This window comes from Carcharhinus amblyrhynchos, unplaced genomic scaffold (assembly GCF_965287045.1).
Source record: "Carcharhinus amblyrhynchos unplaced genomic scaffold, sCarAmb.v2.hapA scaffold_655, whole genome shotgun sequence".
Taxonomy (NCBI): domain Eukaryota; kingdom Metazoa; phylum Chordata; class Chondrichthyes; order Carcharhiniformes; family Carcharhinidae; genus Carcharhinus; species Carcharhinus amblyrhynchos.
In genome coordinates this window covers 40,001-90,884 of record NW_027650395.1, presented here as the reverse complement: position 1 = coordinate 90,884, position 50,884 = coordinate 40,001, and the positions used below count along the sequence as shown (strand labels likewise).

At 51.9% G+C, this 50,884-nt stretch overlaps 1 protein-coding gene across 1 annotated transcript; it reads left to right on the top strand.

The window, feature by feature from the left end:
* Positions 1-2,802: 2,802 nt before the first annotated feature.
* On the top strand, positions 2,803-30,518 carry LOC145339756 (inactive carboxypeptidase-like protein X2; the record flags this gene model as incomplete). The annotated part of the gene is made up of 3 exons (XM_080184285.1): positions 2,803-2,942; positions 18,182-18,281; positions 30,284-30,518. Coding segments are annotated over 3 exons (458 nt in total), but the record flags the coding sequence as incomplete, so codon positions are not given.
* Positions 30,519-50,884: the final 20,366 nt, after the last annotated feature.

The following is a 50,884-nucleotide window of genomic DNA, read 5'->3' as shown; positions in this document are numbered from 1 at the left end:
AAAACGGCTAACGTTACGCCGTTGTTTAAGAAGGGTGCCAGGCAAAAGGCGGGGAATTATAGGCCGGTTTGTTTAACGTCTGTGGTAGGTAAAATGTTAGAATCCGTCATTAAGGAGGAAATTGCGAGGCATCTTGAGGGGAATTGCTTGATAGAGCAGACGCAGCACGGTTTCAGTAAAGGGAAGTCGTGTCTGACAAATTTACTGGAGTTCTATGAGGATGTGTCTAGGGCGGTGGATAGAGGAGAGCCGGTGGATGTGGTCTTTCTGGATTTTCAGAAGGCGTTTGACAAGGTACCTCACAAGAGGTTATTGCAGAAGGTCGAGGGACATGGAGTTGGGGGTAGGGTGTTAGCGTGGATAGAGGATTGGTTGTCAAATAGGAGGCAGAGAGTGGGGGTCAACGGGTGCTATTCGGATTGGCGGATGGTGACTAGTGGAGTGTCCCAGGGGTCGGTGCTGGGGCCTCAGCTTTTTACCATTTATATAGATGATCTGGAGGAGGGAACCGAGTGTAGGGTGTCGAAATTTGCTGATGACACCAAGATTGGGGGAACGGCAAATTGTGCAGAGGGTGTGGAGAGTCTGCAGAAGGATCTAGATAGGCTGGGCGAATGGGCCAGGAAATGGCAAATGGAATTTAATGTTGGCAAGTGTGAGGTGGTCCACTTTGGTAGGAAGAATGGTAGGAAGGACTATCACTTACGTGGCGAAAAACTGCAGCAGGCGACGGTGCAGAGGGACCTCGGGGTCCTTGTGCATGAGTCGCAAAAACCCAGCTTGCAGGTGCAGCAGGTGGTCAGGAAGGCGAATGGGATGCTGGCCTTCATAGCGAGGGGGATTGAATATAAAAGTAGGGAGGTCTTGCTGCAGCTGTATAGGGCATTGGTGAGGCCGCAGCTGGAGTACTGTGTGCAGTTTTGGGCGCCGCACCTGCGCAAAGATATTTTGGCCTTGGAGGGAGTGCAGACGAGGTTTACTAGGCTGATACCGGAGTTGAGGGGGTTGAGCTATGAGGAGAGGCTGAATAAACTAGGCTTGTACTCGTTAGAGTTTAGAAGAATGAGGGGAGATCTCATTGAGACGTATAAGATGATGAATGGGATGGATAGGATAGAGGTGGAGAGACTCTTCCCGCTCAGAAAGGACAGTAGGACTAGGGGGCACAGCCTCAAGATAAAGGGGGGGCGGTTCAGAACGGAGTTGAGGAGGAACTTCTTCACTCAAAGGGTGGTGAATCTCTGGAATTCTCTGCCCGTTGAAGTGGTGGAGGCTGCCTCGCTAAATATTTTTAAGACGCGGGTTGATGGGTTTTTGATAAGAGAGGGGATTAAGGGTTATGGGGAGAGGGAGGGGAAGTGGAACTGAGCAGCGACAGATCAGCCATGATCTTATTGAATGGCGGGGCAGGCTCAGAGGGCTAGATGGCCTACTCCTGCTCCTATTTCTTATGTTCTTATGTTCTTATGAACTTCAACTCAGTGGCACCAACAAAATGTCCCACAAAGGTGTTCATCCCGTTCTGCTTCTGTTGTCAGCCATCAGCTGCCCTGATAGAAGTTGATAAATTTATGAGGGACATGGATAAGGTGAACACTTGGAAAATGTTTTCCCAGGACAGAAATGACAATCACAAAGGGGCACAAATTCAAAGTAAGGGGAGAAAGGTTCAGTAGCAGTGAGCGGGGAAAGTTTTTTACACTGAGGCTAACGGGAGGCTGGAATACACTGCTGAGTCAACTGGTTGAAGTCGATACGTTCGCAACGTTTAAAACGTATCTGGACAGACACATGAACAAACGGGGAATAGAGGGATAGAAGTGGTTGGTTGAGAGAGATAAATGTGATTGGTGCAGGTTTGGAGGGCCGAATGGCCTGTCCCTGTGCCGTACTGTTGTTCTTTGTCCTGTTTGAACGGGTCCCACCTTCCCCAGAAATGGTCCCAGTCGTGCAGGAATCTAAAACCCTCCTCCTGCACCAGACATTCATCTGTGCTTTCTCCTATCTCTGTCCACACTAGTTTGTGGCATGGTAATCCAGAGATTACCACCCAAGAGGTCCTGCTTCTTACTCTGTTGTCTAACTCCCTGAATTATTGATGCAAGATCTCATCCCTCTTTCTACCTATCACATTTTTACCAGCATGTACCATGACCTCTGCCTTATCAGCCTCCCCGTTCGGGATGCCCCGTGGCCATTCAGTGAATTGAAGCCTGAGTGTTTTGATTTCTGTTTGAGGGATCTTACTGTGCACAAATTGACTGCTGGGTTTCCCCCACTGCCTTGTGACTAGATTGAAAAAAGACTTTATTGGATGTGAAGTGATTTGGAGCTTGCTGAGACTGAGGGGAGATCTCATTGAGACGTATAAGATGATGAATGGGATGGATAGGATAGAGGTGGAGAGACTCTTCCCGCTCAGAAAGGACACTAGGACTAGGGGGCACAGCCTCAAGATAAAGGGGGGGCGGTTTAGAACGGAGTTGAGGAGGAACTTCTTCACTCAAAGGGTGGTGAATCTCTGGAATTCTCTGCCCGTTGAAGTGGTGGAGGCTGCCTCGCTAAATATTTTTAAGAAGCGGGTTGATGGGTTCTTGATAAGAGAGGGGATTAAGGGTTATGGGGAGAGGGCGGGAAAGTGGAACTGAGCCACAACAGATCAGCCATGATCTTATTGAATGGCGGGGCAGGCTCGAAGGGCTAGATGGCCTACTCCTGCTCCTATTTCTTATGTTCTTATGTTCTTATGAGACATTGTGAGGTCCTCTGCTTTCTAATCTCTCAATGATGGTTATCTTACAGGTATGAATGATTTCAGTTACCTCCACACAAACTGCTTTGAAATCACTGTTGAATTGAGTTGTGACAAATATCCTCATCAGAGTGAACTTCCAACAGAGTGGGAAAATAATAAAGAATCCCTTCTGATCTACATGGAACAGGTTAGTGAGCACCACTGTCCTTGTGGATAGAGGCAGAGGGTCATTTAACAGGGCTGATTTGTCCTTTAACCACCCGTCCATAAACAGGAAGGTGTTTTTGATTTGCTTACCCTTAGTGGTGTGTTTCCCAGCCCCTCAGCTATAAAGAAATCGAATTTCCAATGAATAATCCAGCAGCATATTCAAGATAGGATGAACTCAGAGGGTTAGTTTAGTGTAGACAGTAAAACTACTGGAGTTATTACAGAGCTTTCTATGCACTCACTGAGTGAAGGGGGTCAGAGAAAGAAAGATTTACTGTGCAAATTGTAGTTTGAGAGTACAGAATTGCAGGCCAGTCTGTATTGCTTCACAGAAGATGACACTGGATAATTCACTTTTCAAATTGCTCCCATCTCCACAATTAGCATGTCTTCTAGGCAATCAATGTTGCAGACAATGGTATGGCGTTTACTGTGGGAAGGATAAAAGTGGAATTCATAGCTGGACACAGCCCCTCTTCTGAGCTGCAGCTGGTCTGGTCTACAAGGCAATATCACTAGTTTCATCAGTGAGGTGCTGGTCTCACATGACTCCTACCTCTCCATTTTAACTATCTTAACCACTGAGACAATGTTCCAATCACAGGTGGCACAGTGATTAGCACTGCTGTCTCACAGTGCCAGGGACCCGGGGCAGCACGGTGACACAGTGATTCACACTGCTGTCTCACAGTGCCAGGGACCCTGGGCAGCACGGTGACACAGTGATTAGCACTGCTGTCTCACAGTGCCAGGGACCCGGGGCAGCACGGTGACTCAGTGATTAGCGCTGCTGTCTCACAGTGCCAGGGACCCGGGGCAGCACGGTGACACAGTGATTAGCACTGCTGTCTCACAGTGCCAGGGACCCGGGGCAGCACGGTGACACAGTGATTAGCACTGCTGTCTCACAGTGCCAGGGACCCGGGGCAGCACGGTGACACAGTGATTAGCACTGCTGTCTCACAGTGCCAGGGACATGGGGCAGCACGGTGACACAGTGATTCACACTGCTGTCTCACAGTGCCAGGGACCCGGGGCAGCACGGTGACACAGTGATTAGCATTGCTGTCTCACAGCGCCAGGGACCCGGGGCAGCACGGTGACACAGTGATTCACACTGCTGTCTCACAGTGCCAGGGACCCGGGGCAGCACGGTGACACAGTGATTAGCACTGCTGTCTCACAGTGCCAGGGACATGGGGCAGCACGGTGATACAGTGATTCACACTGCTGTCTCACAGTGCCAGGGACCCGGGGCAGCACGGTGACACAGTGATTCACACTGCTGTCTCACAGTGCCAGGGACCCGGGGCAGCACGGTGACACAGTGATTCACACTGCTGTCTCACAGTGCCAGGGACCCGGGGCAGCACGGTGACACAGTGATTCACACTGCTGTCTCACAGTGCCAGGGACCCGGGGCAGCACGGTGACACAGTGATTCACACTGCTGTCTCACAGTGCCAGGGACCCGGGGCAGCACGGTGACACAGTGATTAGCACTGCTGTCTCACAGTGCCAGGGACCCGGGGCAGCACGGTGACACAGTGATTCACACTGCTGTCTCACAGTGCCAGGGACCCGGGGCAGCACGGTGACACAGTGATTCACACTGCTGTCTCACAGTGCCAGGGACCCGGGGCAGCACGGTGACACAGTGATTCACACTGCTGTCTCACAGTGCCAGGGACCCGGGGCAGCACGGTGACACAGTGATTAGCACTGCTGCCTCACAGTGCCAGGGACCCGGGGCAGCACGGTGACACAGTGATTCACACTGCTGTCTCACAGTGCCAGGGACATGGGGCAGCACGGTGACACAGTGATTAGCATTGCTGTCTCACAGAGCCAGGGACCCGGGGCAGCACGGTGACACAGTGGTTGGCACTGCTGTCTCACAGTGCCAGGGACCCGGGGCAGCACGGTGACACAGTGATTAGCACTGCTGTCTCACAGTGCCAGGGACCCGGGGCAGCACGGTGACACAGTGATTCACACTGCTGTCTCACAGTGCCAGGGACCCGGGGCAGCACGGTGACACAGTGATTAGCACTGCTGTCTCACAGTGCCAGGGACCCGGGGCAGCACGGTGACACAGTGATTCACACTGCTGCCTCACAGTGCCAGGGACCCAGGGCAGCACGGTGACACAGTGATTCACACTGCTGTCTCACAGTGCCAGGGACCCGGGGCAGCACGGTGACACAGTGATTCACACTGCTGTCTCACAGTGCCAGGGACCCGGGGCAGCACGGTGACACAGTGATTCACACTGCTGCCTCACAGTGCCAGGGACCCAGGGCAGCACGGTGACACAGTGATTCACACTGCTGTCTCACAGTGCCAGGGACCCGGGGCAGCACGGTGACACAGTGATTCACACTGCTGTCTCACAGTGCCAGAGACCCGGGGCAGCACGGTGACACAGTGATTAGCACTGCTGTCTCACAGTGCCAGGGACCCGGGGCAGCACGGTGACACAGTGATTCACACTGCTGTCTCACAGTGCCAGGGACCCGGGGCAGCACGGTGACACAGTGATTCACACTGCTGTCTCACAGTGCCAGGGACCCGGGGCAGCACGGTGACACAGTGATTCACACTGCTGTCTCACAGTGCCAGGGACCCGGGGCAGCACGGTGACACAGTGATTCACACTGCTGTCTCACAGTGCCAGGGACCCGGGGCAGCACGGTGACACAGTGATTCACACTGCTGTCTGACAGTGCCAGGGACCCGGGGCAGCACGGTGACACAGTGATTAGCACTGCTGTCTCACAGTGCCAGGGACCCGGGGCAGCACGGTGACACAGTGATTCACACTGCTGTCTCACAGTGCCAGGGACCCGGGGCAGCACGGTGACACAGTGATTCACACTGCTGTCTCACAGTGCCAGGGACCCGGGGCAGCACGGTGACACAGTGATTAGCACTGCTGTCTCACAGTGCCAGGGACTCGGGGCAGCACGGTGACACAGTGATTCACACTGCTGTCTCACAGTGCCAGGGACCCGGGGCAGCACGGTGACACAGTGATTAGCACTGCTGTCTCACAGTGCCAGGGACCCGGGGCAGCACGGTGACACAGTGATTCACACTGCTGTCTCACAGTGCCAGGGACCCGGGGCAGCACGGTGACACAGTGATTAGCACTGCTGTCTCACAGTGCCAGGGACCCGGGGCAGCACGGTGACACAGTGATTAGCACTGCTGTCTCACAGTGCCAGGGACCCGGGGCAGCACGGTGACACAGTGATTCACACTGCTGTCTCACAGTGCCAGGGACCCGGGGCAGCACGGTGACACAGTGATTAGCACTGCTGTCTCACAGTGCCAGGGACCCGGGGCAGCACGGTGACACAGTGATTAGCACTGCTGTCTCACAGTGCCAGGGACCCGGGGCAGCACGGTGACACAGTGATTAGCACTGCTGTCTCACAGTGCCAGGGACCCGGGGCAGCACGGTGACACAGTGATTAGCACTGCTGTCTCACAGTGCCAGGGACCCGGGGCAGCACGGTGACAATGTGATTCACACTGCTGTCTCACAGTGCCAGGGACCCGGGGCAGCACGGTGACACAGTGATTCACACTGCTGTCTCACAGCGCCAGGGACCCGGGGCAGCACGGTGACACAGTGATTAGCACTGCTGTCTCACAGCGCCAGGGACCCGGGGCAGCACGGTGACACAGTGATTAGCACTGCTGTCTCACAGCGCCAGGGACCCGGGGCAGCACGGTGACACAGTGATTCACACTGCTGTCTCACAGTGCCAGCGACCCGGGGCAGCACGGTGACACAGTGATTAGCACTGCTGTCTCACAGTGCCAGGGACCCGGGGCAGCACGGTGACACAGTGATTCACACTGCTGTCTCACAGCGCCAGGGACCCGGGGCAGCACGGTGACACAGTGATTAGCGCTGCTGTCTCACAGCGCCAGGGACCCGGGGCAGCACGGTGACACAGTGATTAGCGCTGCTGTCTCACAGTGCCAGGGACCCGGGGCAGCACGGTGACACAGTGATTCACACTGCTGTCTCACAGTGCCAGGGACCCGGGGCAGCACGGTGACACAGTGATTCACACTGCTGTCTGACAGTGCCAGGGACCCGGGGCAGCACGGTGACACAGTGATTAGCACTGCTGTCTCACAGTGCCAGGGACCCGGGGCAGCACGGTGACACAGTGATTCACACTGCTGTCTCACAGTGCCAGGGACCCGGGGCAGCACGGTGACACAGTGATTCACACTGCTGTCTCACAGTGCCAGGGACCCGGGGCAGCACGGTGACACAGTGATTAGCACTGCTGTCTCACAGTGCCAGGGACTCGGGGCAGCACGGTGACACAGTGATTCACACTGCTGTCTCACAGTGCCAGGGACCCGGGGCAGCACGGTGACACAGTGATTAGCACTGCTGTCTCACAGTGCCAGGGACCCGGGGCAGCACGGTGACACAGTGATTCACACTGCTGTCTCACAGTGCCAGGGACCCGGGGCAGCACGGTGACACAGTGATTAGCACTGCTGTCTCACAGTGCCAGGGACCCGGGGCAGCACGGTGACACAGTGATTAGCACTGCTGTCTCACAGTGCCAGGGACCCGGGGCAGCACGGTGACACAGTGATTCACACTGCTGTCTCACAGTGCCAGGGACCCGGGGCAGCACGGTGACACAGTGATTAGCACTGCTGTCTCACAGTGCCAGGGACCCGGGGCAGCACGGTGACACAGTGATTAGCACTGCTGTCTCACAGTGCCAGGGACCCGGGGCAGCACGGTGACACAGTGATTAGCACTGCTGTCTCACAGTGCCAGGGACCCGGGGCAGCACGGTGACAATGTGATTCACACTGCTGTCTCACAGTGCCAGGGACCCGGGGCAGCACGGTGACACAGTGATTCACACTGCTGTCTCACAGTGCCAGGGACCCGGGGCAGCACGGTGACACAGTGATTCACACTGCTGTCTCACAGCGCCAGGGACCCGGGGCAGCACGGTGACACAGTGATTAGCACTGCTGCCTCACAGCGCCAGGGACCCGGGGCAGCACGGTGACACAGTGATTAGCACTGCTGTCTCACAGCGCCAGGGACCCGGGGCAGCACGGTGACACAGTGATTCACACTGCTGTCTCACAGTGCCAGCGACCCGGGGCAGCACGGTGACACAGTGATTAGCACTGCTGTCTCACAGTGCCAGGGACCCGGGGCAGCACGGTGACACAGTGATTCACACTGCTGTCTCACAGCGCCAGGGACCCGGGGCAGCACGGTGACACAGTGATTAGCGCTGCTGTCTCACAGCGCCAGGGACCCGGGGCAGCACGGTGACACAGTGATTAGCGCTGCTGTCTCACAGTGCCAGGGACCCGGGGCAGCACGGTGACACAGTGATTCACACTGCTGTCTCACAGTGCCAGGGACCCGGGGCAGCACGGTGACACAGTGATTCACACTGCTCTCTCACAGTGCCAGGGACCCGGGGCAGCACGGTGACACAGTGATTAGCACTGCTGTCTCACAGTGCCAGGGACCCGGGGCAGCACTGTGACACAATGATTCACACTGCTGTCTCACAGTGCCAGGGACCCGGGGCAGCACGGTGACACAGTGATTCACACTGCTGTCTCACAGTGCCAGGGACCCGGGGCAGCACGGTGACACAGTGATTCACACTGCTGTCTCACAGTGCCAGGGACCCGGGGCAGCACTGTGACACAGTGATTAGCACTGCTGTCTCACAGTGCCAGGGACCCGTGGCAGCACGGTGACACAGTGATTAGCACTGCTGTCTCACAGTGCCAGGGATCTGGGTTTTATTCTTGGCTTGGGTCACTGTCTGTGTGGACCCTGCACCTTCTCCCTGTTTTTGCATGGGTTCCCGGTTTCCTTCCACAGTCCAAAAGACGAGCTATTTTGGTAGATTGGCCATGCTAAATTCTCCCTCAGTGTACCCAAACAGGCGCCATACTGTGGCAAGTTTGGGATTTTCACAGTAACTTCATTGCAGTGTTAATGTCAGCCTACTTGTGCCTAATATATAAACTTTGCTAGTGAGTTGAGGAACAGGGAGAGAGAGTGCAGATTAACATGTGGCTGCAGGGATGGTGTAGGAGAGAGGGTTTCAGTTACTTGGATAATTGGAGCACATGCTGGGGAAGGTGGGACCTGTACAAACAGGACGGTTTGCACCTGAACCAGAGGGGCACCAATACCTTGGGAAGGAAATTTGCTATGGCTCTTCGGGGGGGGCTTAAACTAATTTGTCAGGGGGATGGGAAAATGAGCTGTTGTCCAAAAGCCAGTGTTGAGGGTTGTGAGATACTGAGGAAGGTATCAAGGTCGCAGGAGTGTACAGGCAGACAGGATGGTGGGTTGAAGTGTATCTACTTCAATGTAAAGAGCATCAGGAATAAGGTAGGTGAACTTGGAGCGTGGATTGGTACTTGTGACTATGATGTTGTGGCCATTGCGGAGCCTTGGTTAGAACAGGGACAGGAATGGTTGTTGGTATTTATGGGGTATAGATGTTTCAGTAAGAGTAGGGAAGGTGGTAAAAGAGGTGGAGGAGTAACATTGTTAATCAGGATAGTTTAACGGCTGCTGAAAGGCAGTTTGAGGGGGATCTGCCTACTGAGGTCATATGGCCTGAAGTTAGAAATAGGAAAGGATCGGTCACGTTGTTAGGAGTTTTCTGCAGGTCCCCAAATAGTAATAGAGATGTGGAGGAGGAAATGGCAAAGCAGATTATGGATAGGTGTGGAGGTCACAGGGTAGTTATCATGGGTGACTTTAACTTTCCAAATATTGATCAGAACCTTTACAGGTCGAATAGTTCAGATGGGACACTTTTTGTACAATGTGTGCAGGAGGGTTTCCTGACACAATAACTGGATAAGCCGACAAGAGATGGGGCCACATTGGACTTGGTACTGGGTAATGAACCAGGCCAAGTGTTAGATTTGTTTGTGGGAGAGCACTTTGGAGATAGTGATCACAATTCAGTGTCCTTCATTATTGCAATGGAGAGGGATAGGGTCACACGGCAGGTTTATAATTGGGGCCGGAGTACTTATGATGCGATTAGGTAAAAATTAGGGAGCGTAAGATGGGAACAGAAACTGTCAGGTATGGGCACAAATGAAAAGTGGAGCTTGTTTAAGGAACAAATACTGTGTGTCCTTGATAGGTATGTCCCTGGCAGGCAGGGAGGAAATGGCCGAGTGAGGAAACCATGGTTCACAAAGGAGATTGAATGTCTTGTCAAGAGGAAAAAGGAAGCGTATGTAAGGATAGAAAAACAAGGTTCAGTTGGGTCACTTGAGGGTTACGCGGTAGATAAGAATGACTTAAAAAAAGGGCTTAGGAGAGCTAGGAGGGGGCACGAGAAGTCCTTGGTGGGTCAGATAAAGGAAAACCCCAAGCTTTTTACTCTTACTTGAGAAATAAAAGAATGACCAGGGTGAGGTTAGGGCCAGACAAGGATAGTAGTGGGAACTTTGCATGGAGTCAGAAGAGATAGTGAGGCATTGAATGAATACTTTTCTTCACTGTTCACTAAGGAGAGGGGCCATGTTTTTGCAGATGAGTGTGTGATACAGACTGATAGGATTGGAGGAGGTAGATGTTCTGAGGGAAGATATATTAGCAATTTTAAAAAATCTGAGGGTCGATAAGTCCCCTGGGCCAGATGGGATATACCCTAGGATACTTTGGGAGAGAACAGATGAGATTGCGGAGCCTTTAGCTTTGATCTTTGGATTCTCTCTGTCCACGGGGATTGTGCCAGAGGACTGGAGAGTGGCAAATGTTGTTCCTCTCTTCAAGAAAGGAAATAGGAATAACCCTGGTAATTATAGGCCAGTTAGTCTAACTTTGGTGGTCGTAAGTTAATGAAAAGGGTCCTGAGAGATAGGATTTATAACCATTTGGAAAGGTGCAGTTTAATCCAGGATAGTCAGCACAGTTTCATGAGGGGTAAGTCCTGTCTCACAAATTTGAATGAATTCTTTGAGGAGGGTCACTAGGCTGAACTCGAAGGTTCACTAGGCTGATACCGGAGATGAGGGGGTTGGACTATGAAGAGAGATTATATCGACTGGGTCTGTACTCGTTGGAGTTTAGAAGGATGAGGGGGGATCTTATAGAGACGAATAAGATAATGAAGGGGATGGATAGGGTAGAGGTAGAGAGATTCTTCCCACTTAAAAAGGAAAACAGAACTGGAGGGCACAACCTCAAAATAAGGGGGGCGGCAGTTTAGATCAGAGTTGGTCTGAGAGTTGGAGAAAAAGAACGTTTTCACTCAAAGGGTGGTGAATCTCTGGAATTCTCTGCCCGTTGAAGTGGTGGAGGCTGCCTCGCTAAATATTTTTAAGAAGCGGGTTGATGGGTTCTTGATAAGAGAGGGGATTAAGGGTTATGGGGAGAGGGCGGGAAAGTGGAACTGAGCCACAACAGATCAGCCATGATCTTATTGAATGGCGGGGCAGGCTCGAAGGGCTAGATGGCCTACTCCTGCTCCTATTTCTTATGTTCTTATGTAGGAGGTAACTAAGTGTGTAGATGAAGATAGAGCAATTAATGTCGTATACATGGATTTTAGTAAGGTGTTTGATGAGGTTCCCCATGGTAGGCTCATGAAGAAAGTAAGGAGGTGTGGGATAGAAGGAAATTTGGCTGTTTGGATAAGTAACTGTCTGTCTCACAGAATACAGAGGGTGGTGCTGGAGGGAAAATTTTCAGACTGGAGGCCAGTTACCAGCGATGTACCACAGGGATCAGTGCTGGGTCCTCTGCTATTTGTGATTTTTATCAATGATTTGGAAGAGGGGGCTGAAGGGTGGGTCAGTAAATTTGCTGATGACACCAAGATTGGTGGAGTAATGGATGAGGTGGAGGGCTCTTGTAGGCTGCAAAGAGACATTGATAGGATGCAGAGCTGGGCAGAAAAGTGGTAGATGGAGTTTAACCCTGATAAGTGTGAAGTGATTAATTTTGGTAGAACAAACTTGAATGTGGATTACAGGGTCAACGGCAGGGTTCTGAGGAATGTGGAGGAACAGAGAGATCTTGGGGTTCATATCCACAGATATCTGAAGAGTGCAGAGGAGATTTACCAGGCTGCTGCCTGGTTTGGAGGGTAGGTCTTATGAGGAAAGGTTGAGGGAGCTGAGGCTTTTCTCTTTAGAGCGGAGGAGGATGAGAGGCGACTTAATAGAGGTTTATAAGATGATGAGGGGGATAAATAGAGTGGACGTTCAGAGACTGTTTCCTCGGGTGGATGTAGCTGTTACTGGGGGACATAACTATAAGGTTGATGGTGGGAGATATAGGAGGGATGTCCGACTTAGATTCTTTACTCAGAGAGTGGTTGGGGTGTGGAATGCACTGCCTGCTGTGATAGTGGAGTCGGACACTTTAGGAACTTTCAAGCGGTTATTGGACAGGCACATGGAGCACACCAGAATGGTAGGGAGTGGGATAGCTTGATCTTGGGTTCGGACATAGCTCAGCACAACATTGCGGGCCGAAGGGCCTGTACTGTGCTGTAATGTTCTATGTTTAAGGGTTAAAGGGAGGTTGTAGGGCTCATTGCCGAGCAGCTGAATTGGAGCAGTTGGGCAGGCTTGGTTTTCTCTCTGCAGCCTACAATTGTGGTTAGGGTCCCTTCAGAGATAAGAAGGGGCAAGTGTGTTCACACCTGCCCAAACAGCCTCTTTTATTCAGAGTCACAGACAGACATCGCTCCAGCTGTCTTAGAAGGTTCATGCCAAACTTTTAAAATGTTAGAAGTTAGCCATGGTGATTATATAAAAATATAGAATGTTTAGCCTTCACCCTCAGACAGTCCACAGTCCTCTCCAAACATCGAATCTACTGTTGATCACCCTTGTGAGCTGTGACAAAGAACAGTACAGGAACAGGCCTTTCAGCCCTCCAAACCTGTACCCACCGTGCTGCCCGACTGAACTAAAACCATATACACTTACAGAGTCCGTATCTTTCCATTCCCACCCTATTCATGGATTTGTCTAATTGTCCCTTAAATGTCGCTATCATACCTGCCCCCCCCACCCCGCCAGCAGTGAGTTCCAGACATTCACCACCCTCTGTGTAAAAAACCTGCCTCGTACATTTCCTCTAAACTTTTCCCCATACACCTTAAACCTGTGTCCCTGAGCAATTCATTTTCCGAAGGAAAAGCTTCTGACTATCCACTCTGTGGAGATGCCGGCATTGGACTGGGGTAAACACAGTAAAAAGTCTGACAACACCAGGTTTTAGTCCAACCGATTTATTTGTCATAAACTCACTAGCTTTCGCGGGATTCCCTCTTCGTCAGGTGAATGGAGAGTTCTGGCCTCAGACAGAGCATATAAAGCACAGACAGTTTACAGAATACTGATTAGAATATGAATCTTTACACCTAACCTGCTGTTCAAGTCTAGAAGTGGCCGACAATGTACATAAGAACATAAGAAATAGGAGCAGGAGTAGGCCAACTAGCCCTTCGAGCCTGCCCCGCCATTCAATAAGATCATGGCTGATCTGTCGTGGCTCAGTTCCACATTCCCGCCCTCTCCCCATAACCCTTAATCCCCTCTCTTATCAAAAACCCATCAACCGGCGTCTTAAAAATATTTAGCGAGGCAACCTCCACCACTTCAACGGGCAGAGAATTCCAGAGATTCACCACCCTTTGAGTGAAGAAGTTCCTCCTCAACTCCGTTCTAAACCGCCCCCCCTTTATCTTGAGGCTGTGCCCTCTAGTCCTACTATCCTTTCTGAGCGGGAAGAGTCTCTCCACCTCTATCCTATCCATCCCATTCATCATCTTATACGTCTCAATGAGATCTCCCCTCATTCTTCTAAACTCTAACAAGTACAAGCCTAGTTTATTCAGCCTCTCCTCATAGCTCAACCCCCTCAACTCCGGTATCAGCCTAGTAAACCTCCTCTGCACTCCCTCCAAGGCCAAAATATCCTTGCGTAAGTACGGCGCTCAAAACTGCACACAGTACTCCAGCTGCGGCCTCACCAATGCCCTATACAGCTGCAGCAAGACCTCCCTACTTTTATATTCAATCCCCCTCGCTATGAAGGCCAGCATCCCATTCGCCTTCCTGACCACCTGCTGCACCTGCAAGCTGGGTTTTTGCGACTCATGCACAAGGACCCCGAGGTCCCTCTGCACCGTTGCCTGCTGCAGTTTTTCTCCACGTAAGTAATAATCCTTCCTACCATTCTTCCTACCAAAGTGGACCACCTCACACTTGCCAACATGAAATTCCATTTGCCATTTCCTGGCCCATTCGCCCAGCCTATCTAGATCCTTCTGCAGACTCTCCCCACCCTCCGCACAATTTGCCTTTCCACCAATTTTGGTGTCATCAGCAAATTTCGACACCATACACTCGGTTCCCTCCTCCAGATCATCTATAGAAATGGTAAATAGCTGAGGCCCCAGCACCGACCCCTGGGGCACTCCACTAGTCACCATCCGCCAATCCGAATAGCACCCATTGACCCCCACTCTCTGCCTCCTATTTGACAACCAATCCTCTATCCACGCTAACACCCTACCCCCAACTCCATGTCCCCCGACCTTCTGCAATAACCTCTTGTGAGGTACTTTGTCAATCGCCTTCTGAAAATCCAGAAAGACCACATCCACCGGCTCTCCTCTATCCACCGCCCTAGACACATCCTCATAGAACTCCAGTAAATTTGTCAGACACGACTTCCCTTTAACGAAACCGTGCTGCGTCTGCTCTATCAAGCAATTCCCCTCAAGATGCCTCGCTATTTCCTCCTTGATGACGGATTCTAACATTTTACCTACAACAGACGTTAAACTAACCGGCCTATAATTCCCCGCCTTTTGCCTGGCACCCTTCTTAAACAACGGCGTAACATTAGCCGTTTTCCAATCTTCCGGCACTTCCCCGGAATCCAGCAACATCTGGAAAATAACCACCAAGGCATCCACTATAACCTCCGCCATTTCTTTCAGAACCCTCGGATGAATTCCATCCGGTCCTGGGGACTTGTCCACAATCAGCCCCTCCAGTCTGTCGAGCACCACCTCTCTAGTAACAGTAATGTCATCGTGACCCTCCAGTCCTACCACCTTTCCATCTCTAACGTCCGGCAAATTATTCACGTCCTCCTCCGTGAAGACCGAAACAAAAAAGTTATTCAAGACCTCAGCCATATCCCCATCCCCTACCACTAAGTGGAAGGAGCACTGATCACAGGTTAAAGAGATGTGTATTGTCTCCAGACAGTACAGTGAGTGAGGTTTTACAAACCCAGGCAAGTCACGGGGGTTACAGATAGTGTGACATGAACCCAAGATCCCTGTTGAGACCGTCCTCATGTGTGCGGAACTTGGCTATCAGTCTCTGCTCAGCGACTCTGCGCTGTCGTGTGTCATGAAGGCCACCTTGGAGAACGCTTACCCGAAGGCCAGAGGCTGAATGCCCGTGACCACTGAAGTGTTCGCCAACAGGAAGGGAACAGTCTTGCCTGGTGATTGTCGAGCGATGTTCATTCATCCGTTGTCCTAGCGTCTGCATGGTCTCCCCAATGTACCATGCTTCGGGACATCCTTTCTTGCAACGTATCAGGTAGACAATGTTGGCCAACCTGCAAGAGTATTTACCATGTACCTGGTGGATGGTATTCTCACGTGTGATGATGGTATCCATGTCGATGATCTGGCATGTCTTGCAGAGGTTGCTGTGGCAGGGTTGTGTGGTATTGTGGTCACTGTTCTCCTGAAGGCTGGGTAGTTTGCTGCGAACAATGATCTGTTTGAGGTTGTGCGGTTGTTTGAAGGCAAGAATTAGGGGTGTGGGGATGGCCCTGGTGAGATGTTTGTCTTCATCAATGATATGTTGAAGACTCCGGAGAAGATGTCGTAGCTTCTCCGCTCCGGGGAAGTACTGGATGATAAAGGGTACTCTGTCCACCGTGTCCCGTGTTTGTCTTCTGAGGAGGTTGGTGCGATTTTTCACTGTGGTGCAATGGAACTGTCGATCGATGAGTTGAGCGTCATGTCCTGTTCTTATGAGGGCATCTTTCAGCGTCTGCAGGTGTCCGTCACAATCCTCCTCATCTGAGCAGATCCTGTGTATATGGAGGGTTTGTCCGTAGGGGATGGCTTCTTTAACATGTTTCGGGTGGAAGCTGGAGAAGTGGAGCATTGTGAGGTTATCCGTGGGTTTGCGGTACAGTGAGGTGCTGAGGTGACCGTCCTTAATGGAGATGCGTGTGTCCAAGAATGTAACCGATTCCAGAGAGTAGTCCATGGTGAGTCTGATGGTGGGATGGAACTTGTTGATGTCATCATATAGTTGTTTCAGTGATTGTTCACCGTGAATCCAAAGGTGAAGAAGTCTTGTTCGAAGCTGTGCATGAAGACGTTGGTATATTGAGGTGTGAATTTGGTCCCCATGGCTGTTCCGTGTGTCTGGATGAAGAACTGGTTGTTGAAGGTGAAGACATTGTGGTCCAGGATAAAGCGGATGAGTTGTAAAATTGCATCTGGAAACTGGCAGTTGTCAGCATTGAGTACTGAGGTACAGTGCTCCTTCCACTCACATTGTCGACCACTTTAGGACTTGAACAGCAGGTTAGGTGTAAAGATTCACATTCTAATCAGTAATCTGTAAACTGTCTGTGCTTTATATGCTCTGTCTGAGGCCAGAACTCTCCATTCACCTGAAGAAGAGGGAAACATAGAACATAGAACACTACAGCACAAACAGGCCCTTCGGCCCACGAGTTGCGCCGATCACATCAACACCTACCAATCTATAGACCTATCTATAACCCCCAATCCCATTAAACCCCATATACTCATCCAGAAGTCTTTTAAAAGACCCCAGCGAGTTCGCCTCCACCACCACTGACGGCTCGAAAGCTCGAAACCTCAAAAGCTGGTGAGTTTACTATCAAATAAATCGGTTGGACTTAAACCTGGTGTTGTCAGACTTCTTACTGTATCCACTCTGTCGATGCCTCTCATAATCTTGTAGACTTCTATCAGGTCTCCCCTCAACCTCCATCATTCCAGTGAGAACAAACCAAGTTTCTCCAACCTCTCCTCATAGCTAATGCCCTCCATACCAGGCAACATCCTGGTAAATCTTTTCTGTCCCCTCTCCAAAGCCTCCACATCCTTCTGATAGTGTGGTGACCAGAATTGAACACTATATTCCAAGTGAGGACTAACTAAGGTTCTATAAAGCTGCAACATGACTTGCCAATTTTTAAACTCAATGCCTCGGCCGATGAAGGCAAGCATGCCGTGTGCCTTCTCGACTACCTTCTCCACCTGCATTGCCACTTTCAGTGACCTGTGGACATGTACACCCAGATCCCTCTGCCTATCAATACTCTTAAGGGTTCTGCCATTTACTGTAATTCCAACATGAATTAAACCTTCCAAAATGCATTATCTCACAATTGTCTGGATTAAACTCCATCTGCCATCTCTCTGCCCAAGTCTCCAACTGATCCAAATCCTGATGTATCCTCTGACAATCCTCTTCACTATCCCAAACTCCACTAAGATTTCTCTCAAAGCCTCAGCAATTTCCTCCCCTGCCTCTCTCAGTATTCTGGGATAGATCCCATCCGGCCCTGGGGATTTGAGGGCTTTTTAAGATGCCCAATACCTCCTCCTATTTGATATCAACATGAGCCAGAATATCTACACACCTTACCCTAGGCTCAAGTTCCTCTCTTTGGTGAATTCTGAGGTAAAGTATTCATTTGGTATCTCACCCATTTCTTCTGGTTCCACGTATAGATTCCCTTCACCATCCTCGAGTGGACCATCCCTTTCTCTGGCCTCCCTCTTGCTCTTGACACATGTATAAAATGCCTTCGAATTTTCTTTAATCCTGTTTGCCCAGGACTTTTCATGACTCCCTCCCAACTCCTCCTTTAAATTCCTTTCTACTTTCTTTATATTCTTCAAGGGCTTCACCTTCCGAAACCTTTTAGACTTTACAAATGCTTCCCTTTCCTTTTTGACAAGGCTGATAATATCCCACCTTATCCAGGCTTCCCGATATTTGCCACATTTATCCTTTATCCTCACAGGTGCATGCCAGTCCTGAATTCCAATGAACTGATATTTGAAAGCCTCCCACATGTTGGATGTTGACTTATTTATTGACCTTTCCCCTGTGCAGGTACACCGAGGTATAAAGGGTGTTGTTAGGGATGGTGTTGGCAATGGTATCAGTGGAGCCATCATTGTAGTCGATGGGATTAACCATGACATACGGACAGGTAAGGGTCAAAGTTTATTAATCATCCCGGGATGAGAGTAAAAGTCAGGAGACAACCTGGGATGATGGTGAGGGGTCAGAGTGTACTGGGGTATACCAAGGTGAGGGGTCAGAGTGTACTGGGGTAAACCAGGGTGAGGGGTCAGAGTGTACTGGGGTATACCAGGGTGAGGGGTCAGAGTGTACTGGGGTATACCAGGGTGAGGGGTCAGAGTGTACTGGGGTATACCACGGGGAGGGGTCAGAGTGTACTGGGGTATACCAGGGTGAGGGGTCAGAGTGTACTGGGGTAAACCAGGGTGAGGGGTCAGAGTGTACTGGGGTATACCAGGGTGAGGGGTCAGAGTGTACTGGGGTATCACAGGGTGAGGGGTCAGAGTGTACTGGGGTATACCAGGGTGAGGGGTCAGAGTGTACTGGGGTATACCAGGGTGTGGGGTCAGAGTGTACTGGGGTATACCAGGGTGTGGGGTCAGAGTGTACTGGGGTATACCAGGGTGAGGGGTCAGAGTGTAATCGGGTAAACCAGGGTGTGGGGTCAGAGTGTACTGGGGTATACCAGGGTGAGGGGTCAGAGTGTACTTGGGTATACCAGGGTGAGGGGTCAGAGTGTACTTGGGTATACCAGGGTGAGGGGTCAGAGTGTACTTGGGTATACCAGGGTGAGGGGTCAGAGTGTACTGGGGTATACCAGGGTGAGGGGTCAGAGTGTACTGGGGTATACCAGGGTGAGGGGTCAGAGTGTACTTGGGTATACCAGGGTGAGGGGTCAGAGTGTACTTGGGTATACCAGGGTGAGGGGTCAGAGTGTACTGGGGTATACCAGGGTGAGGGGTCAGAGTGTACTGGGGTACACCAGGGTGTGGGGTCAGAGGGTACTGGGGAATACCAGGGTGTGGGGTCAGAGTGTACTGGGGTATACCAGGGTGTGGGGTCAGAGTGTACTGGGGTATACCAGGGTGTGGGGTCAGAGTGTACTGGGGTATACCAGGGTGAGGGGTCAGAGTGTACTGGGGTATACCAGGGTGTGGGGTGAGAGAGTACTGGGGTATACCAGTGTGTGGGGTCAGAGTGTACTGGGGTATACCAGGTAAGAGGGCATGGGATCTAAGGGGCTTTGGCCTTGTGGATCCAGAACTGGCTTGCCTGCAGAAGGCAGAGAGTGGTTGTGGATGGGTCTTTTTCTGAATGGAGGTCAGTCACCAGTGGAGTGCCCCAGGGATCTGTTCTGGGACCCTTGCTGTTTGTCATTTTCATAAATGACCTGGATGAGGAAGTGGAGGGATGGGTAAGTAAGTTCGCTGATGACACGAAGGTCGGTGGTGTTGTGGATGGTCTGGAAGGATGGCAACAGTTGCAGCAGGACATAAATAGGATGCAGGACTGGGCGGAGAAGTGGCAGATGGACTTCAACGCGGATAAATGTGTAGTCGTCCATTTTGGCAGAACCAATGGGATGAGCGAGTACACTATCAAGGGCAGGAGTCTGAGTAGTGTTGAAGAGCAGAAGGATCTCGGGGTCCGGGTCCACAGGACTCTTAAATCGGCCTCGCAGGTGGAAGAGGTGGTCAAGAAGGCGTATGGTGTACTGGCCTTCATTAATCGAGGGATTGAGTTTAGGAGTCGGGAGGTAATGCTGCAACTTTATAAGACCCTTGTCAGGCCTCATTTGGAGTACTATGCGCAGTTCTGGTCACCTCACTATAGGAAAGACGTAGAAGCTATTGAAAGGGTACAGAGGAGATTTACAAGGATGTTGCCTGGACTGGGAGGCATGCCTTATGAAGTTAGGTTGAGGGAGCTGGGACTCTTTTCCCTGGAGAGACGAAGGTTGAGAGGCGACCTGATAGAAGTTTATAAAATGTTGAGTGGAATAGATAGGGTGGAATCTCAGAGGCTATTTCCCCGGGTTGAAATGGTCGCTACGAGAGGACACAGATTTAAGGTGCGGGGAGGAAAGTACAGAAGTGATGTTAGGGGTAAGTTTTTCACTCAGAGGGTGGTGAGTGAATGGAATCGGCTGCCGTCAGTGGTGGTGGAGGCGAACTAGCTGGGGTCTTTTAAAAGACTTCTGGATGAGTATATGGGGTTTAATGGGATTGGGGGTTATAGATAGGTCTATAGATTGGTAGGTGTTGATGTGATCGGCGCAACTCGTGGGCCGAAGGGCCTGTTTGTGCTGTAGTGTTCTATGTTCTAAACGAGGCTGAGGGGTCAGAGTGTACTGGGATATACCAGGGCGAGTGGTCAGACTGTACTAGGATGTACCAGGGTGAGGGGCCAGAGTGTACTCGGGTATACAGGGTGAGGGGTCAGAGTGTAATCGGGTAAACCAGGGTGAGGGGTCAGACTGTACTGGGGTATACCAGGGTGAGGGGTCAGAGTGTACTGGGATATACCAGGGTGAGGGGTCAGAATGTACTGGGGTATACCAGGGTGAGGGGTCAGAGTGTACTGGGGTATACCAGGGTGTGGGGTCAGAGTGTACTGGGGTATACCACGGGGAGGGGTCAGAGTGTACTGGGGTATACCAGGGTGAGGGGTCAGAGTGTACTGGGGTATACCAGGGTGAGGGGTCAGAGTGTACTGGGGTATACCACGGGGAGGGGTCAGAGTGTACTGGGGTAAACCAGGGTGAGGGGTCAGCGTGTACTGGGGTATACCAGGGTGAGGGGTCAGAGTGTACTGGGGTATACCAGGGTGTGGGGTCAGACTGTACTGGGGTATACCAGGGTGAGGGGTCAGATTGTACTGGGGAATACCAGGGTGTGGGGTCAGATTGTACTGGGGTATACCAGGGTGAGGGGTCAGAGTGTACTGGGGTATACCAGGGTGTGGGGTCAGATTGTACTGGGGTATACCAGGGTGAGGGGTCAGATTGTACTGGGGTATCACAGGGTGAGGGGTCAGAGTGTACTGGGGTATACCAGGGTGTGGGGTCAGATTGTACTGGGGTATACCAGGGTGAGGGGTCAGAGTGTACTGGGGTATACCAGGGTGAGGGGTCAGAGTGTACTGGGGTATACCAGGGTGTGGGGTCAGAGTGTACTGGGGTAGACCAGGGTGAGGGGTCAGAGTGTACTGGGATATACCACAGGGTGTGGGGTCAGAGTGTAATCGGGTAAACCAGGGTGAGGGGTCAGAGTGTACTGGGGTATACCACGGGGAGGGTCAGAGTGTACTGGGGAATACCACAGGGAGGGGTCAGAGTGTACTGGGGTATACCAGGGTGAGGGGTCAGAGTGTACTGGGGTATACCACAGGGAGGGGTCAGAGTGTACTGGGGTATACCAGGGTGTGGGGTCAGAGTGTACTGGGGTATACCACAGGGAGGGGTCGGAGTGTACTGGGGTATACCAGGGTGAGGGGTCAGACTGTACTGGGGTATACCAGGGTGTGGGGTCAGAGTGTACTGGGGTATACCACAGGGAGGGGTCGGAGTGTACTGGGGTATACCAGGGTGAGGGGTCAGACTGTACTGGGGTATACCAGGGTGTGGGGTCAGAGTGTACTGCGGTATACCAGGGTGAGGGGTCAGAGTGTACTGGGGTATACCACAGGGAGGGGTCAGAGTGTACTGGGGTATACCAGGGTGAGGGGTCAGAGTGTACTGGGGTATACCACAGGGAGGGGTCAGAGTGTACTGGGGTACACCAGGGTGTGGGGTCAGAGTGTACTGGGGTATACCACAGGGAGGGGTCAGAGTGTACTGGGGTATACCAGGGTGAGGGGTCAGAGTGTACTGGGGTATACCACAGGGAGGGGTCAGAGTGTACTGGGGTACACCAGGGTGTGGGGTCAGAGTGTACTGGGGTATACCAGGGTGAGGGGTCAGAGTGTACTGGGGTATACCAGGGTATGGGGTCAGACTGTACTGGGGTATACCAGGGTGAGGGGTCAGAGTGTACTGGGGTATACCAGGGTATGGGGTCAGACTGTACTGGGGTATACCAGGGTGAGGGGTCAGAGTGTACTGGGGTATACCAGGGTGAGGGGTCAGAGTGTACTGGGGTATACCAGGGTATGGGGTCAGACTGTACTGGGGTATACCAGGGTGAGGGGTCAGAGTGTACTGGGGTATACCAGGGTGTGGGGTCAGAGTGTACAAGGGTATACCAGGGTGAGGGGTCAGAGTGTACTGGGGTACACCAGGGTGAGGGGTCAGAGTGTACTGGGGTAAACCAGGGTGTGGGGTCAGAGTGTACTGGGGTATACCAGGGTGTGGAGTCAGAGTGTACTGGGGTATACCAGGGGGAGGGGCCAGAGTGTACTAGGGTATACCAGGGTGAGGGGTCGGAGTGTACTGGGGTATACCAGGGTTAGGGGTCAGACTGTACTGGGGTATACCAGGGTGAGGGGTCAGAGTGTACTAGGGTATACCAGGGTGAGGGGTCGGAGTGTACTGGGGTATACCAGGGTTAGGGGTCAGACTGTACTGGGGTATACCAGGGTGTGGGGTCAGAGTGTACTGGGGTATACCACAGGGAGGGGTCAGAGTGTACTGGGGTACACCAGGGTGTGGGGTCAGAGTGTACTGGGGTATACCACGGGGTGGGGTCAGAGTGTAATCGGGTAAACCAGGGTGAGGGGTCAGAGTGTACTGGGGTATACCAGGGTGAGGGGTCAAACTGTACTGGGGTATACCAGGGTGAGGGGTCAGAGTGTACTGGGGTATACCAGGGTGAGGGGTCAGAGTGTACTGGGGTATACCAGGGTGAGGGGTCAAACTGTACTGGGGTATACCAGGGTGTGGGGTCAGAGTGTACTGGGGTATACCACAGGGAGGGGTCAGAGTGTACTGGGGTACACCAGGGTGAGGGGTCAGAGTGTACTGGGGTATACCACGGGGTGGGGTCAGAGTGTAATCGGGTAAACCAGGGTGAGGGGTCAGAGTGTACTGGGGTATACCAGGGTGAGGGGTCAAACTGTACTGGGGTATACCAGGGTGAGGGGTCAAAGTGTACTGGGGTATACCAGGGTGAGGGGTCAGAGTGTACTGGGGTATACCAGGGTGAGGGGTCAAACTGTACTGGGGTATACCAGGGTGAGGGGTCAGAGTGTACTGGGGTATACCAGGGTATGGGGTCAGAGTGTACTGGGGTATACCAGGGTGAGGGGTCAGAGTGTACTGGGGTAGACCAGGGTGAGGGGTCAGAGTGTACTGGGATATACCACAGGGTGTGGGGTCAGAGTGTAATCGGGTAAACCAGGGTGAGGGGTCAGAGTGTACTGGGGTATACCACGGGGAGGGTCAGAGTGTACTGGGGAATACCACAGGGAGGGGTCAGAGTGTACTGGGGTATACCAGGGTGAGGGGTCAGAGTGTACTGGGGTATACCACAGGGAGGGGTCAGAGTGTACTGGGGTATACCAGGGTGTGGGGTCAGAGTGTACTGGGGTATACCACAGGGAGGGGTCAGAGTGTACTGGGGTATATCAGGGTGAGGGGTCAGAGTGTACTGGGGTATACCAGGGTGAGGGGTCAGAGTGTACTGGGGCATACCAGGGTGTGGGGTCAGAGTGTACTGCGGTATACCAGGGTGAGGGGTCAGAATGTACTGGGGTATACCAGGGTGAGGGGTCAGAATGTACTGGGGTATACCAGGGTGAGGGGTCAGAGTGTACTGGGGTATACCACAGGGAGGGGTCAGAGTGTACTGGGGTATACCAGGGTGTGGGGTCAGAGTGTACTGGGGTATACCAGGGTGAGGGGTCAGAATGTACTGGGGTATACCAGGGTGAGGAGTCAGAGTGTACCGCGGTATACCAGGGTGAGGGGTCAGAGTGTACTGGGGTATACCACAGGGAGGGGTCAGAGTGTACTGGGGTATACCAGGGTGAGGGGTCAGAGTGTACTGGGGTATACCACAGGGAGGGGTCAGAGTGTACTGGGGTACACCAGGGTGTGGGGTCAGAGTGTACTGGGGTATACCAGGGTGAGGGGTCAGAGTGTACTGGGGTATACCACAGGGAGGGGTCAGAGTGTACTGGGGTACACCAGGGTGTGGCGTCAGAGTGTACTGGGGTATACCAGGGTGAGGGGTCAGAGTGTACTGGGGTATACCAGGGTATGGGGTCAGACTGTACTGGGGTATACCAGGGTGAGGGGTCAGAGTGTACTGGGGTATACCAGGGTATGGGGTCAGACTGTACTGGGGTATACCAGGGTGAGGGGTCAGAGTGTACTGGGGTATACCAGGGTGAGGGGTCAGAGTGTACTGGGGTATACCAGGGTATGGGGTCAGACTGTACTGGGGTATACCAGGGTGTGGGGTCAGAGTGTACAAGGGTATACCAGGGTGAGGGGTCAGAGTGTACTGGGGTACACCAGGGTGTGGGGTCAGAGTGTACTGGGGTACACCAGGGTGAGGGGTCAGAGTGTACTGGGGTACACCAGGGTGTGGGGTCAGAGTGTACTGGGGTATACCAGGGTGAGGGGTCAGAGTGTACTGGGGTATACCAGGGTATGGGGTCAGACTGTACTGGGGTATACCAGGGTGAGGGGTCAGAGTGTACTGGGGTATACCAGGGTGTGGGGTCAGAGTGTACAAGGGTATACCAGGGTGAGGGGTCAGAGTGTACTGGGGTACACCAGGGTGAGGGGTCAGAGTGTACTGGGGTAAACCAGGGTGTGGGGTCAGAGTGTACTGGGGTATACCAGGGTGTGGAGTCAGAGTGTACTGGGGTATACCAGGGGGAGGGGCCAGAGTGTACTAGGGTATACCAGGGTGAGGGGTCGGAGTGTACTGGGGTATACCAGGGTTAGGGGTCAGACTGTACTGGGGTATACCAGGGTGTGGGGTCAGAGTGTACTGGGGTATACCACAGGGAGGGGTCAGAGTGTACTGGGGTACACCAGGGTGAGGGGTCAGAGTGTACTGGGGTATACCACGGGGTGGGGTCAGAGTGTAATCGGGTAAACCAGGGTGAGGGGTCAGAGTGTACTGGGGTATACCAGGGTGAGGGGTCAAACTGTACTGGGGTATACCAGGGTGAGGGGTCAGACTGTACTGGGGTATACCAGGGTGAGGGGTCAGAGTGTACTGGGGTATACCAGGGTGAGGGGTCAAACTGTACTGGGGTATACCAGGGTGTGGGGTCAGAGTGTACTGGGGTATACCACAGGGAGGGGTCAGAGTGTACTGGGGTACACCAGGGTGAGGGCTCAGAGTGTACTGGGGTATACCACGGGGTGGGGTCAGAGTGTAATCGGGTAAACCAGGGTGAGGGGTCAGAGTGTACTGGGGTATACCAGGGTGAGGGGTCAAACTGTACTGGGGTATACCAGGGTGAGGGGTCAGAGTGTACTGGGGTATACCAGGGTGAGGGGTCAGAGTGTACTGGGGTATACCAGGGTGAGGGGTCAAACTGTACTGGGGTATACCAGGGTGAGGGGTCAGAGTGTACTGGGGTATACCAGGGTGAGGGGTCAGAGTGTACTGGGGTATACCAGGGTGTGGGGTCAGAGTGTACTGGGGTATACCAGGGTGAGGGGTGGAGTGTACTGGGGTATAGGAGGGTGAGGGGTCAGATTGTACTGGGGTATACCAGGGTGAGGGGTCAGAGTGTACTGGGGTATACCAGGGTGCGGGGTCAGAGTGTACTGGGGTATACCAGAGTGAGGGGTCAGAGTGTACTGGGGTATACCACAGGGAGGGGTCAGAGTGTACTGGGGTATACCAGGGTGAGGGGTCAGAGTGTACTGGGGTATACCAGGGTGAGGGGTCAGAGTGTACTGGGGTATACCAGGGTGTGGGGTCAGAGTGTACTGGGGTATACCAGGGTGAGGGGTCAGAGTGTACTGGGGTATACCAGGGTGAGGAGTCAGAGTGTACTGGGGTATACCACAGGGAGGGGTCAGAGTGTACTGGGGTACACCAGGGTGAGGGGTCAGAGTGTACTGGGGTATACCACGGGGTGGGGTCAGAGTGTAATCGGGTAAACCAGGGTGAGGGGTCAGAGTGTACTGGGGTATACCACAGGGAGGGGTCAGAGTGTACTGGGGTATATCAGGGTGAGGGGTCAGAGTGTACTGGGGTATACCACAGGGAGGGGTCAGAGTGTACTGGGGTATACCAGGGTGAGGGGTCAGAGTGTACTGGGGTATACCACGGGGAGGGGTCAGAGTGTACTGGGGTATACCAGGGTGAGGGGTCAGAGTGTACTGGGGTATACCAGGGTGAGGGGTCAGAGTGTACTGGGGTATACCAGGGTGAGGGGTCAGAGTGTACTGGGGTATACCAGGGTGAGGGGTCAGAGTGTACTGGGGTACAACAGGGTGTGGGGTCAGAGTGTACTGGGGTATACCAGGGTGTGGGGTCAGAGTGTACTGGGGTATACCAGGGTGTGGGGTCAGACTGTACTGGGGTATACCAGGGTGAGGGGTCAGACTGTACTGGGGTATACCAGGGTGTGGGGTCAGAGTGTACTGGGGTATACCAGGGTGAGGGGTCAGACTGTACTGGGGTATACCAGGGTGTGGGGTCAGAGTGTACTGGGGTATACCAGGGTGTGGGGTCAGAGTGTACTGGGGTATACCAGGGTGAGGGGTCAGACTGTACTGGGGTATACCAGGGTGTGGGGTCAGAGTGTACTGGGGTATACCAGGGTGTGGGGTCAGAGTGTACTGGGGTATACCAGGGTGAGGGGTCAGAGTGTACTGGGATATACCAGGGTGAGGGGTCGGAGTGTACTGGGATATACCACAGGGAGGGGTCAGAGTGTACTGGGGTATACCAGGGTGAGGGGTCAGAGTGTACTGGGGTATACCAGGGTGAGGGGTCCGAGTGTACTGGGGTATACCACAGGGAGGGGTCAGAGTGTACTGGGGTATACCAGGGTGTGGGGTCAGAGTGTACTGGGATATACCAGGGTGTGGGGTCAGAGTGTACTGGGGTATACCAGGGTGTGGGGTCAGAGTGTACTGGGGTATACCAGGGTGTGTGGTCAGAGTGTACTGGGGTATACCAGGGTGAGGGGTCAGAGTGTACTGGGGTATACCAGGGTGTGGGGTCAGAGTGTACTGGGGTATACCAGGGTGAGGGGTCAGAGTGTACTCGGGTATACCAGGGTGTGGGGTCAGAGTGTACTGGGGTATACCAGGGTGAGGGGTCAGAGTGTACTGGGGTATACCAGGGTGAGGGGTCAGAGTGTACTGGGGTATACCAGGGTGAGGGGTCAGAGTGTACTGGGGTATACCAGGGTGTGGGGTCAGAGTGTACTGGGATATACCAGGGTGTGGGGTCAGAGTGTACTGGGGTATACCAGGGTGTGGGGTCAGAGTGTACTGGGGTATACCAGGGTGTGGGGTCAGAGTGTACTGGGGTATACCAGGGTGAGGGGTCAGAGTGTACTGGGGTATACCAGGGTGTGGGGTCAGAGTGTACTGGGGTATACCAGGGTGAGGGGTCAGAGTGTACTGGGGTATACCAGGGTGAGGGGTCCGAGTGTACTGGGGTATACCACAGGGAGGGGTCAGAGTGTACTGGGGTATACCAGGGTGTGGGGTCAGAGTGTACTGGGATATACCAGGGTGTGGGGTCAGAGTGTACTGGGGTATACCAGGGTGTGGGGTCAGAGTGTACTGGGGTATACCAGGGTGTGGGGTCAGAGTGTACTGGGGTATACCAGGGTGAGGGGTCAGAGTGTACTGGGGTATACCAGGGTGTGGGGTCAGAGTGTACTGGGGTATACCAGGGTGAGGGGTCAGAGTGTACTGGGGTATACCAGGGTGTGGGGTCAGAGTGTACTGGGGTATACCAGGGTGTGGGGTCAGAGTGTACTGGGGTATACCAGGGTGAGGGGTCAGAGTGTACTGGGGTATACCAGGGTGAGGGGTCAGTGTGTACTGGGGTATACCAGGGTGAGGGGTCAGAGTGTACTGGGGTATACCAGGGTGTGGGGTCAGAGTGTACTGGGGTATACCAGGGTGTGGGGTCAGAGTGTTGTTTGTAATTTTTATTAATGATCTGGATGAGGGTATAGTTGGGTGGATTAGTAAATTTGCTGATGACACCAAAGTTGGAGGTGTGGTAGATTGTGAGGAAGGGTGTCATAGTCTGCAGGGAGACTTAGATAGGTTGCAGAGCTGGGCCGAGAGGTGGCGGATGGAATTTAATGCGGAGAAGTGTGAGGTAATTCACTTTGGTAGGAGCAACAGATGTGTTGAGTATAGGGCTAACGGGAGGACTTTGAATAGTGTGGATGAACAGAGGGATCTAGGTGTGTGTGTACATAGATCCCTGAAAGTTGGGAATCAAGTAGATAAGGTTGTCAAGAAGGCGTACGGTGTCTTGGCGTTTATTGGTAGGGGGATTGAATTTAGGAGTCGCAGTGTAATGTTGCAACTGTACACTACTCTAGTGCGGCCGCACTTGGAGTACTGTGTGCAGTTCTGGTCCCCGCATTACAAGAAGGATGTGGAGGCGTTGGAGAGGGTGCAGAGGAGGTTTACTAGGATGTTGCCTGGTATGGTGGGGAGGTCCTATGAGGAGAGACTGAGGGATCTAGGGTTGTTTTCGTTGGGAAGAAGGCGGCTAAGAGGGGATCTTATTGAAACATATAAGATGATTAGGGGTTTAGATAGGGTGGATAGTGATAGCCTTTTTCCTCGGATGGAGAAAGCTAGCACGAGGGGGCATGACTTTAAATTAAGGGGGGGTAGCTACAGGACGGATGTCAGGGGTAGGTTCTTTACCCAGCGGGTGGTGAGGGATTGGAATGCCCTGCCTGCTGCAGTTGTAGATGCGTCTAGTTTGGGGGCGTTTAAGAGATCTCTGGATAGGTTTATGGACGAAAAGGGATTGGTATAGGCTAGTGGGTCATTGTTTTTGTAACTGGTCGGCGCAACATCGTGGGCCGAAGGGCCTGTTCTGCGCTGTAATGTTCTATGTTCTATGTTCTATGTTCTATGTACTGGGGTATACCAGGGTGAGGGGTCAGAGTGTACTGGGGTATACCAGGGTGAGGGGTCAGAGTGTACTGGGGTATACCAGGGTGTGGGGTCAGAGTGTACTGGGGTATACCAGGGTGAGGGGTCAGAGTGTACTGGGGTATACCCGGGTGAGGGGTCAGAGTGTACTGGGGTATACCAGGGTGTGGGGTCAGAGTGTACTGGGGTATACCAGGGTGAGGGGTCAGAGTGTACTGGGGTATACCAGGGTGAGGGGTCGGAGTGTACTGGGGTATACCAGGGTGAGGGGTCGGAGTGTACTGGGGTATACCAGGGTGAGGGGTCAGAGTGTACTGGGGTATACCAGGGTGAGGGGTCGGAGTGTACTGGGGTATACCAGGGTGTGGGGTCAGAGTGTACTGGGGTATACCAGGGTGAGGGGTCAGAGTGTACTGGGGTATACCAGGGTGTGGGGTCAGAGTGTACTGGGGTATACCAGGGTGAGGGGTCAGAGTGTACTGGGGTATACCAGGGTGAGGGGTCGGAGTGTACTGGGGTATACCAGGGTGAGGGGTCAGAGTGTACTGGGGTATACCAGGGTGTGGGGTCAGAGTGTACTGGGGTATACCAGGGTGAGGGGTCAGAGTGTACTGGGGTATACCAGGGTGTGGGGTCAGAGTGTACTGGGGTATACCAGGGTGAGGGGTCAGAGTGTACTGGGGTATACCAGGGTGTGGGGTCAGAGTGTACTGGGGTATACCAGGGTGAGGGGTCAGATTGTACTGGGGTATACCAGGGTGTGGGGTCAGAGTGTACTGGGGTATACCAGGGTGAGGGGTCAGAGTGTACTGGGGTATCACAGGGTGAGGGGTCAGAGTGTACTGGGGTATACCAGGGTGAGGGGTCAGAGTGTACTGGGGTATACCAGGGTGTGGGGTCAGAGTGTACTGGGGTATACCAGTGTGAGGGGTCAGAGTGTACTGGGGTATACCAGGGTGAGGGGTCAGAGTGTACTGGGGTATACCAGGGTGAGGGGTCAGAGTGTACTGGGGTATACCAGGGTGAGGGGTGGTTGAACCTGTTGATGAATCTTGTTCCTTGTTCTCACACAGCGGTGGATGGAGATTATTGGCGTTTGTTGAATCCGGGCGATTACGAGGTGACGGCGAAGGCTGACGGTTTCCTGTCACAAACCCAGCACTGTCGTGTTCGCTTTGATAAACGGCCAACAATCTGTGACTTTGTTCTGAGACGCAGATCCCAGGGAGACCGAGACAGCGACTCGCCTTCCAAACAGCCCCGCCGTTCAAAATCCAGACCCAGGGGCTGAGGCCTGTGTGACCGACACCCCCCACCCCCACCCCACCCCCACCCGACACACCCCCCACCCCCACCCCACCCCCACCCGACACACCCCCCACCCCCACCCCACCCCCACCCGACACACACCCCCACCCCCACCCGACACACACCCCCACCCCCACCCGACACACACCCCCACCCCCACCCGACACACACCCCTACCCCCACCCCGACACACACCCCACCCCCACCCCCACCCCCAAGCAGACACACACCCCTACCCCCACCCCGACACACACCCCCCACCCCGACACATACCCCCCAACCCCCCACCCCGACACACACCCCCCACCCCGACACACACCCCCCCACCCCGACACACACCCCCCCACCCCGACACACACCCCCCACCCCGACACACCCCCCACCCCGACACACACCACCCACCCCGACACATACCCCCCACCCCGACACACACCCCCCACCCCGACACACACCCCCCACCCCGACACACCCCCCACCCCGACACACCCCCCACCCCGACACACCCCCCCACCCCGACACACCCCCCACCCCGACACACACCCCACCCCGACACACACCCCACCCCGACACACCCCCCACCCCGACACACCCCCCACCCCGACACACACCCCACCCCGACACACACCCCCCACCCCGACACACACCCCACCCCGACACACACCCCACCCCGACACACCCCCCACCCCGACACACCCCCCACCCCGACACACACCCCACCCCGACACACACCCCCCACCCCGACACACACCCCCCACCCCGACACACCCCCCCACCCCGACACACACCCCACCCCGACACACCCCCCACCCCGACACACCCCCCACCCCGACACACACCCCCCACCCCGACACACACCCCCCACCCCGACACACACCCCCCACCCCAACACACACCCCCCACCCCGACACACCCCCCACCCCGACACACCCCCCACCCCGACACACACCCCACCCCGACACACCCCCCACCCCGACACACCCCCCACCCCGACACACACCCCCCACCCCGACACACACCCCCCACCCCGACACACACCCCCCACCCCGACACACACCCCCCACCCCGACACACCCCCCACCCCGACACACCCCCCACCCCGACACACACCCCACCCCGACACACACCCCCCAACCCCCCACCCCGACACACACCCCCCACCCCGACACACACCCCCCACCCCGACACACACCCCCCACCCCAACACACACCCCCCACCCCGACACACCCCCCACCCCGACACACCCCCCACCCCGACACACACCCCCCACCCCGACACACACCCCCCACCCCGACACACACCCCCCACCCCGACACACACCCCCCACCCCGACACACACCCCCCACCCCAACACACACCCCCCACCCCGACACACCCCCCACCCCGACACACCCCCCACCCCAACACACACCCCCCATCCCGACACACACCCCCCACCCCGACACACACCCCCCACCCCGACACACCCCCCACCCCAACACACACCCCCCATCCCGACACACACCCCCCCACCCCGACACACACCCCCCCACCCCAACACACACCCCCCACCCCGACACACACCCCCCACCCCGACACACACCCCCCACCCCGACACACACCCCCCACCCCGACACACACCCCCCAACCCCCCACCCCCATCCCGACACACACCCTCCTCACCCCAACACACACTCCCCTCATCCCGAGACGTACCTATCGTAACTCCCTCACCCCGACACACACGGCCACATACCGACACCCACCCACTCACCCCAAGACACACTAACAGACACGTACACACCCTAATATACACACTAACACACACATACATATACACATACTAACACAGACACATAGACATACAGATACATATTAACATGCACTAAACTAACACACACCATCACATACACACACATACACAGATACACACACACCTGATGAAGGAGCAGTGCTCCAAAAGCTCATAATGCCAAATAAACCTGTTGGAACTTAACTTGGTGCTTGTGAGACTTCTTACTGGGACTACCCACACCTACACACACACACACACACACACACAATTCTGAGAGAGACAAGGGAGGAAAGTGCTGGTGTCATGAGAGAAATCTCTGTATCATCACTGGCAACAGGGGAGTCTTTTGAAGGGGTAACCAAGAAGGTAGATGAGGGCAGTGCAGTTGATGTTGTCTACATGGACTTTAGCGAGGCCTTTGACAAGGTACCGCATGGTAGGTTGTTGCATAAGGTTAAATCTCACAGTTTAACCTGAATAAAGGGTGAGGTATCTAAACAGATACAAAATTGGCTTCTTGTTTTCGAGGGTTGTAGAGAGTTGTTTTTCAAACTGGAGGCCTGTGACCAGTGATGTGCCTCGGGGATCAGTGCTGGGCCCACTGTTATTTGTCATTTATATTAATGATTTGGATGAGAATATAGGGGGCATGGTTAGTAAGTTTGCAGATGACACAAAGATTGGTGGCATAGTGGACAGTGAAGAAAGTTATCTCCAATTGCAACGGGATCTTGATCAATTGGGCCATGGTTTTGTGAAGGGGAGGTCGCGTCTCACTAACTTGATCGAGTTTTTCGAGGAAGTGACAAAGATGATTGATGAGGGTAGGGCAGTGGATGTTGTCTACATGGACTTCAAAGGCCTTTGACAAGGTCCCTCATGACAGACTGGTGCGGAAGGTGAAGTCGATAAGGATTAGAGGTGAGCTGGCAAGGTGGATACAAAACTGGCTCGGTCACAGAGACAGAGGGTAGCAGTGGAAGGGTGTGTTTCTGAATGGAGGGCTGTGACAAGTGGTGTTCCTCAGGGATCAGTGCCGGGACCTTTGCTGTTTGTAATAGATATAAATAGAGACATAAAATATAATGAAGGGGCTAGACAGAGTAGAAGCAGAGAGATTATTTCCTCTTGGAATGGAAACAAGAACTAGAGGGCACAGCCTCAAAATAAGGGGAAGTCAATTTAAAACAAAGAACAAAAACAGCCCGGGAAACAGGCCCTTCGGTCCAACGAGCCCGCGCCGCCATTTTAACATTACCAGTCCCCCCTCCACCCATGACCCTTATCTATTGCTTATGGCATTCCACACTGAGGGAAACTAATTTAGGGACAATTTGTTACACCAATCAGCCTAACAGCACATCTTTGGGGTGTGGGAGGAAACTGGAGCACCCGGAGAAAACCCACGCAAGCACGGGGAGAATGCGCAAACTCCCACAGACACCGGCCCAAATCCATGTGTCTGCACAGCAATCAGCGATAGTCACTGAGCTGTCTTGCTGCCCAGCATCTGGTCCAGTTTAGGCACACACTAACGACATGAAGCACTAGGCCAATCTCGAACACCCAAGAGCAGCCCTCGTACGACCCATCGCGTGTATGCCCCTCGTTGGACAACAAGGCGGACCAACTTAAAACCTGTGAATTAAAAGAGAAAAAACATTAGTATGATTCCACATCCTTTTACATTACCAGGGATGCCCCAATGCTAATGACCCTTATTTAAAACAATCTCCTATATGCTCCCATCTCCAATCCACTCACGTGCCTGTCTAAGTAACTCTTAAACAACTCCAGCATGCTTGCCTCCACCACCTTACTTGGCAGAGCATTCCATACCCCCACTACCCTCTGTGTGAAAAACCTCCCCCTAATATCCGTGTTATACCTCTCCTCCCTTACCCTAAGCCCATAAGAACATAAGAAATAGGAGCAGGAGTAGGCCAACTAGCCCTTCGAGCCTGCCCCGCCATTCAATAAGATCATGGCTGATCTGTCTTGGCTCAGTTCCACATTCCCGCCCTCTCCCCATAACCCTTAATCCCCTCTCTTATCAAAAACCCATCAAATCGCATCTTAAACATATGTAGCGAGGCAGCCTCCACCACTTCAACAGGCAGAGAATTCCAGAGATTCACCACCCTTTGAGTGAAGAAGTTCCTCCTCAACTCCGTTCTAAACCGCCCCCCCTTTATCTTGAGGCTGTGCCCCCTAGTCCTACTGTCCTTTCTGAGTGGGAAGAGTCTCTCCACCTCTATCCTATCCATCCCATTCATCATCTTATACGTCTCAATGAGATCTCCCCTCATTCTTCTAAACTCTAACGAGTACAAGCCTAATTTATTCAGCCTCTCCTCATAGCTCAACCCCCTCAACTCCGGTATCAGCCTAGTAAACCTCCTCTGCACTCCCTCCAAGGCCAAAATATCCTTGCGTAAGTACGGTGCCCAAAACTGCACACAGTACTCCAGCTGCGGCCTCACCAATGCCCTATACAGCCGCAGCAAGACCTCCCTACTTTTATATTCAATCCCCCTCGCTATGAAGGCCAGCATCCCATTCGCCTTCCTGACCACCTGCTGCACCTGCAAGCTGGGTTTTTGCGACTCATGCACAAGGACCCCGAGGTCCCTCTGCACCGTCGCCTGCTGCAGCTTTTCTCCACGTAAGTAATAATCCTTCCTACCATTCTTCCTACCAAAGTGGACCACCTCACACTTGCCAACATTAAATTCCATTTGCCATTTCCTGGCCCATTCGCCCAGCCTATCTAGATCCTTCTGTAGACTCTCCACACCCTCCGCACAATTTGCCTTTCCACCAATTTTGGTGTCATCAGCAAATTTCGACACCATACACAAGAACACAAGAAATAGGAGCAGGAGTAGGCCATCTAGCCCTTCGAGCCTGCCCCGCCATTCAATAAGATCATGGCTGATCTGTTGTGGCTCAGTTCCACTTTCCCGCCCTCTCCCCATAACCCTTAATCCCCTCTCTTATCAAGATAACACTCGGTTCCCTCCTCCAGATCATCTATATAAATGGTAAATAGCTGAGGCCCCAGCCTCATACTGTGCCCCTCATGGCCCCTCATACTGTGCGCGTTTCTATCATAGGAAATAGCTTACCTCTGTTTATCTATACCCTTCATAATCTTATATACCTCTATTACATCCCCCCCTCAGTCGCCGTCTTTCAAGGGAAAACAGCCCCAATTTGCCCAATCTTTCCTCATAACCCAGTTCTTCCATACCAGGCAACATCCTGGTAAACCTCCTCTGCACTCTCTCCAGAGTCTCCTCGTCCTTCCGGTAGTAAAGTGACCAGAACTGGACGCAGTACTCTAAATGAGGCCTAACCAACGTTCTATACAACTGCAACATTAGACTCCAGCTCTTATACTCTATACCCCTTCCTATAAAGGCTAACATACCATAGGCTTTCTTATGTTCTTATAACCTTCTCCACTTGTACTGCCACCTTCAAAGATTTGTGCACTTGCACCCCCAGGTCTTGCTGCGATTCTATATTCCTTACAGGCTTACCCTTTGTCATATAACTCCCCCCTACATTATTCCAGCCAAAATGCATCACCTCACATTTATCCGGATTAAACTCCATTTGCCACCTATCTGCCCAATCAACCAGCCTATCAATATCCTGCTGTATTGCCAGACACTGCTCCTCACTGCCCGCCAATCCAGCCATCTTGGTGTCATCTGCAAATTTGCTGATCACACCACCTGCTCCCTCTTCCAAATCATTTATATACACTACAAAGAGAAGAGGTCCCAGTACTGAGCCCTGCGGCACACCACTAGTGACAGACCTCCAGCTAGAAAAGGGCCCCTCCACTACTACTCTCTGTCTCCTCTTTGCAAGCCAGTTCTCAACCCATCCAGATACCTGGCCACGTATCCCATGAGCCTTAATCATTTCAACCAACCTACCATGAGGGACTTTGTCAAACACCTTACTGAAATCCATATAGACGACATCAACAGCTCGTCCTTCGTCGACTGTTTTTGTCACCTCCTCAAAAAATTCTACCAGATTTGTAAGGCAAGACTTCCCCTTTACAAAGCCATGCTGCGTATCCTTAATCAGATTGCAACGCTCCAAGTGCGCGTATATCCTATCCCTAAGAATCCACTCCATCAACTTGCCTACCACTGACGTTAAACTTCAGAACAGAGTTGAGGAGGAACTTCTTCTCTCAGAGGGTAGTGAATCTTTGGAATTCTCTGCCCATTGAAGCAGTGGAGGCTACCTCGTTAAATGTGTTTAAGTCACAGATAGATTTTTGACCAATAAGGGAATTAAGGGTTTTGGGGAGAAAGTGGGTAAGTTGAACTGAACCACTATCAAATCAGCCATGATCTTATTGAATGGCAGGGCAGGCTCGAGGGGCTGGATGGCCGACTCCTGCTCCTATTTCTTATGTTCTTATGTAAATGATTTGGAGGAAAATGTAACTGGTTTGATTAGTAAGTTTGCAGATGACACAAAGGTTGGTGGATTTGTGGATAGCGATGAGGACCATCAGAGGATACAGCAGGATGTAGATCAGTTGGAGACTTGGATGGAGAGATGGCGGATGGAGTTTAATCTGGACAAATGTGAGGTAATGTATTTTGGAAGGTCTAATACAGATAGGAAATATACAGTAAATGGCAGAACCCTTAAGAGTATTGATAGGCAGAGGGATCTGGGTGTACAGGTACACAGGTCACTGAAAGTGGCAATGCAGGTGGAGAAGGTAATCAAGAAGGCACACGGCATGCTTGCCTTCATCGGCCGGGGCACTGAGTTTAAAAATTGGCAAGTCATGTTGCAGCTTTATAGAACCTTAGTTAGGCTGCACTTGGAATATAATGTTCAATTCTGGTCACCACACTATCAGAAGGATGTGGAGGCTTCGGAGAGGGTACAGAAAAGATTTACCAGGATGTTGCCTGGTATGGAGGGCATTAGCTATGAGGAGAGGTTGGAGAAACTTGGTTTGTTCTCACTGGAACGATGGAGGTTGAGGGGAAACCTGATATGATTATGAGAGGCATGGAGAGAATGGATAGAAGCTTTTTATTATAATCATCATAGAAACCCTACAGTACAGAACGAGGCCATTCGTCCCATCGAATCTGCACCAAACACAATCCCACCCAGGCCCCACCCCTTCCATATCCCTACATATTTTACCCGCTAATCCCTCTAATCTACACACCGCAGGACACTAAGGGGCAATTTTAACATGGACAATCAACCTAACCCGCACATCTTTGGACTGTGCACATCTTTTTCCCAGGGTGGAAGAGTCAATTACTGGGGGCACAGGTTTAAGGTGCGAGGGGCAAGGTTTAAAGGAGATGTACGAGGCAGATTTTTTACACAGAGGGTGGTGGGTGCCTGGAACTCTCTGCCGGGGGAGGGAGTGGAAGCGGATACGATAGTGAGTCTTAAGGGGCATCTGGACAAATCCATGAATAGGATGGGAATAGAGGGATACGGTCCCCAGAAGGAGAGGGGGTTTTAGTTCAGTCGGGGGCAGCATGGTCGGTGCAGGATTGGAGGGGCCGAAGGGCCTGTTCCTGTGCTGGAATTTTCCGTGTTCTTTCAGAGTGTGGTGGAGGCAGCTTCAATTGAGAAAATTAGGCGATGATTTGAATGGAAACAATGGCAGGATTGGAGGATAGCGAGGAGGATTGTCAGGTGACACAGCAGGATATAGATAGGCTGGTATATTGGGCAGGTAGATGGCAGATGGAATTTAATCCAGATAAATGCGAGGTGATGCATTTTGGAAGGAATAATGCAGGGAGGAGTTACATGATAAAAGGTATACCGATTAAGAGTATAGAAATACAGAAGGACCTGGGAATGCAGGTGCACAAGTCTCTGAAGGTGTCAACACAAGTAGAGAAGGTTGTGAAGAAAGCTTACAGAATGCTAGCCTTTATAGGAAGGGGTATAGAGTATAAGAGCTGTCGTCTAATGCTTCAGTTGTACAGAACGTTGGTTAGGCCGCATTTGGAGTACTGCATCCAGTTCTGGTCACCTTACTACCAGAAGGACGTGGAGACCCTGGAGAGAGTGCAGAGGAGGTTTACCAGGATGTTGCCTGGCATGGAAGGACTGAGTTATGGGGAAAGATTGGGTAAACTGGGGCTCTTTTCCTTAGAAAGACGGAGATTAAGGGGGGATCGGATAGAGGTGTATAAAATAATGAAGGGTATAAATAAACAGTGGCAGGCTTTTTCCTAGATTGGAGACAAATATCATGAGGGGTCACGAGCTAAGGGTGAGGGGGGAGAAGTATAATTTGGATGCTAGAGGGAGGTTTTTCACACAGAGGGTCGTGGGGGTATGGAATGCACTACCAAGTAAGGTGGTGGAGGCAGGCACGCTGGACTTAAGGTTTACTTAGATAGGCACATGAGTGAAACAGGGATGGAGGGTTATAGGAGACGGTTTTAAAAAGGGTCAGAGCCTCGGGACGTTACTGGAAATCTAATGCTACATGTGTTGATGTTTTGTCTCTTTTACTCCACAGGTGTGTCGGTCCACCTTGTTGTCTAACGAGGGGCATGCACACGGTGGGTCGTGCGTGGGCTGCTCTTGGATATTTCGAGAGTGGCCTAGTACTTCACGTCGTTGTGTGTGCTTAAAACTGGACCAGCAGATGGGCACCACAACAGCTCAGTGACTATCACTGCTAGCTGTGCAGATACATGGATTTGGGCCTGTGTCTGTGGGAGTTTGCACATTCTCCCTGTGGTTGCGTGGGTTTTCTCCGGGTGCTCCGGTTTCCTCCCACACCCCAAAGATGTGCTGTTAGGCTGGTTGGTGTAACAAATTGTCCCTAAGCTATTCTCCCCTGAATCTGGTTTCCAATGGGGGAACCATATGCATACACACGGGTCAAGGTAGGTGTAGGAAAGTGCTTTGTTAAGATGGTGGCGCGGGCTCGTTGGGCCGAAGGGCCTGTTTCCCGTGCTGGGTTGTTCTTTGGTCTTTGTTCACATGGGACTGGCAGGGGGATGCTGCTGGTTTGGAGAGACAGACATGTTGAACAGCCACCTTCCTTTATTCTGCCAAGAAGACTCTGGATCATATATGTTTCAAGCGCGCAGGTACAGCAGGCAGTAAAGAAGGCAAATGGTATGATGGCCTTCATAGTGAGAGGATTGGAGTATAGGGTTAGGGATGTTTTACTGCAATTGTACAGGGTGTTGGTCAGGCCACACCTGGAGTATTGTGCACAGTTTTGGGTCTCCTTACCTGAGGAAGGATGTCCTTGCTATAGAGGGAGCACAGTGAAGGTTTACCAGGCTGATTCCTGAAATGCAGCATCTCACAGAAATATAGAAGGTAGGAGGAGGCCATTCAGCCCTCGGGCCTGCTACACCATTCATTACGATCATGGCTGATCATCCAACTCAATAGCCTCATCCTGCTTTCTCCCCATAACCTTTGATCCCATTCACCCTGCTATCCGCAAATCCACCAACCTTTGGTCATCAGCAAACTTACTAATTAATCCAGTTACATTTTCCCCCAAATCATTTATATCTATTACAAACAGCAAAGGTCCCGGCACTGATCCCTGAGGAACACCACTTGTCACAGCCCTCCATTCAGAAACACACCCTTCCACTGCTACCCTCTGTCTCTGTGTCCTTGTGCAGGAATCACAAGGAGTTGGTTTGCAGATACAGCAGGTAATGAAGAAGGTAAATGGAATTTTATCCTTCATTGCGAGAGGGATGGAGTTTGAAAACAGCGAGGTTATGTTGCAGCTGTATAAGGTGCTGGTGAGGCCACACCTGGAGTTACTGTGTACAGTTTTGGTCTCCTTACATGAGAAAGGATATACTGGCACTGGAGGGGGTGCAGAGGAGATTCACTAGGTTGATTCTGGAGTTGAGGGGGTTGGATTATGAGGACAGACTGAGTAGACTGGGGATATACTCATTGGAATTCAGAAGAATGAGGGGAGATCTTATAGAAACATATAAGATTATGAAGGGAATCGATAAGATAGAAGCAGGGAAGTTGTTTCCACTGGTGGGTGAAACTAGAACTAGGGGGGATAGCCTCAAAATAAGGGGAAGCAGATTTAGGACTGAGTTGAGGAGGAACTTCTTCACACAAAGGGTTGTGAATCTGTGGAATTCCCTGCCCAGTGAAGCAGTTGAGGCTCCCTCATTGAATGTTTTTAAGGCAAGGATAGATAGGTTTTTGAACAATGAAGGAATTAAGGGTTATGGTGAGTGGGTGGGTAAGTGGAGCTGAGTCCATGAAAAGATCAGCCATGGTCTTATTGAATGGCGGAGCAGGATCGAGGGAGCAGATGGCCGAGTCCTGCTCCCAGTTCTTATGTCCCTCTACACACTCCCCTGTCCCAATTTACAGCCATTCAGTAATCTGCCTTCTTGTTTTTGCTTCCAAAGTGAATAACCTCACATTTATCCAAATTATACTGCATCTGCCATTGATTAGCCCACTCACCCAACCTGTCCGGATCATTCTGAAGGACCTCTTGTCACATCCTCGTCACAGTTCACCCTCCCACCCAACTTGGTATCATCTGCAAACTTTGAGATGTTGCATTTTGTCCCCTCATCCACATCATTAGAGTCATAGAGGTTTACAGCATGGAAACAGGTCCTTTGGCCCAACTTGTCCATGCTGCTCTTTTTTAAAAAAACCCTAAGCTAATCCCAAATGCCCACATTTGGCCCGTATCCCTCAATACCCATGTAACTGTCTAAATGCTTTTTAAAGAAAAAATTGTACCCACCTCTACTACTATCTCTGGCAGCTTATTCCAGACACTCACCACCCTCTGTGTGAAAAAATTTCCCCTCTGGACACTTTTGTATCTCTCCTCTCTCACCTTAAACCGATGCCCTCTAGTTTTAGACTCCCCTACCTTTGGGAAAAGATATTGACTATCTACCTTGTCTATGCCCCTCATTATTTATAGGCCTCTATAAGGTCACCCCTCAGTCTCTGACGCTCCAGCGAAAATGTCCCAGTCTATTCAACCTCTCCTTATAACTCAATCCATCAAGTCCCGGTAGCATCCTAGTAAAAGTATTTCTAAAAAGGGCAAGTATGAGTGTGAGGCCAGTATGTTGTTGCCAATGCAATGCGTGGGAGGTCCTGGAGGCTCCTGGTCTCCCAGATGTCCATATCTGTGCTGGGTGTGTGGAGCTGCAGTCCCTAAGGGACCAGGTTAAGGAACTGGAACTGCAGCTCGAGGATCTTCGTCTCATTAGAGAGAATGAGGAGGCAATTGACAGGAGCTACCGGCAAGTGGTCACACCGGGGCAACGGGAGGAAGGCAAGTGGGTAACGGTTAGGAAGGGGAAAGCTCACGTGATAGAGAGCGTCCCGGTGGATGTCCCCCTTCAAAATAAGTACTCCTGTCTGAGTATTGCTGGGGGGGACAGCTCACCTGGGGGAGGAAGTGGTGGCCAGGTCTCTGGAGCTGAGCCTGACCCAGAACTTCAAAAAAAGTAAGAAAAAGAGCAGCAAGGCAGTGTTAATAGGGGACTCCATAGTGAGGGGATCAGACAGGCGTTTTTGCGGACACAGACGGGAGCCGCGGATGGTGGTTTGCCTCCCCGGAACTGGGATCCGGGATGTCTCTGGACGCTTCCCAGACATCCTGAAAGGGGAGGGTGAGGAGCTGGAGATTGTGGTTTATATAGGTGCCGCTGACATAGGCAGGAAGAGGGAAGGGGTCATGAAAAGGGATTATAGGGAATTAGGTAGACAGCTGAGAAAGAGGAACGCGAAGGTAGTAATCTTAGGATTGCTGCCTGCGCCGCGGGAGAGTGAGAGCAGGAATGGAATGAGGTGGAGGGTGAATGCGTGGCTGAGGGACTGGAGCAGGGGGCAGGGATTCAAGTTCCTGGATCATTGGGACCTCTTTAGGGGCAGGTGTGACCTGTACAGTAAAGACGGGTGGCACTTGAATCCCAGGGGGACTAATATCTTGGCGGGAAGACTGGCTAAGGCTACCGGGGGGACTTTAAACTAGAAAGGTTGGGGGGAGGGAATAGAGATGAGGAGACTGGGACGGAGGAGGTTAGCTCCCGGGTGGAGAAGGACTGTAGACAGAAGGGAAGTGCCCAGACCGAGGGTCTGAGGTGTGTCTATTTTAATGCCAGGAGTGTAGTGAACAAAGTAGATGAGCTTAGGGCGTGGATTGCTGCTTGGGAATGTGATGTGGTGGCCATTACGGAGACTTGGATGTCTCAGGGACAGGACTGGGTACTTCAGGTGCCAGGATTCAGATGCTTCAGGAAGGATAGCTGGATAGTTCTCTGGAGCTGTGATTTCGACGAGTGGCTGCCTTTTGGTGAGTGTGCTGCATTGTAATTACTATATTTTGACTTAATTCTAGTTCGAGAGGGTTTTTTGATTATTTTGGCGCTCCGTAGCGGGAGATAGGCGCGGGGGCTGCTGGGAAGGGAGCGCGGGAGTATAAAAAGAAGGCCAAGGTAGATAGCGGGCAGCGGAGTGAGGCGGGAAGCAGAGTGAGAGGTAACAGGGCTTAAGCTCACTGGGCTTGGGCGAGTGTAGGCTTGGTAACAGGAATTAATAGGACAACTTAATAGGGGGCAAACATAATGGCAGGGTCTAGGGTTACACGTGTTCACTGTGTTCGTTGTCATATGTGGACATTTCTGGAGACAGCACATCTCCCGAAAGCCCACATATGCGGGAAATGTCTAGAGGTGCAGAGATTAAGGGCCCGGGTGAGGCAGCTGGAACTGAGGCTGGAGGATATGTTTTTAGTTAGGGAAAATGAGGAAATAATGGATAGGGACAGTAACACTGAGCAGATACCAGGACCTGGGAGGAGAGACGGATGGGTCACAGTTAGGAAGAGCAAAAAGAAAAGGAGTCATAGCACTAGGACCGCCCCAGTGGAATTATCCCGGAATATTAAGGGTGGGGTGACAGCTGGGGTGGAGAAGGCAAGGGAGGGAGATCAGAATATCTCGGAGGAAGGGAAGAGTGCAGGGTGTGAGATAGTGGTGGGGGATGGGAGAGTCAAAGGGATTGACAGGCGGTTCTGTGGGCAAAAGCGGGACTCCAGGATGGTAGTCTGCCTCCCTGGGGCAGGGGTACAGGATGTTTCAGAAAGGGTAGAGGGAATTTTGAAGGGTGGAGGGACCAAGTCTGATGTGATAGTGCACATAGGAGAGAAGGATGTAGGAACAAAGTGCAGGGGGGACATACGTAGGCAGTTCAGGGAGTTGGGGGCTAGGCTGAAATGTAGGGCCTCCAGGGTGGCGTTCTCTGGGCTGCTGCCGGTGCCTGGGGCTAGCAGGGCTAGAAATAATGAGATACTCCAACTCAATGCGTGGTTGAAGGATTGGTGTAGGGCAGAGGGTTTTAGATTCGTAGACCACTGGGAAGTCTTTATGAAAGAGGGGCAAATATATAAGAGGGATGGGGTACAGTTAACTGGGAAGGGTGTGAATATCTTAGCTGGAAGGTTAGCTGGAGTGTTTCGGCAGTGTTTAAACTAATATGGAGGGGGGGTGGGGATGTGGACGGAACTGGGATTGGGGATAGGGTAAGCCCGGAGGGTAGGAAGAAGGATCGGATTGTTTCTGAGGGTCTTCGGTGCATGTGTTTCAATGCTAGGAGTGTGACTGGCAAAACAGATGAACTGAAGGCAATAATGTTCGAAAGGAAGTTGGAAGTGGTGGCGGTGACAGAGACTTGGTTAAAGGAAGGGCAGGACTGGCAGTTGAATGTTCCCGGGTATAAGTGCTTCAGGCGTGATAGGGGAGGGTCGCTGAGAGGTGGGGGAGTGGCGTTGTTAGTTAAGGATTGCATCATAGCAGTGCAGAGGGAGGGAGGTGTAGAGGATATAGGAATCGAGTCGCTATGGGTGGAGTTGAGGAATAGGAAGGGAGATGTTACTATGTTGGGTGTGTACTACAGACCGCCCAACAACCCGAGGGCTGTGGAAGAAGGGATAAGCAGGGACATTCTAGATAAGTGCAGGAAGAATAGGGTGGTGGTAGTGGGAGATTTTAATCTCCCCGGGGTAGACTGGAAGGTGCCAAGATCAGAGGGTGCTGACGGGGAGGAATTTGTGTAATGTGTAATGGAAGGATCCCTGGAGCAGTATGTGGATAGCCCGACCAGGGAGGGGGCTATACTGGACTTGGTTCTGGGGAATGAGCCTGGGCAGGTGGTTGACGTTGAAGTAGGAGAGCAGGTGGCTAACAGTGACCACAACTCTGTCTGGTTTAAGATATTAATGGATAAAGATGAAGCCTGTCCTAAGGGGAGGGTGTTAAACTGGGGGAGGCTAGATACAACCGGATTAGACAGGATCTTAAAGATACGGACTGGGGTAAGCTGCTTGATGGCAGGTCGACGCTGGGTATGTGGGAGTCTCTCAAGGGAAAACTAAAATCTTTGCAGGAAAGGCACGTGCCGGTCAAGAGGAAGGATGGGAAGGGTAGGATTAGAGAGCCGTGGGTAACTAGGGATATTGAGGACCTGGTCAGGAGGAAGAGGGAGGCGTACATTAGATCTAGGCATTTGAGGACAGAGATAGCGTTAGAAGAATACAGAGAATGTAGGAGAGAACTTAAAAGGGGCATCAGAAAGGCAAAAAGGGGCCATGAAATGGCTTTGGCGGGTAGGATTAAAGAAAATCCTAAGGCATTTTACTCCTATGTTAGAAATAAAAGGATGGTTAGAGGGAAGATTGGTCCTCTCAGGGACAGAGGAGGGGAACTATGCTTGGAGCCTGGGGGAATGGGGGAGATCCTGAATGAATACTTTGCGTCGGTATTCACGCAGGAGAGGGGCCTGATGTCTGGTGCTGTGCTTGAGGAGTTTGAGGATCCGTTGAGGGATATAGTCATCACGAGGGAAGAGGTGTTGGGACTTTTAGACAGTATAAAGACGGATAAATCTCCGGGGCCTGATGGCATCTATCCCAGGCTGTTAAGGGAGGTGAGGGATGAAATTGCTGGGCCTCTGACGCAAATCTTTGTCTCTTCTTTGGACACAGGTGAGGTCCCAGAGGATTGGCGCATTGCAAATGTAGTACCGTTGTTTAAGAAGGGTCAGAGGGATAACCCAGGGAATTATAGGCCGGTGAGCTTGACTTCAGTTATAGGCAAGCTAATGGAGAGGATCCTCAAGGATAGGATGTATGAACATCTGGAGCACTGCAATCTGATCAGGGATACGCAGCATGGCTTCGTTACAGGGAGGTCATGCCTTACAAATCTAGTGGAATTTTTTGAAGAGGTGACAAAAACGGTTGACGAAGGACAAGCCGTTGATGTTGTCTATATGGATTTCAGTAAGGCGTTTGACAAGGTCCCTCATGGTAGGCTGATAGAAAAGGTGAAGGCTCATGGGATACAAGGCCAGGTATGTAGATGGGTGGAGAACTGGCTTGGGAGGAGGAGACAGCGAGTAGTAGTGGAAGGCTCCTTTTCCAATTGGAGGCCTGTCACCAGTGGTGTGCCGCAGGGCTCGGTACTTGGACCTCTTCTATTTGTGGTATATATTAATGACTTGGAAGAGGGGGTAGGTGGTGTGATCAGCAAATTTGCTGATGACACCAAGATGGTTGGATTGGCGGGTACTGAGGAGCAGTGCCTGGCAATGCAACAGGACATAGACAGGCTGGTAGATTGGGCAGATAGATGGCAAATGGAATTTAATCCGGAGAAATGTGAGGTGATGCACTTTGGCCGGAATAATGTGGAGGGGAGTTATACGATAAAAGGTAGAACTATCCGGAGTATAGATACGCAGAGAGACCTGGGGGTGCAAGTGCATAAGTCCCTGAAGGTGTCGGTACAGGTGCAGAATGTGATGAGGAAAGCGTATGGTATGTTAGCCTTCATAGGAAGAGGTATAGAATATAAGAGTAGGAGTCTGATGTTGCAGTTGTATAGAACGTTGGTTAGGCCTCACTTGGAGTACTGCGTCCAGTTCTGGTCGCCGTACTACCGGAAGGATGTAGAGATCCTGGAGAGAGTGCAGAGGAGATTTACCAGGATGTTGCCTGGTATGGAAGGGCTGTCTTACGAGGAAAGATTGGATGAACTTGGGCTGTTTTCCCTTGAGAGACGTCGGCTGAGGGGGGATCTAATAGAGGTTTATAAGATTATGAAGGGGATAGATAGAGTAAATGGTGGTAAGCTTTTTCCGCTACAAGAAATGGATAGAACGAGGGGTCACGGGCTAAAGGTGAGGGGGGGCTAGGTATAAGACAAATATTAGAGGGCAGTTTTTCACGCAAAGGGTAGTGGGGGTGTGGAATGCACTGCCGAGTAAGGTGGTGGAAGCAGGCACGCTAGGGTTGTTTAAGAGTCACTTAGACAGCCATATGAGCGGGCTACATATAGGGGGATATAGTAGGCCTTACTGAACATTGTAGGCTTGGGAATACGTTTTGCCTCGAATGTTAGTCTTTGCCTGTTTAATAATGAATTTTTTGTCTCCACAGGCATTTAAGTCCAGCAAGGGGCATGCAGGCGGCAGGTTGTAGTGGGCTGCTCTTGGATGTTGCTTCGGGAGTTGCCTATTGCTTCATGTCGTTAGTGTGCTTAAACTGGACCATCTCGAGGGCAACATGACAGCTCAGAGACTATCTCTGTTGCTGTGCGGACACATGGATTTGGGCCTGTGTCTGTGGGAGTTTGCACGTTCTCCCCGTGGTTGCGTGGGTTTCCTCCGGGTGCTCCGGTTTCCTCCCACATCCCCCAAAGATGTGCTTTTAGGCTGATTGATTGGGTACTAAAATTGTCCCTAAATTGGACCTCCCTGATCCTCGCACGTTAGGCGTAGACTAAAATCATGAATAGGTCACTGAGATAGTAGGACGGCGGCGCGGGCTCGTTGGGCCGAAGGGCCTGTTTCCCGTGCTGTGTTGTTCTTTGTTCTTTGTTCTTTGATAGGGAGGGTGGCAGAAGAGGTGGTGGAGTGGCACTGTTGATCAGGGACAGTGTCATGGCTGCAGAGAAAGAGGATGCCGTGGAGGGACTATCTACAGAGTCTCTGTGGGTGGAAGTTACGAACAGCAAAGGGTCGGTAACTTTGCTGGGTGTATTCTATAGGCCGCCCAATAGTGACAGGGAAGTTGAAGTGCAGATAGGGAAACAGATTCTGGAGAGATGTATTAATAACAGAGTTGTCGTGATGGGAGACTTCAATTTCCCAAACATCATCTGGAATATCCCTAGGGTAAGGGGTTTGGATGGGGAGGAGTTTGTTAGGTGTGTTCAGGAAGGTTTCCTGACACAGTACGTGGATAAGCCTACGAGAGGAGAGGCTGTACTTGACCTGGTACTGGCGAATGAACCAGGACAGGTGATGGATCTCTCGGTAGGAGAGCATCTTGGGAATGGAGATCATAATTCTATCTCCTTCACAATTGCATTGGAAAGAGATAGGATCAGGCAGGCTAGGAAGGTGTTTGTATGGAGTAAGGGGAAATATGAAGACATCAGGCAGATAATTGGACGAGTAAACTGGAAGGAGGTGTTCTTGGGGAAAAGTACTGAAGGAAGGTGGCGGATATTCAAGGAATGTTTGTCTGGAGCTCTGCATGACAACGTTCTGATGAGACAAGGAGGTTTTGGTAGGTTGCGGGAACCGTGGTGCACGAAGGCTGTGGTGAACCTAGTCAGGAGGAAAGGGAAGGTGTACAAAAGGTTCAGGGAACTAGGAGATGTTAAGGACCTTGAGGAGTATAAGGATTGTAGAAAGGAGCTTAAAAGGGAAATTAGGAGAGCCAGAAGGGGTCATGAGAAGGCCTTGGCGGGTAAGATTAAGGAGAATCCCAAGGCCTTCTATAAATATGTGAAAGGTAAAAGGATGAGAAGAGAAGGGATAGGACCTATAAAAGGTGAAGGGGGAAAGGTCTGTGTGGAACCAGAAGAAATGGCAGAGGTGCTTAATGAGTACTTTGCCTCAGTATTCACGGTGGAAAGTGATCTGGGAGGTTGTACTACAGGTTTGCGGCAGTCTGAAAAGATTGAGTTTGTGGATATTAAGGAAGAGGATGTGTTGGAACCTTTAAATTCTATCAAGATAGATAAGTCGCCAGGACCGGATGGGATGTACCCAGGATACTGTGGGAGGTGAGGGAGGTGATTGCAGAGCCCCTGGCGATGATCTTTGCATCGTCGATGGAGACGGGAGAGGTTCCGGAGGATTGCGGATGTGGTTCCTATTTTCAAGAAAGGGAACAGAGATAGCCCGGGAAATTACCAACCGGTGAGTCTGACCTCAGTGGTTGGTAAGTTGATGGAGAGGCTTCTGAGGGACGAGCATTTAGAGAAGTTTAGAATGATCAGAAATAGTCAGCATGGTTTTGTCAAGGGCAGGTCGTGCCTTACGAGCCTAGTTGAGTTCTTTGAAAATGTGACTGAACACATTGACGAAGGAAGTGCCGTGGACGTGGTTTACATGGACTTCAGCAAGGCGTTTGATAAGGTCCCCCGTGCAAGACTTCTTGAGAAGGTGAGAGGGCATGGGATCCAAGGGCCTTTGGTCTTGTGGATCCAGAACTGGCTTGCCTGCAGAAGGCAGAGAGTGGTTGTGGATGGGTCTTTTTCTGCATGGAGGTCGGTCACCAGTTGAGTGCCCCAGGGATCTGTTCCAGGACCCTTGCTGTTTGTCATTTTCATAAATGACCTGGATGAGGAAGTGGAGGGATGGGTTAGTAAGTTTGCCGACGATACGAAGGTTGGTGGTGTTATGGATAGTCTGGAGGGATGTCAGAAGTTGCAGTGTCACATAGATAGGATGCAAGACTGGGCAGAGAAGTGGCAGATGGACTTCAACGCGGATAAATGTGTAGTGGTCCATTTTGGCAGGACCAATGGGATGCAGGAGTACAATATCAAGGGTAGGATTCTTAGCTGGGTTGAAGATCAGAAGGATCTTGGGGTCCGGGTCCACAGGACTCTTAAATTGGCCTCGCAGGTGGAGGATCTGGGGTTCCAGCACTGATCCCTGTGGCACCCCACTAGTTACTGCCTGCCGATGTAAAAAGTACCCATTAATTCCTACTCTTTGTTTCCTCTCTGCCAACCAGTTTTCTATCCATCTCAAGACACTTCCCCCAATTCCAAGCACTTTAATCTTGCATGGTAATCCCTTGCGTGGGACTTTGTCAAATGCTTTCTGAAAGTCCAAACACACCACATCCAGTGGCTCTACTCTACGAGTTACTTCTTCAAAGAATTCCAACAGATTTGTCAAGCATGATTTCCCTTTCATAACTCCACGCTGACTCTGTCTGATCCTGACACTGCTTTCTCAACGCTCTGAGAAAAAGTCCTTGATAATGGATTCGAGAATTTTCCCCAACATCGAAGTTACGCTTCCTGGTGTATAATTCCCTGTTTTCTCTCTCCCTCCCTTTTTAATATTGGAGTGACATTTGCTACTCTCCAATCTGCAGGGACTGTTCCAGAGTCTGTAGAATCCTGGAAGATGACCACCAATGCATCCACTATTTCTTAAGCCACTTCCATAAGTACTCTGGCATGTAGATTATCAGGCCCTGGGGATTTATCTGCCTTCAATCCCATTAATTTTCCCAGTACCATTTCTCTACTAATATTGATTTCCCTCAGGTTTTCCCTCTCACTAAATGTTGCACTCTCCAACATTTCTGGCATCTAATTTGTGTCCTCTTTTGTGAAGACAAAACCAAAATATTTCTGCAGTTGCTCAGCCAGTCCTTTGTGCCCCTATTACACATCCCCCTGTTTCAGTCTGTAAAGTACCTACATTTCTCTTCACCAACCTCTTTCTCTTCACATATCTGTAGAAACTCTTTGTGTCAGTCCTTATGTTCCCTGCAGCTGTTGTTCCCCCATGCGTTCCCTTGTTCTCACTCTAACCAAATTTAAATTGCAAAACTTATGATCAAGGCAGTCTTCATAAAACACTTTGGAGGTTCTGACCTGAATAATAACAAATGGTGGTGGACAATTGAACAACTCACTGGAGGAGGTTCCACAAATATCCCCATCCTCATCAGGGCAAAAGACCGGGCAGGAGTCCCTCAGGGTCGTGTCCGAGGCCCAACCACCTTCAGCTGCTTCATCAATGACCTTCCCTCCATCATAAGGTCAGAAGTGGGGATGTTCACCGATGATTGCACAATGTTCAGCATCATTCGCCACTTAAAAAATTGCTCCTTAGTATCTAGGGCTGCTTAGGTTCGAGGGATTAGTGGGTGTAATATGTAGGGATATTGGGGTAGGGCCTGGGTGGGATTGTGTTGGGTGCAGACTCAATGGGCCGAAGGGCCTCTTTCTGCACTGTAGGGTTCTATGTTCCTCAGATACTGAAGCAGTTCGTGTTCAAATGCAGCAAGATCTGGACAATATCCAGGCTTGGGCTGACAACTGGCAGTGACATTCGGCCACACAAATACCAGGCAATGACCATCACCAATAAGAGACACTCTAACAACCACCCCTTGATATTCAATGGTGTAACCATCACTGAATCCCCAACTGTCAACATTGGGGTTATCATTGACCAGAAACTCAACTGGACTCACCACAT